The sequence below is a fragment of the Cebidichthys violaceus genome, unplaced genomic scaffold (assembly GCF_023349555.1).
Source record: "Cebidichthys violaceus isolate CVI_PGR_0920_01 unplaced genomic scaffold, fCebVio1.0.p SCAF_17, whole genome shotgun sequence".
Classification (NCBI taxonomy): Eukaryota; Metazoa; Chordata; class Actinopteri; order Perciformes; family Stichaeidae; genus Cebidichthys; species Cebidichthys violaceus.
In genome coordinates, this window is record NW_027176340.1 from 3623916 (window position 1) to 3696004 (window position 72089).

The following is a 72089-nucleotide window of genomic DNA, read 5'->3' on the forward strand; positions in this document are numbered from 1 at the left end:
CGCGCCCGCCGGCCTGCCCCTGCACCCGTGGTCGTCACACGAGTCTTCCACAAGCTGCTAGCTTAACGTCACGGGAGTATACTAACAAAAGCCACGTTCGTGGTTTATGCTCATTATGATATGTTTACGTTCATAATGATGATTTTTGGGTGGGGGGCGGCTTTTTGGAGGCAGGCCTGAAGGGACGGGTGCCAGTGTTGCTGACTTGGCAACTTTCTTGCTAGATTTAGCAACTTTTTGGATGTAGGGCTGCCAGATGAAAAAAAAATAATATATAAAAAAATGATAAATAATGCAGCTACTTCCCAACGAAAGTGTCTGCATTATTTATAATTGTTTTCCAAATGTTCTATAGATAATGCAATTGTATCTTTATTATGATTTTTTTTTTTCACAATAATCGTGGAAATCTAACATATATATATATATATATATATATATATATATATATATATATATATATATATATATATATATATATATATATATATATATATATATATAGACATACACACACACACACACACACACACACACACACACACACACATTCATACATATATATTAAAGTCCAAACTTCTGCTGTCTAATTTAGCCAGACTGTTGGCTGTGACAGTAACAGCTAAGAGGGGGAATAATCAAGCCTAAGTGGACATCTGCACTCTACTGAGTGTTTTCCCTGAGAGGTGCTTTCCCTAAAAGTATGTAAAAACATAAATTAATAATTTCATCCGTTGTTCCTGCTGTTACTATCAGAGTAAAACCAACAGGCTCTGAAGACTAAACTTGATATTTTCAACTGGATCGGGGTTATCGATGCATGTGTATGCACAACGGTCCTGTACAATCAGCCTCAAAGCCGCTTGAATTCATTTTTTGATATTACAAATGGATCAACTTGAGTATAATGTGAAATGGGTCCCTCATATGATGGATCCACGGAGAATTATCTCATGACTCTGCAGTTCTCTTCAGCTCTAAGGAATATGTTAGCGTCTGTTAGCTTTGTTCTGCTTTTCTGGCTGGAGCAAGCTGTTGCTGGCGCAAAAAGCAGTGATAGACCCGCTGAAAGCTACCTGTCCAGCGCCAAACAGCAGACAAAGCTAGCGACTCGTAAACACAGCGGAGTATTTAACAACTTTGGTTGGTGGAGACCAAATGAAGACACTTGCGTTCCGTCAGGTGGCCTGAAATGCTAATGCTGCTCTGTCTGTTGGATGTGTAAAGAACACGTTCACCACGTCAAATTCAAACAGCGATGACACTTAATTCTGATGTTTACAGATGGTCGTTTAAGTTTCTTGGATCAAATTGTCAAATTAAATTGTCAAATTTCATCAAAACTCACTGATTCTCCCACAAAGTTGATTCAATCTTCACCATATGTGAGGAAAATAATATTCTGGATCTCCCTCCATTATGGCAAATAAACAAAACTGGTTCTTCAAAGTGTTTGGCTGTGACTTGCAAATGAATTTGTAATGAGGATGCAGGATACGGAAGGAAGCCATCTGTCATGCATTATAAGATCATGATCGTAATTGCTCAACAGATACAAAAAAAAAACCCTCAACTTGCCACCATCTAAAACTTAGCTCACTTTCTGGCTCATAATGTTTGTTGACACATTGAGGAACAAAATACTGAGCTTCATAAATCAAAATTAGTCCAAGAATGTGGTCTGTTTTTTCCAGCTGGTAAACTCAACTAATACAACGTATCTGTTATGAGTCTAAAAAGCCACTTTTGTGTTGTAAGAAACACCATTAACTACATCCATCTAAAGAATGGTCTCTTCTGAATGTCAGCCCAAATCCTCCTATGTTCTCCGTCTGAGTAGAGGAGTGATTCTTAATCATAAGAATCAATCATAAACTGTGTGTCGCTCCTATCGAAACTATACAATCTTTGCAAGTGCAGGTGTGTCTGCGTGAGTGAGTGTGAGTGTGAGTGTGAGTGTGAGTGTGTGTGTGTGTGTGTGTGTGTGTGTGTGTGGTTGTGTTCTCTCAACAGTGACAACGAAATTGGTCATAGGTGAAAGCTCTTAATCAATTCCCTTTGCTCTTCCCTGACAGGCAGACAGAGCGACTGGCATGAAAGCAGCGGTTGAGGCATTCGATCTCCGAGTACACATGAGCCCAGCTTATATCCCAGCGCCGCACAAACACAGACAACATTGACAAATAACCTGTGAAAGTCTGATATGTTATTTCCTCCCCCCTCAAAATCCCCTTTCAAGCTCTAAATTTGTGACTTCAGTATTGCATGGTCACTCTGCAGCAACACGGCCAGGCCTCCAGCAGCAGGGCGGTGTCGGTGTTTGCTCCGGGAAGTAAAGTTAACATTTTGTAAATTCACTCGTTAGTCACGTGATTTATTTATTTTTTGTTGTCATTTTAGTGACTTTAGTCGGTCAAGTTAACGTCAACCACGCTGCTCTTTTCCTTAACCTGACTAAGTGCTTTTGTTGCCTAAACTTTGTGTGAAGACATAAGTTTATTTTGAAAAGCCACTATTCATGAAATCCATGTTTATTGGCATGCTGTCATTGACGTGCAAAACTCACATTAGAGTTACATAGAGCGTCATAGTTTGAAGCTTAGGAGCACTGAACAAGCTGCGTTTCTTTTTGACGCATTGCTGTGAGAAATGGCTGGTTTTACATCATCGAGTTTTTAAAGATTTGGGTATTTGATGTCATAAAGGCAAGCGGGAAGTATTCGTTTGATGGCTGGAGTTGTTGGACCGCACAAATAACTGTTCCGTCGTATCGCCTGACAGAAGGAAAGCATGTAAACAGAAACGGTGTGCCAAGAAAGCAGAACATGAGACAGAGAAGCTTATGTTATGGAGGTATAAAGTGAATACAACAGGGTTGGAACTGCACCCTTAAGACCAACCCAAGTTCCCAGGTGATGTGGGGAAAGCAGAGAGATAAATCTATCAAAAGCAGCTCTAAAATCTAAAATTAAGACTACCTGTCAACAGACAGTCATTTATAGCGGCCTCGACAAAGCCGTCTCAGTGCATTGGCTGTAAAAACCTGACTTTCCAAACAATTCAGCACTGGATCCTCACAATGATAGGAGGGCCAGGCTGAACCTGTGCCTCTTCCCCCAAAATGAGGCCGTCTGGCTTTCCAGACACCAAAAACAGAAGTTAACGAGGACCGGCTGACTGCCTCTCAGACCTCTGCGAAAATGATTTATTGGATGGATTTTTTTTGCAAAGCAGGAATTGTTGGTCCTTCATGCAGGTCTATCTGCCTCGGGTCCACAGAACTACAGGACACAGCTACTGCAAGAATCTGCATGAAATGACGATCGATTCTAGTCGGGTTAACTTTGTGTCTTGGATTCATTCGGCTGCAGACTGATTTATGAGAAGGAATAAAGCCAAACCGCATGTATGTCATCTTAAGTGTGACATGAGAGGAGTATAATTGGAATTTGTTGCCTGCTATCTGATGCACAATACCCACTGATAGAGCAGGAACTGGTGATTACATTCTTTTGGGGGGGGGATTCACGGAGGACAAAATGAGAGAAACCTTCATGTCTGGTTTCTTCTGTAAATTTGGTTGAAGCCAAACCGATGTTGATACTGGATTAGATTTCTCTACTAAGCATCAAACAGAATCTTAAAAAAATGTTAGGTAAAACTATCTCACATGTAATTATTTACATTACTTCAACAATACAGGGTGACATTTTGAATGATTTCCAAATTCCAATTTTTATTCAGAATTGTAAATCTTTTACTTTGGTAGCCTACTCACTAATAAGAGTGACGGTATGCTTGTTAAGTGATATTCTCAGCACCCAATCTGTTGACGTCCAATAGTTCTGGTATTATTCAGTATTATTAATGACAAGAAACCATCCAAATTACACATTTAATGCCACTACAGGTGGAAAAGGGCATTTGTTGGCACCAATCGGACTGCTGCGCGCTGCTTTGCCAGCGGACAGACACAATCTTATTTCATGGTGACTGAAATCTGATTTGAGCGAGAGACAGACAATGCTGTGGCTTACAAAGAATGTAAACAGAGAGAGGAGGACGCTTCAAATTGGGCCCGGAGTCTTCTGGAGAATAATTAACGTGACATTTCCCTGACATTTAGTCGGAGGTATAGTGGAGGAGCCTGAAGAGGGGAGGAAGGAAGCAGAGATATGAGCCAGTGAGGTAAAAAAAAAAAAAAAAAAGAGAGAGAGAGACCGGAAGGATGACAGAGCAGAAAGAACACGGGCAGGATATTTTTTTCCTGCACATCTTAACAAATAATTCAGTTACTACGTGCTTTCTTGTGTTGCTTTGTGCGGACATTAAAATACGGGGAACTAAGCAGTGCTCTTACACACACACACACACACACACACACACACACACACACACACACACACACACACACACACACACACAGACACACAAATAGACTTACTCTAATGTTCAGTACCCACTCCTTCAGATAAAATTATACTTTTGTTGCTTGGTAACCATTTGTTTTGTGCTCAACTCTGCCATCCGCCATCTGTTTATGAGCTGTTAGACATACATTTCCATTCTCTGACCCAAGATAGGGAGCACGCGGCGGATGAACATTGGGACAATCTGTGGTCGGAGCTGGACCGCTCGACAAGCCCACAGCGTGCTCCAGACTATTAAAAAAAAAAAAAAGACAATACATCAACCCCTATCAATGCTTTCAGTAGTTTGGTCTGTGGTTTGCCCTTTTAAGCTAATTAGGAATTGGTAAACTCTGCCTCTTGCTGTGTCAAGGTTGCTCTCTTTTTATTCTGGCACACCATCTTCCGCTATAGGCTCATAATAATGATGCCAAGAGAAGAGATGATGAACACTTTTTTTCTAAAAATGGTAATCAAGCACTGCACCCGCTCATCCATTGGCTGTTATTGAGAGCTATAGATTAGCAGGAAACAATATGCGCTTTGCTGTGTCATTGTTCACGCACTTCAGAACTGTTCTCCAGTGATGTTTCGATAAATTGCAGATATCAGGGCGCTATAATGGAGACAGCAGCGCATTGACCGGCTCGGAGTGATCGTCTCCTTTTTCGAGGCTACTGCACTTCCTTAGCTCGAACACAATAAACATTGATTTTACATCTCTTTGATTCCTATGAAGAAGACGTTTCACTGACAGACTCGCAGCACTCATCTCTCTCTCTCTCTCTCTCTCTCTCTCTCTCTCTCTCTCTCTCTCTCTCTCTCTCTCTCTCTGTTTGTGGGGTGGCGCTGACAGCTCTCAACAAATCCTTACCGCAAAGCATCAGCCAGCACACACTGCTAATAGTTTAATTTCCAACACATTTCCCAAACAAGGCACTCCGTTCCCTTTTAAAAACAAAAAAAAATTAAAAACCGCGTGCAAAAAGAGACGCCGTCCTCTTTGATCCCTCCAAGCCGATGTAGAAGAGCGCGATCAAAGGCCGCTCATGTCTAACTCCGCTGTGGTCTCCCAGGTTGCGGCTGTGGGCCAACTCTGTGTTTTTGCAAAAGACTAAAGGTGAGCGCACCTGATAGGAATCAACACGCTACGGCATGCCTTTTTAAAGATAAGAAAAATATCTTGCAGAAGGATGACATCTAGTTATGACGTTCAACACAAAGATGTTACAAACATAACACAGGGTTCCTAAATTATACTGAAAATAAATTGCCTAGTCTGACAACTTTCTGAACTGACATGAGATAAACTAAACAGTTACGAACTAACCTTTTCTGGGTTGATAGCGTTTCTCTTTTACTGTAGCTGTATATTGAAATATGTACAGTAATGCCATGTCACAACCACCTTCTATTGATACAAAATAGAAGCATTGATTGATGCGAATGATTCAAACAATTCTAAATCATTTCTGGCTCGTTGTTTATGTGCACAAAGATCTAATTCAATATCCCAGCCTCCCGCAGTATGTCTCAAATTCAATTGGCTCAGTATGATGTAGGGTGGGGTTCTCACAAACAAACAATCCAGAGGACAAACAAAATAAATTACTTATACGTATTTCATGTTGTAAGCCAGAGCAGCTAAGTGATATTTGAATGATTTACTGGATGACCAGTTTACAAGGTGAGACAAACGTGTATGCACGCGTGTTTCATGTCTGGATGCTTGTGCATTCGAATATCTGTGTGTTTGAGGAAGCTAGTGGTGCGATATGATCAGGTAGCTCACATGTTTTCAAAGCGAGTTAATGATATGGCAATGACCTTTTGTTACAGATCTGGTAATAAGAGTAGAACAGGAGACACAGATAATGAATCGTGTGTCATGTGTTAAAGACGCATCCAGAGAGATGCTTTTACTGTGAGACTAAGACGTGTTTTTTTTTTTTTTTTCTAGTTCTTGAACAACAATAATGGTAGATAATAGCGCGCACATCCCACACTGATAAATCACATCCGCTGGCTGGCTTTTTCTATAATTTCCACTCTTTACTTTGTGTTCCAACCGTGGAACAATCAAAACATGAGTAAACACCAAAGCGCAACTCACAGAGGTTTCCTAATTGACTCATTTTGTGCAACTGTAATATTCTAGTAGGTCGGAAAATGGCAAAAATGTTCATAGGCGCAAGACTTCTGTTTTCCTGTTTTGTTTTTTTTTTATGTTAGGCCTATTGGTAGAGATGCAGTGGTCTAAAAAACTACAGCAGGGGTATTACAAAAAAAATGATTTTGTTGTCACCATTTCCTCTAAAATCCCATCTGACATTAGACAAATTGTCTCATGAATGTGATTTGAAGTTAGCTCATGCATGCGATTTTGAAGAGCTTTCATTTTGAAATGCTACATCAGAATGTCCTGGTTCTCTCTGAGAGGAACCTTCAGGTGGTCTGCTCTCAACCTGAGGTGAAGTGATTTTGTAACTATGCACCATTTCCTCTTAATAATCGTCTCGGTCTCTGAACATATGAGACACTCTGGTTTTAGAATTGAACCTATAAGAGTCTGTTCATTCTTGGTTAAGGACTCTGGTCTCTCTGGTCTCTCTGACCACTTTCCTCTTTTTTGGAGAACATCATGAGAAACAACTTCTCTGACTCACGTACTTATTCACCTGCCCTTCGTTCTCTTTCCTCGTCTCAGCCCCGTGTGTGTACATCTCACTCGAGTCAGGAAACGTGTCAGAATACCCATACACGTTTCTGGCGACGTGTCTCGGTGTTATTGACCCCAAAGGCAATTGCTTACTTCACTTAATCATGCATCAATATGTCAACGTATGACACAATATAAACCAAGAGTCTGCAGCCACGCTAGCAACTCTGTGAGGCTGTATTTAGGTACATTGGTGCTAATTGCCAATAGGATTGCTCCAACCAATCCCAACCTCACCTCTTGCACCCATCATCCAAAGACGGTTTACCTTTGCTGCCACAGATGAGCTTGGCTTTTCCAGGAGGTCCCAAAGCTTCTTTCGTTTTTCGGCACAGCAAGTGTTGTCGAATTCTTCTCCCTCCATGTCCTTCATATTGTCGGCCTCTCGTTTGAGCTCCTCGTTCATTTGCTCCTTCTTCTGGTGGTACCTCGCCTGGCAACACGACTCCAGGTAGATCTCGTCAATGCCCCAGTAGTCGAGTTCTTGACTGAACGACAGGGCGCACATCTCTTCCATCATGTGCAGCTTGCCCGTGCGGTAGAAGTTCAGGATCGACGTGAACGCCCCTGGATGTCGGTCAAAAAAGTACTCATTCTCCTCGAGGTTGTAGTCATCGCACACTTCCATCAGAGATTCATGGGTGTTGCAATCTCTTAACTTTCCTAAACGTGTTCGCGGTAGCCTGTCTAATGTCCGCCACAAAACCTCGTGGGGGAGACCCCCGACATTCAGCCTGACTCTGCGGAAACACGACTTGCTGCGAATGATGTCCACCGGTTCAGGCGGCAGCGATGATGTTGAGCGGGAGCCGGCTTTATTTAACTCTGCCAAGGATTTCTCCATGATGACTGTCGGTTGAGGAATCAGGGCTAACATCCAGGGCTATGGACTAGAGTTGGTCCTGTTTTCTTTCATAATTGTATCTGAAGGATTAAAAAAAACCAAAGAAATCATTAGTATTCTAGGATCAGCCCCAAATTTCAAGGCGCACACCTCAATAATCGGACATGGTGGTAAAAGATTTGGGCCTCAGCCCCTCGGCTAGTTTGAAGCAGTGACCCTGGGGGTCAAAGTCCTCAAGACCAGATTTCAAAATCACTTGTTTATTAAAGGGCTGAAGTGAAATAAAAGAGAGATCGAGTATCGTTTCAAGACATTTCAGTTTTGTTATTATCGCCACATCTGCAATATCATGTTGCATGAATTATTTTTAATAAATTGTTATTAATAAAAGTCCTCAACAGTAAGTGTAAACTTAGATGGGGGGTTGTTGAGACTTTTTTTTTTCAGAGTTGAAAATCCCTGTTTTAAAGGCTCCAGGGTAGTGAAGTAAAAGATACAATGCTATTATCATTATTTTATGATATTTCTATATTGATTATTTTATCGCAACAGCTATTTCACGCTCATGGAAACACAATAGGAATAGACCGGACATTCCCTCTCAAATCAACGTAGCAGGATAGTCAGAGCGGAACCATTTGTATGTGCATTGTTGCCATTGGGATCGTTGCATACACATTAAACCGACTTACAGCAGGCCGTGGTCTCACTGAGGTGAGGTTGTGCAGTAATGATTTATACGAGCAGTGGAACTTTACGAAGCGTAAAGAGCCAGAATAAATGAGCACAATTAAACAACTTAACAGTTCATCAGCACAATATACTGTCGCAGTGTAGGAACCATGGGTCAAATGTATTATTATCTTTGAGCATTTCACTAATATCTTTTTTTTTTTATTTGTTTTTTTAAGTTATTTCTTAATCAAAAATAAATATACCGTCAGACTCAGATGCATGTCATGAATCAACAATAAGCATACCCTAAGATGTGGGTTCTCGAGATGACTCACACCTACAGTCTGCAGAATCACACTTATAGTTGGGGCTAAGAAGAAAAGATATTGGGGAACCATAAATAATACCTTGTTGGATACTCGCCACCAAAACTTCAGAACGAACTTGCTCTGGCCTATATTCCTGGAGACATCTCTATGGTGGCCGATACAACATTATTATTATCATCAATACATAATATTATAGTATTTGGTTTGATGACGGCTCGTGTGACGCCCATGCAGCCCGGTGGGTGGGGACGCAGGACGCCACGGTGATGAGTGTGGTACAAAGTGAGCGCTGTCCACTCTAATGGTGCTGAAACACCAGGAAGCGCTGTTCACTCCCTACATCACGGAGAGCTCCCTCGGGGACGGCGGGCTGACAGAAGACAAATGCATAAGCCTACATCATCTCCCGACAAAAAGATGCCCAACGTGGTATCATCTAACCCCGCCTGTGGGCACGAGCTGCACAATGTGTTTTAATAATAAGCTGTTAATAATGTTTATGTCTGTGTGATGAGAGCGTGGAAGCCCAACGACACCTCAGGCCTGCAGATGTGATCATTGATAGCCGTCACACAAAGTTTCCAACACTTCACGAGCACAATTAGGGCCGAGCATTATGTCAACACAGATCACAAAGCGCACAGCGAATAAAAACATGAGCACCGGGTGTATAATGGAGGGTGGAGACATTGTTATGTCGGTTTTTGCACACATGCAGTAAGAGGCTGCGGGGCAGCAGTACAAATAAATGTTAATTTGAAGAAGCCTCCACCCTCCTGTTTTCTCCTGAAGTCAATGCCTCGATAAAAGCCTTTAGCATTAAGCTTCACAACGACTATTCATCCCTGTCCTCACGCTGTACTGTCACGCGCAGCTAAATTGTGACTGAGAATAAGCTCATTGGGATGTTTAATCATCTACAATTACAATGTTGTGAACGCAAATCCTCCGTCGTTAAGCATTTCCCTCTGCTTGTCAAAGGCTGCCCGCTCCATATTTGGTGCAGTTTCAATGCAGAGTATTCCTACATGCCATTGATAATCGATTACAATTGATTACATATGATTCAAAGTCAAATAAGCTTTAAAAAAAAATAAAAAAAAATAAAAAAATACCGTAGTGAGTTGTTGTCATCCTGCACTGAATCAAACCAGCACGTACCGCTCCGTGAGCAATCAATCCGCTGGCACGAACGGAGATGAAGCAGTAGCATTTTTAAAGAAAGAGAAAAAAAAAAGGAGGCAACGTTATTGGTTTACTATTGCCATGGTCTAACCCAATTCATCTCCCCCTCCTGTGCCTCCGACATGGCAGAGAGATCCTCAGCACGATTTACTGCCTACCCGCCGGTTTCCTTGCTCCGCATATTGCAGTCGGTGCTTCGCCTCGAAGATCAACAAGTATGCCCGGAGTCCATACGGAACAGACTACCTGTGTTTCCCCAGTCAGCTGGTGTGAAGGAGGCGCCGCATCTCTCTGAAAGTGAATCCATGGCAGCTCAGCGCTGTCTTCCACATCCGATTAACTCGTTCAGCACCGCGCCTTGACGTCTGCGTGTATCAATGAACACGTACGGGCACTGATGTTAGATAAAGGCATCGTGTAATGATAGTGCACTTTAAATGTATGAGCGTGCGATCTGAAGGCACAGAGCCAACAACAAGGAGAGCCAATGGTACATGATGGTACATGATGGTACATGATGGTACATGATGGTACATGATGGTACATGATGGTACATGTTTAGAGAAAAGGATGTAATGCTGCTTAATGTGACGAGGATGCCCTCCTCTTATCTCCACGTATAAACAGTAGTAGATGACGTATTCAGATATACATTACAGTTAAAAAAAATACTCCAGCGCAAGTAAAAGGCCTGCATTACAAATAGAAGGTAAAAGTATGTACCTAATGTATCAATATTAAAAGTACTCATTCTGCTAAAAATGGTCTTTGTGAGTGCTATATAATACAAAACATTACTAGACTGGTGTAGCTGGAGCTAGTTTTAACTATAAGGTCGGGTGTTTTAGTCCAGTGGTTGCCCAACCAACCAAGGGGTCGAGCCCCATCCAACAGATCACGTGACAAATCTGGCGGTGCAGGAGGGACACAAGAGATCTCCTACTTCAGTCAGTCTTCAAATCAATTATCAGTGTATTTTCAATTATCAAATCCTCCTTCTTCCACCTTCGAAAAATCCTCCTTCTACCACCTCTGCAATATTGCTATGATCCGGCCTTCTCTCTCGCACGTCCTGCTGCTGAAACATTGATCCACGCCCCGTCTTTATGATCGCAACACACACCCTCTATAGCATCAGTGGTAGCTCTGCCAACAGACTCCAACTGGTCCAGAATACATCCGCCAGACTTCTATCCCACACCAAACCCTGGCACCACATTACACCTCAGTGCTCAAAATCCAACGGATCGACTACAAACATCCTGTTCTACAAAGCCCTTCACCGACTGGCCCCCACCGAGTTGAGTTTGAGTTCTTGAAAAGCACTTCACAAATCGAATGTATTTTTAATGTTATTATTATCACTATTATTATTGTGTGCGCTGGAGGTTTCAGGTTTCACATTTCGATAAGCTGCAAACTAGTTCTGATGTGACAAAAACATTTTAAACCCAGATGTGAAGAGAGTTTTCTGAGTGAAGGGGGACTTAAACGTCTACGAATGTTCAGCCAGGTGTTTCCCAAAGTATGGAGGCAAAAGTTAAAAAAAATGAGATATATGTCAGGTTTACTCGTTTTTCATTTTTTATTGAAAATATTAATAACAAACAAAGTTAAATATGATATTTAGATTCACTGAGTAAATATGAAATGGTAGCAGTGCTGCAGTACATAAAACAAAATGCTTTATCAATAAACAATTTTACAATTATGTACAGTTAATCAAATGTATCGAGTCACATTTCACGCGGCGTGCTCTTCGGTCTGAATCGGACCTGCAGATCTCCGTCCGGCTGGAGCATCCCGAAGCCGTAGCGACTGGGATTAACTGGTGGCAGTTCAGCCTCTGGGTCACACGTCTCCAGATCGAGATGGGTCAAGAGCAAGAACACAAATCTAGAGGAACGGGAGGCACAGACGGTTCAGAAACGACAACAGACAATAATGACATTAGGTTTCACTCATTCAGTTAAATGCAGAAATGCCCCATTACCCTTATCGTTTTTCACACAGGTCAGCCCTAAGTCCATTTTTAGATACAAATTATTAAGCACAAAGATAATTGCCATGTTTAATGTTTATTCAAGAAAATAAATCTGGAGTTTTGCCCACATCTAACGCCACCCAACTCGGGTTTTCCAGGACACTTGAAATGCTCGCTTACACTTCAGTTCATAAAATGTCTTTACTGGCCGCCATTTTCTCGCAAGTTCCCTATCGGTAATGCACATGTGCAACGAGATGAAAAGGGGGCGAGACGGCCCTCTCCGTAGCTACATCCATCATCCATCAGCTCTGGAAAAAAAAAAAGCTTCTTTCTTCTTTTTTTTTTACCACTTGCTCGATCAGGCAAGTGATTTGTACGATTTACTAGCCTGATGTGGCTTTTTACTTGCCCAGCGCAAGCGGGCCATCCTTGTTGTTGAACCCTGCAGTTCGGGTATAACCGATTATTATATTACAGCTTGTTGCTAATAATGACAGGAAAAGGAAGCAGGACTGACAAAATAATAGAGGGAAATGCTATGAGGGAGATATACTTTGCTGGTCCTGTAATTGGGGTGAAATTGCAGGAAATGCTTTGATCACTAATGTATCATTTTAAAACCATCAATGCACCATTGAAAGATAAAGAGATTGAAAAGCAGTGGGTTTTTTTTCTTTTTTTTTACACTCACTGTTTAATGGCTGTAACAGCAAACTCTTTCCCAACACAGATGCTACTCCCTGCACCCCAGGGCATGGTGTAGTACTTCAGCATCTTTCCATCTTTGTAGAATCTATCCTTCACTGTCATGTCGTCATTTAAGAAGCGGTCGTACTTGAAAGTCTGTCAAGAGGCGGCGAGAAAAAACAAACAAACATGAAGGCGTAAGATGTGTGCAGTATAACATCATGGAAATAGGTTTGATCATATGTCTCTTGCTCTATTTCTTGTTAAAAAAAGATAATACGGAAGTATCACCTTTAAGAATACAAAAAAACTTGCAAACTTACATAATATGTAATTATCACCTCTAACCACTGGAGACAAATAAACAGAATGAACTTTGGGAATTGATCTCGCTCTCTAGTCAACTTCTACTTGTTTCATTTGTAGGCATTTAACAGCTCATCCCAAAGGATGTATTCTGTTAGTAATTTAAATCATGCTGCTTAATCCTCCTCAAGACTGCTTTGTGCTCTACAATATGGCTTAGAAACATCACAACGGAGGCACGCAACCACATGTATTATGACGGTGGAGGCTCCGTCTACCGCTGCATGTTAAGTGATTGCAGCATCTCATGTACCTGTGGTTCTCGGTGTATCTGGGGGTCCCTTTGAGGGCTGAGGAAGGGGAACAGACAAACTCTGTCCCCCCGTCTGAGGTGGTAGTCCTGTCCGCTGGCCATGCGCAGGATCTTGTCCTGCACCACCTCTCTGCTTATCATCACCGCCGCGGTGAGCCGTAGGGTCTCGCTCAGGACGCTATCTGCAGAATGGAAGAGGACAGCAGAGTGGATGATGTCACAGGGGTGTCAGTGCCAGTTAAATCAGCCCCCCGGGGAGAGTCGAATCGAATATATGAAAAAAGGCAATCGTTACTTAATTGAATCAAAGGTCATTTTGTCGCTGTCATTGTTTCAGCATGCTGCACTTATCTTCATATCAACAAGTCAAATAACGCCTTTTGATCCCACCTTGCTGGAGTGGCTGAACCTCTAGTTATTCGAGTAAAGCAAGTGAAAAGGGGCTGCTAGCAGCTGTTGCGTACCAAGCACAGGTGTGCTGTGTGCTTCCAGCAGGGTGATGGGAGAGCGCTGCAGGGTGGTGCCGCGCAGAGCGAGGCCTCTGATCTCCGTTTTAACAGCCTCCATGGCCTCAGGGTGAGTGAGCAGGAAGCCAAGGAGCCAAAAGGCAGCCGGTCCAGCGTTGCACTTTAAAGGAAAACACCCAACTTAGCACAAAGTTTATCTACAAGCTTTTAGTACGAACAACTTGGCAACACTTTTACATTTTGTATATGTGTACATACAATGCATTTATTATGGAGGCACTCAACACGGAGCTCTCTGTAATGCGGCAGTGTGAATATGAGTGACGTGAGGAGGAGACGGTGAATCAGATGCGCGTGCTCTGTAGACGCTGCTGTCTGTCGAGAAGAGACACCTGAGCCTGTCAGACGGTAATTGTTGTGGGTTAAGGGAGCTGTCTCACCTCTGCACGTCTCGGGTCAGCTCTCCATTGACAGCCAGGGCAAATGCCCGAAAGCAACTTAAGGGGCAACACGGTGACTTTCCTGCCCTCGAAGATCTTCAGGTCAATCATCACAATGAGATGAGCCTGGTAACCTAAACCCAGTGGTGGGTACTTTTTAAAGGAAAAGGTCAGCATTTTTGGAAATATGCTTAGAGAGCTAGATGAGATACCACTTGCACGTGTCTGTACGTTAAATATGTAATTACTGTAGTTGCAGTTCAACTTCCTCATCGAACTCTTGACTACATATATTTCCTGGATTGTCAAACTACTCCTTAAAGGTACAACTTTATCCTCTGGCAGCTGTATACTGAGATAAGCTGGGAGTGCGAAACTAAAACAACTAAAACTAGTGAGTTATATACGTGGGTGTGAGAGTGTACAGACACCTCAACACCTTAAATCACCATCTCCTGAAGTAGCTAACTATCTAATAAATCAATTTCTGTCTATAAATGTTTCAGTCAATAAAAATGATTGTTTAAAAATGGGTAAAAAAAACCAGCCTGTGTGGGACTCAGGATGAGGTGGTTTGGTGGCTTTGCTGAAATCCCAGCATTGCCTGTAACAAACGTATAAGCCACATTCACTCTGGCACGTCCCGCTGGACTCGCATCTAATGCCTCTATTCTCTGCAGTGGTGCTCCAGTTTCCTTCCCAGACTGAGAGTGTGTGTGTGTGTGTGTGTGTGTGTGTGCTCGAATATCCCAGCAGACACGATTTTAAGCACAAATACACATGCTGGGGGAATAGCGGTCTTTCCCAAACCAGCAGAGCATCTTAAAGAGCCTGCCGTGGGAGGACCGGCAAAGGTTTCTCCTTGTTACTGGGTGAACAATTATTGATCCAGTGAGACTGGCAGGTAAATAGAGGGCTGAAGCTCAAATGTAGCACAGATGAACGGCAAGACATCAGGACGATCAAACGGCTTGCTATCTCCCCCACCTGGCGGCACAGAGCAATTACACCGTGTCGCTCTTAAAAAAAAAAACGTGTCTGGCCTGGTGAGGTTGAGGAAGCAACGATTCTGTATTCACACCTGTTGATAATAGTTGAGTGATGGGTGAGGTGTGAAGTCTGAGACACTAAACAAAGCTTAGTAGAAAACCTGATTGACAGCACAATGTCAATATGTCTGCCTATGAGGGCATGAAGCTGGTTTCACTCGCACATATGAAAAAGAGGAAGCGACCTCAGCTGACTAACGCAATTCTCTTACTCACTGTGCTCGTGCGTAATTACTAAACCTCAAACAAGATAAGGTGTCATGGAAACTGATTCACGTTACCAGAATTGGCAAAACTCCACTCTGAGTTACAGGTTGAGGCAGGTAGCTCTGAGTCGCTGCTACAGAGGATGTTTTCTGCAGGGCTGAGCACACAGAGTGGAATTGAAGCATGCACCATGGGCGTGGGAAGATTGTGTGTTTTGGCATGTGTGGCCTTGTGTGTGTGTGTGTGTGTGTGTGTGTGTGTGTGTTTGAGATTTGCGTGTGCTAGAGAGACACAGACAATGGAAGCAGCTCTCACCTGTGTGGTCCACAGCTGCAGAAGTAGAGCTCTTTTCTGCATTTCTGCATCCACTCCCTCCTGCTGCAGGAAGTCGTAGTAGCTCTGCTGCCAAGAGTTTGACCCCGACGCTCCGCTCAGACAGTTTGGGGACAGCAGCTCCCACAGTCGCACCCGGCACGAGTCGGCTGTTTTGCCTTCCCCTGTTGAAGACACCAACGTAATTTGATGCATGTGCCGTGCAACACAATGAGTCAGAACAGGAGAGCAAAAGTAAAACAAGTCGACTTTTTGTATTCGCTTTACCTCGCTTGAGTGAGCAACGAGCCAGTCTGGCGAGAAGATCGTCGAACTTGCGAAATTCTTTGTAGACCGCAGACGCATCGTCTCGCCTCTCAAACAATGTACAATATCCGGCCCTGAGAACAACAATACGGTTGAAGATGTTCCTGCCTGTCACACTCCTGCTAGTATAAACAGTGACATCATTTGACTTAATAGCACGTTGCAGGGTTTGGACCTCCGTGTGTTACCTGAAGAGAAGGCTGTAACAAAGGTTAAAGAGTCCATCCTGCCTCCACTCCGCCTCCGGGTTGCAGTCTTTCTGGTCGCGCAGCAGCAGGTTCTGAAGGTGAGCGTTCATGGAGCTGCTGAGCTTGGAGAGGCTGACACCTTGAAAATGCCTGAGGAAATAATAAAAAAAAAAGATATCGAGACTCGTAATCCGCATTTAAAGCAAGGGTTTCTCTTATCATCGTGTGAACCGTAAAGTCTGTGTTCCTTACTGTTCCATCCACTTCCTCTCTGCTCTAGGCTCGAGACCCGGCAGCTGCAGACTGAAGATCCTTTTCATGAGCTGGTTTCTGCTGCGGGTGAAGTCCAACAAGACCGTGTCGTTCATTACGGCATCGAAAGAGTTGGGATCCAACAGCACCGTCACGTAATGACCAGCGACACGGACCTGGGAGGACATCATTTGAGATATTTTAAATTGCAATAGTTTAAACAACTCTCATTAGGGAGTTTTTCTATCGTCTCATTGTTTGTCCTTAATTTGACGTTATGCGGAATGGTCGGTGCTTTGCATAATGACGTCTTGTTAAAATGAATAACGCTGTCGTGTGAAAACCTGATTTGAATTTTAGATCGTAAATTTGATTAGCCGACGGACTTCCCGCTCCGGTATGTAAAAACGTCTTTCAACATTTTCTTTCAAACCTAATCTATTTGGCAGTCAAATGATCCTACACAGTCTTTATCAGAACTTACTGTGAAAATATCCCCGTGTTTGTCTTTCATCCGGGCCAGAAATTTTGCAGCATCTTTTCCAAACTCCAGAGCGTGGCCCAGCCACGGAAGGATCCCTTTGTCCAGAGGAGGCTCATTATTCTGTCTGTGAAGTAAAAGGAAACTCGTTCAAATGACTACAATAGGAAGTTTCCCTTTTTTTTTCTTTTTTTTTTTCTTTTCTTTCAGGAACACCTCGATCCTGTTCAGTGATCACACTCAGACATCTGCTGGCCACCGAGCAGCTCCGCTTCAGGGAGAGCAAGCGATGCTTTCCACTTTCCCCACCCGGGTTTTTCCTGCAGGTGGTTTCTCTGACCTTTAGTCCACCACTGTCAATGTGATGAAGTAGTTGATCGACCATGCATTCATTTTGAATCTTAACTAACAGGTTTGGAGTCAACAGGAAGTTATGTCATGAGAGAATTCTATCGTGAGGTTGAAGCACAGGCCACGGTGTAAACGATAAGAATAATTCCGAGTTTTGAGTTCTGAGAATGCACACAGTCAGCATTGTTCAAACATACACATTCTATCAGATGATATATGAATTACGAGGTATTCTAATATAATTACTATTCATTCATGTCTTTGATTAATATTAAATACTTAACTTTAGAAAATAGCAAAACTCCAGTTTTTGCAGACCTTCAGAATCTATCACAATCTCTGAAATGCACCTTTGTTAATCCTCTAACATCTGCAAACATCAACATATTAAAACAAACGGCTTTACCTTCTGCGAGTGGAGTAAAGGAGAACTAGTAAAAGCAGTCCATTGAGCAGTAGGAATATTGTCCACAACATGTTTCAGTAAAGTCTTATACTTGTCCTGGCCTGTGAGATAATTTATTCCATAGCTGCTGGCAACCGAGCTTTATGTTTGAGCCCTGCTCAACCGCACCTACTGCTTGTTAGGAGGCGTGGAAAGGTGTGTCTTGTGACACTAAGTGTTACGCAACACTCTTATAGTTCTCAGTGTCCCACACCACAAAAAAAAACCCCAAAAAAACAACAACCACATTCTGAGTGACAGTTAACTATTTCTACTATTCTTGAGTTTTAGCACTTTAAACATCCTGCACAAAATCCGTCACTCACGCAGCAGAGAAGCCACCTGGCAGGACATTTCCCAGCAGTGACATCAGCGAGGTAAAGAGACTCGTGTTACATTTTGTAACGGCTGATGTCAGGGCACACATATTTCATGGAGGGTGTCATAAAGTCAAGTTCTCGGTGGTTTGTTGAAATGTTCCCATGACGACGTTCAATTCCCTTTGACATTCTGTATTGTTTATTTTTACCTCCCATGAAAAAAGAAAAAAAAAACCTTCCAGACAGTCACAGTATCAAGCAGACAGTCATAGTATCAAGTATGTACTGATGACGCTGTCTCCCACACTGAAACCAATGATTCATTCAGCAAACGCTGTCACAAAGTTTGTCTTATGTGATGCTATCAATGTGTTTCATTGGGAAATGGATGAATGACCAATTTGTCATACCTTACTAGATGTGATACATAATTCTTGTGAAAAATGGCAGCAAAAAAAAAAGAGGAATGGTACAAGTCCTCTGTCTACCAGCAGGGGGCAGTCGTGCACTAACAGAAGCACCTTTCAGCAGCTGGAGAAAAGTGAAGCAGTGGAGGCTGTTCGGATGAAAATCAACATGTTACGTGTAACTACATGTTTAAGGAAAGTTACAGCAAGACCTTAGAAACCGAGAGAAGCGAAAGAACACGGATACATTGAGAGGAAACGAAGACTTAACGGTGTTACCTCGGACAGTGTCTCAACACTGTGATAACCGCCTGCCGCTAGTCTGCTGCTACTGTTAGCATCAAGTGTGCTCCTCGCTAACGGACCGTACCAGCAACAACAAACCGGACGTTTCCATTCCGACGGACAATGTGCACGAGTTGTCAAAAGATGAATATGAACAAAAACATTCCTGCCTCTAACTATTGGACAAGACAACTTGCTAGAAATGTCCGTATTCCATATATTACAAACTCCGACCCCAGCTGAATGCCATATTTTACGCGAAAGGAGATTACAATTCAACACAATGTTGATATTGTTATTATTAGTATTGTCAATTACACATAGAAGACAAATTCATGCAAATGAGATGTGCAACTGTAGCCTGAAAATGGATCAGTGAAGGTCAAATAAAACTAATTTAATCATGAAACTTTTAAAATAATGTTTGAATACTCTTTAGAAATGTTACATTTTTAATGAATGAAATATTCTATATATAATTCAATTAAATCGCACATAATAAGGAAGCCACATTGATCACATATGATCTCATAAAGCATCACTCAAACACCTACTGTCACCTTCCCTACACACACGACAGTACGCGATATAGTACTGTCATAAAAAACAGTATGTATTAAAGTCATCATGTAATAATCTTAGAATGTATTAATGAATGAATTCATGTTTAAAAAGGATACAGATACACTGTCTAATGCTTTCTAATCAAGTCTAAGTCAGACTTAGGGTCTTTAGACATCTCCCATGGGAAGGGAAGGGACCAGGACTACTGCCAGCCAATAAAGCCAGCCTCTTAGAAATAATGGTGTTATTATGTTAATGACCCTAAACCGCCTGTTTCATAAAAGATGGGTGTTGTGCACTGGAAACCAATCAACTTTAAACAAACAGCCTCTGGTATAATCAAACATACAGTACCTAGAATTTGTAGGCCTACATTATAGGACTTTTACATTTGACCACTGATTGAACTGCAACATAAATGTTTATGTTTGTGATGAGTTAACAGATAAACACAACACATCTAAGAATAAGTCAATTCTACATTATTTATGATCATATTTGAAATACAAGTTTACATTTACAGATAATTACTGATTCTACGTTTACAGTTCATGCTGTAATTCCTCAGTGGCATACCGATACATGACAGCAATCTGATGGCATAACTGGCTGTGAAGTCACAGTGCACTGCTGTAATTTTATTGTAATTGACCGTAAAATTGTCACAGTAACTCGCTGTGAAAGCAATGCAACTAGAAGCGAGTTATTTACTGTAAACCTACATTGAAATATTTCACAATGACATGGACATAACTCAAATTCATCATTTGAAACTACAGATTTTGCCATCGGTCATGTCCGGGGGAGTAAAATGTAAGTACACTCACCATATTTCACAAACAAATTCATATCTAAAAAGTTTTAGATATGGAAAAAAAAGAGGTCAAATGAGGACAAATCAGGTCATACAAAGCATGAGCCTTAACTAAATGAACAATATTTTAGTTTAGGATTGAATAGTAAACACATACACATACAGTCAGTGTAAAGTCATCACTTCCTTAAAATGATAGAATTGACATAGTGGACATTAAGTATATTCCTGAATACCTCCACAAAGACTGCTGTAACTTTGACGTTTACACAGCGAGGAATCTTTGTCAGCCTCCTGAAGGACACTAATCTTTTCTAGGTGCTCCATGTAATGATCGTTCCTCCCGTAAAGGCCTTTAATTGGATGCTGTTAAAGATTCCACGGCCTAGTTAGACCCAGCCTTTTTCACATTCTATTTCAAACCAACCCCCAATTTCGATCAGGCTTACTCTGAGATTGAGTCGTGACAACTGAAGGGTCGTCTTGCTGATTTCTCCTGGGCTCTCTCCCAGCTGTAACAGTCGTCACAGGCTGACAGTAGCCCACCGATTTCCTGAGAAATCGGGCGCAAAGGCAGAGCAGGATTTCTTGACACAATTCAAAGTGCAGTCTCAAAACGAGAGTGCTCAATTATCGCTGCCCTTTGCGCCGGTTCACATTGCTTTGAGACAAAAAAAACACATTTCGTGAAGTGGCAAGACGGAGGACATAGCACACGGTGGCACTTGGGAAGCCACGGGAAGTTATTTGACAGCATTTGTCAGAAAACCGTGCAGCAGCGACGAGCGCCGGAGAGGGCGAAAGAGCAGAGTGACACATTGAGCCATCATTTCTCCGGGGGGAGATAATCCATCATCTTTATCAAAAGTGTTGGAGTGGAGAATGGCTTCAGTCACTCATTTGTAACCCCTCAGTTTCTGCCACCCAGAAATCTGTTGTCTGTGTCGTCGGTTAGTTGTCTCGTTCAGACGCCAAGAAGAATCCACGCCTCCAGTTTTGCTGATTTTAAAGACTAAATTGTAGTTTTGGAGTATTCATTTCTCTATAATTTTGTGATGTTGCGATGGTAAACTGATCTACACAGTAATGCAAAAGATACCGTGATGAGTTCACAGCTCATCGTTGATAGAACGGCAGATCTTTAGTGGTCCAATGAGCAGTCGACTAATCAATTAGTCAAATCGGCAGAAAATTAACCTGCAACTATCTTAATATTCGATTTAGTCATTCCTTAAGCAACAATGTCAAGACATGTTCTGAGCTTCTCAAATATGAGGATTTGATGCTTTTCTTTGATAGTAAAGTGAATATCATCATTTTTCACTATTTTTTGACGTTTCATATACAAAACGAATTGATTATCTGAGAAAATAATCGTCAGATCAACTGACAATTACAACAATAATCCATAGTTGCTGCCCCAGTGTTATCATGTTTGTAACACAAGCCCCTATGGTCCATCAACACTTATAATCACGAGACAAAGATCTTGTCGTTTTTCACAATCATACAGAATCATATTTTGGTAGGTATGGTGATCATACATACTTCAAATGATGAGTGTTCCAGTAACAAATGAGTACATATATGTCTTCAAAAATACATAGAATGCATGCATCTACGAAGACACCAGTATTTCATCCATATTCTAACAGTCCTTCTATGTCTCAAAACGATGTTATGAATGAGCGGATCTAATATAAATACACAACATAATGCCTAACATTTGAATTTGAATTAAAAAAAAAATGGCTGCCTTTATTGGACAACTACATCCTGAGTTCTGCAGTTAGCTTCATGCAGGTTAACAACTCATGTCCTGGAAACAGAGCCCTCAAATTGTAATCAACAACACACTATGTGCATTCCTTCAAATATGAAAAAAATAGTTTTCATATCAGTTCACTCAAACAAATCTTAAATCATCCATGAGGAGAAAAGTGGTTAAGAAGGGAGGGGGTTGGGGGAGGAGTCTCAGATTGACTTTCACATCCATTCAGCCTTTTTTTTTGCAGCAGCAGCAGCAGCAGCAGCAGCATTGAACTTGCAGATAGAGGGAGAGAAGAAGAAGAAGAAGAAAAAAACCCCAGCAGACTGGACAGACTGCAGAAGGAGCTCAGTGCTGTTACCCGCCGAGGCTGCCATAGCCGTGTCTCTCAGATCTCACTCCAGGCTCTGCGAAATGCACATCAGACGTGAATTGTTTCCCGATTCACTGAAGAGTGCTGGAGAAAAGGAGCGGTCAGGGACGGAGATCATTATGCACTTTTAGGTCTCGACATCGCCTCGAACGCAGCGCAGCGCAGCGGCCGTGTCGCCTCAGAGCCTCCAAGTGCGGTTTGATTCCTCCGAAGTTTGCGTCTAGCGGGCGATGATTCGCGTCTGATTGTTTGCTCAACTATCTGGGAAGAGGACTGCGGACGGGGCAAAAAAAACAACAACAAAAAAAAAAACGCTGCATTGTGGCAACCGAGACGCCGATTCCTTGCCCGAGGATCGCACAAATCCGCTCTCTCCCCCCCCCCCCCCCCAAACATGTCATCTCATGCGAAAGTCAAGAAGGACAAAGAGATTATTGCCGAGTATGAGACACAAGTAAAAGGTTGGTAACGCGCAGGCCTGATCGTATTGTTGTTCTGCGTGTCAGGGCGCTATTGCGTAACTTTACCACACGCTTTATATGGCTTTCAGTGTGCAGCGCTGTGGGGCGGGACAGATTGCATAGTTATAGATGACAGCCATTTTTTTTTTTTTTGGTACATATCTCTTTGGAAAATGTCTCATAAATGCATGTCATTAACTGTCTTTTGGGATACGGGTATTACTTGAATCCAGAGATGTATAGATATATATTGATTGAGATGCAACTTGGCTGAACTGGTTCCTCTGCGCTGAAGATGTTTGCTGCTCATTAAACATGCCAAGCCCCTACATGTGTGGCCACGCAGCTTACATGGATGATTTGTGTCAAAGTGCAGCTGGCATTTCTGTGACACTGTTCTGATGATGCACACCCAACGAGGGAATGCATCAGTTCACCTTGTGCGGTCTTTCCAGTGGACTGGAGGTCATGCACCTCAGGTACTGGTACATCCAGACATCAGGGTACATTTTACAACTTCTTCCCAGAAATGAAGGTTGAAATATACTTAAAATGATATTATGGTAAACCTAGCCTATGTCATTTTAAAAGACAATACCAGCAATGAGTAATTTTTTTTCTGACATTCCAGGACATTGTGAAGAAAAGATGAAAAGATCACACAGCAAACAGTTCAGAAAGTCCATGAATAATGTATGCTGTCTGTATGAATTATGAACCATGAAAGGAATGTACTGTCTGCCGCTAAATATGTGACTAGATGAACCACCCAGAGAGAGAGAGGGGGAGAGAGAGAGAGGAGAGAGTCAGGACCAGTGACACTGTATTGGAACAGACAGGGCAGGATGTGTATAGGTGGCTTGTCCTCTCAGCCCTTTTTAGAGACGACTTCAGGCGGCGTGAACTTTAACACGTTCGTGCATCACCCTCTCACAGTTGTGGTTACGTAGTTTTATTCACAGACGCAGACGGCCGTTCTTCTAGAATAAGTTGACATTCTAAACCTGGATAACCGCTATACATACCAATGTGTTATTAACTCTGGTAATGAAGCAAAAGCATTTCAGTATTTAAAAACAGGTCCATTATACAGTAGGCTGCCTCTGCTCACACTTTTGGCTCAAAAATCACCCAACAGCAAAAGCAGCACTCTGAAACACCCGAACACCAGAGTTGCCTTCGGTATAGAAAACACCATTTGAAACGTCCACTGTGAACTCATGGTGTGTGTGTGTGTGTGTGTGTGTGTGTGTGTGTGTGTGTGTGTGTGTGTGTGTGTTTGGGCCCAATAGTTCACTCTATGGGTCGGTGGCATCTCAAGGTGTCCGCCGTTTGTTCGGCCCTATTTGCTTTCTTGCAGACAGTTGAATGGCAGAGCAAATGTATCTCATTGTATACACGTTTTCATACGGTTGAACTCATTTCATTTAGTTCAACAAAAAGTTAGACGAGAAGATCAACTCCACTCTCGTACCCGTGCGCTAAATATGAAGCTAATGCTAAAACCGCTAGCATTTCTTCCTGAGGTCGAGCAGCTATTGTTATTGTACACCTGTTGTTTTTTTTTTTTTTTTTGTGCGGACTAAACAAACACGATCTAATGTGTCCATTAGTGAGTCGTGAGTTGTTTTTTGTTGTTATCTTTGGACAGAGCCAGGCTAGCTTCACCCTGTCTTTATGCTAAGCTAAGCTAACTGGCTGCTGGCTGTAACTTCATATTGGACACCCAGACATGACAGTGGTATACGTCATCTTATCTAAGTGAGGAGAGACTATTTTACATGATATATCATATTTTACTTAGTAGCCACAACAGTTCCCTTTCTCCCAAAAGAGCACATTTTGCTGCTACAGTTTTTATTTTCTTTATCTTGTGCATTCCTGCATGTATGAACTGCACTGCTTTAATTCAGTTAAAATGAAGATGTTCTGATTTATTTTATATTACATCCAAATACACATTAAACAATAATAATAAAAAAATAAAAACCACTATCTGTTTGTACAGCTCACATTTCAAATCTGTGAAAGCATATAGAAGTTATTGAAACGGGGATGCCGCTGAAGTCAATATTGTTATAGATGAAGTCAATAGAGTATCGGTGCAAATATATGTACAAGTTTTACCAAAGTCCAACTCTTCTTTTACAGACATGATTAGACTTTACCTACCGCTGTTGAAGACTTTAAAGAGCAGAAACATTGTCAGCATTTGTCTGGAATGAAGAGTATGGTTAGCATTTAGTAGACAGAGGTGTGGTTTATGTTCTCCCTGTCTTCTCTTTGTCTGTTTATTTGTTTGACTCTCTCTCTCTCTCTCTCTCTCTCTCTCTCTCTCTCTCTCTCTCTCTCTCTCTCTCTCTCTCTCTCTCTCTCTGTGTGAGAGAGCCATCGCAGTCTCTCGTCTCAGTTTCAGCAAAAGCTTTTAAGCTGACATCTTAAGCTCATTTGCAAACTGGGCTTAGATCAGTTTGGAGCTGTGGGGGGCTTTACTCTGACACCGACACTGGCCTCCAATACTGCTGAGTTGCTGACTACACAGCAGTTCAATCAGCCACACAAACCTAATGCACTTTGCGGTATTTTTCAACTTGCCACATTTTTTTCAGAAAACGGCGGGGTCTCATTTAAACGGTGATTGTTGGTGTGTGTGTGTGTTGTGAGCCCAACGCTTTACAGGTCTGGACCTGTATTAGTCCTTCTGAAGGAGTGTAGTTGACCAGCCTAACATATCTCCAAGCGTCCTGCTGATCCAGAAAAACAAAAAAACACGAGGAAATGAGATATACCCTTCATCGTACTGTGCTTCTAGCTGTAGGCCACATTCTCTTTAATGCCATTTGATCTGTTTGGAGCAGAGACGTTTTAAGTATCATTGCACAAATTGCTCTAATGGGGTAATATTTAAACCGTTTATTGTAAGGTGTGCTGTCGCTAAGGGTAACATGTAGAAATGCGGACGTTATGTAACATTGACTTTACATGGATATGTGTCCCTAAAACGTTTTTGTAGCTCGTGTAGCTGATCGTTCTGACTTGGTGACGAGTAGCATCTCACTCCTTCGCCGTCGAGATGCATTCCACACGGAGCGTGGAGGCACGGCCCTCCGTGTGGATTCATCATGAGGAAAGAATGCCTCGACTGATACCGTCGTGAAATGTCACGGCTGCGACAGTGAAACTGAAATCTTTTGTCTCCGCGTCTCGGTACCACTGTTGTTGTGACGACAGGTACATACCGGGAGTTGAGCGACGTGAGATTTCAAATGCCGCTCGCTACATCCCGGCTTTTCCTGTCCCGTGGTTGCACAGAGAGCGATGCCTTTTCTCGTTAGAGAGATACTTGTGCGGAGAGCGAGAGACGAGGAGTCTCCGGCAAATGGGCAGTAAAGGCATACCGTAGCCATTGCTGCATTCGGGAGACGAGTGTTCTGTGAAACGCAGCCTTGATTTGTACCAAATCATGTCAACGTGTCAGTCTGGGTTAGGCCACACGTGACTAGCCACGCATGGCTAACTGCAGACACCGCCGCGGAGGCCGCTGCGATGGCTGTGCTACCGTGGCGACAAGGACTCCTCACTATGTGATATTTGGTGCGCTCTGTTGCAGTGCAGTTGACTTACTGGCAACCCCGCAAGGCAACAATGACCAATAGTCCCTCCCCCCCCCCCGCCCCCACACCCATTTAGTTACATCAGAGATCCAGGCATGTAGCGGCGTTTGAACTTGGCGCTCGGATATGGTTTGTGGTTTCGAATGTGTAGCTTAAAAGAGAGGAGCTCAAGGCATCATAACAGCCGAGCTCAGGCAGGTACTTTCCTTTTCTACCTTCGGACGTGACTAAGCAAATGTGGGAGTTGAGGGACATTCTGACCAGTATTTGGGGTGGCTTGAGTTTAGTTTGATGTATTTTCAATAGACTTTTAACACGACTGCGTTTATTAAATTATCCCCAATGCTCAATCACTACCAGATTAAGCATCTTGAGAAGTTCTTTTCATTTTGCTTCAGCGTTACCCTCAGGACTCTGGTAAATAATGTATGCTCCCTAAAAAAAAAAAAAAAAAAAATTGCTTGTTCAAGTCACCAGAAAATAACCATATGGGTTAGGAGGAATATACACATTACAAATGGGTAAAGACCTATTAGTGAAATTTAAAAAAAAAAAGCCTTTGGGGGGTGGAACATTTTAGTCATTTTGGCTGCGCTGTTCCCAGGCAGACAACCTGGTGCAGCTCTACGACTCCCTACCTCATTCAGAGACATCTGTAGCATTGTGTCGTCAGTGAAAAGATGGGAGAAGAGGCTGCGTTTTTTAGATTTTGAGGCTTTAGTTCTCTTCACATCATTCACTTGAACTCCTCGCCGGCTTCCTGGTAATTATGCATTACTCTGCAAAGGCTTGAATCATTCATCGAATGAAGCGCAGTATGGCACAGTCCCTAGTAACAGTTTAGCTTCTAAAAATAACACGCTCGCAGGAGAGCCAACGCAAACATCGCGAGTTTATTTGGATGTGTCGCTGATAAAACTATGCCGTTAAAAATCAAATTTTAGATTTGCTCATCGACTGCTCGTTTTTTTTTTATGTGATTTAAGAAAGAGCAGAGTCACACAGGCCAGCGCATTGTGTTGTCCAGTGGTCTATTTTAGCACAGGAGTACATTGCAGTGACATGTATTTCTATTTTAAACTTTGATTGCTGCCTCGTTCATCAGCGCAGGCTGTTTATTGAGCGTTTCAAAGCGGAGAAAGTTGCCCTCGTCTTTGGCCTTTTTATGCTAAACAGACTGACTGCTGCGACTGTCAAAGCAGGGAACTGGCCAGCTCTCATTGAGATGCCTCCAGAGGCGTAACCAGGCAACAGGGCAACTATGGGGACCATGAGGGGTACATCTCCAGACAGCAAGGGACTACGTATTTACTCGTGTCTTTCTCCCTCTCGCTCTTTCATTCACATTTTTCGCCTCACACACTTGCAGACGACGGGGGAGACATGTTTGAAATCCCTTTTTTATTGTACAAACAGAAACCACGTCTTAAAAGCGAACAAGGGGACTTTTCTTCTACTGGGACATCTTTTTCCATTGATGCATTTCTACAGAGTTTTCTTTCAGTGTGCGGCAATCATGCGCATGGCTGAAACAGTCTGTCATAATGGAATCTTCAGCCATCTCAGTGTAGCTCAACTGCTTCTTATTGTCTGGAAGAGAGGGAAGCTTTGTGTGTGTGTGTGTGTGTGTGTGTGTGTGTGTGTGTGTGTGTGTGTGTGTGTGTGTGTGCGTGTGCCCCCCCCCCCCCCCCATGTGTGTGTGTTTGTGTGTATAATCCACAGTTGTGAGCTCAAAATGATGTTGTGACGATTTATGGTGTTACATACACACTTCTCTCCTCCAAATGATTAATTTTGTAATTAGAATAAATTTGCAAATGTATATATTATTATCAATTAATATTATTATTAATATTATTATATTATACAAAAAGAAATATATTTAATTACATTTTTTAATTTTTTTTTTTTTAATTTTTTTTTTAATAAAACAGGAATTAAAAAAACAATGAGGCCTCGAACCAGGTGTGGACCTGTACAGATATGACTGGAGTCAACCGCGTGAACGTATCCTGATAGTGATGTCAAGCATATCACTGCAGCTCCTGGCTCCGATATGATTCATTGGTTCGTCTGCAGAAACGCATCCAGCAGCCACTTAGCCACTGGATTTATGACAGCCTACCAATAAACAGTATATGGCTGAAAATAAAATGTTATTTGTATTCCTTTTCAGTGTTAATGTAAAACCGTAAAGGAGATGTTATTACTTCAGTGGACGTTTTTATCGCCTGAAATCACAGAGGTCAATAGGACAAGCTGCCCAGTAGGGAGTCTGTGGATATTTATTCCCATCATTTTTAAAAACCTAGATGAATTAACTATATTCTAAATACACCAGCATATATTAAAGGTAATTCATTAAGCCTACCTTACTTTAACAATACAACTACAAACGGGATATAATGTATTTGACCGAAGTGAAATATTCTTCAAACAATAAAAATATTCTTCCTCATTCTCAGACTATGAATCGGAGCAGTGAGTTTCGAAACCTCATAAGCAGAAAACCACAGCAATCTTAATAATCGACAGAATGCCCGCAATTTTTTTTTTTTTTTTTTTTTTCAAGACAAACTCCTCCAAAGGCTCACTCGGCACAATGCATTTTGAGAAGCTGACCTATTTTATATTTTCCGTCCTGTCTGCTGCAATCATCAGACATGCATCTCATATGCATGTGCTACCCCAGCATTTAGACGTCCCCACACTCCCTCCCACTGCACATACACACAGCAGACAAATGCACTTTGACATCCTTTTTTTTATCCAATTATGATGACTTTTTTTTTATTTTTTTTTTTATTAGTGCCTTAATGCTCGACTGTGCCGTTCCATCTTTGTATTTACTTCATCCACTGCTGGGTTAAGTGCTGACCTGCAGTCAGAAGTGAGACCCAGCGTGTCAGCCCACTCCCTCAGAGAGGCTGTGTTTATTCTGAAGGTGGTCTCTCCCTTTTTTTTTTGTTGATATTCAGAGATCCGTAACCAGCTGGTGGAGCAGTTCCGTTGTCTGGAGCAGCAGTCTGAGTCCCGGCTGCAGCTGCTGCAGGACCTGCAGGAGTTCTTCCGTCGAAAGGCCGAGCTCCAGCTCGAGTACTCCAGAGGCCTGGACAAACTGGCCGAGCGCTACTCTGCCAAGATCCGCACTTCGAGAGAGCACCATCACTTCAAGTGAGTCCTAAGCACTGGAACGTCTGCATCGAATGGGTTTTTGACCGATAAACAACTGTTACATATTTCATTACTGATCACCGGCACGGCGCAGGGAGATGGAAAACAGTAAAAGAGGAAGGCAGAGGAGGGATAGACAACAAAGAGGAGAGGAGGGGTGGAACAGGAGAAATGACCTGAAATGAAGCCAGGGCCAAGGAAGCTTGTGGCCTAAGGCTGCTGTGTTCCTCCCAACTAGGTCAGACCCCCCCCCAACCCACCAACCCCCGTCTTTTCTTTGTGGTTGTCATTTCATTTCCATTCTCACACTACACTTTTCACGCTAGACGGCTACCCAAATACTCATGTTTTCTCAATGGAACGCAACAAAAACAAATTAGAGCTTCAGTGAGGCGTCTAAAAGCAACAGTGTAGGTTATAATTTTACTTGTTTTAAATGCGTGTGTGTGTGTGTGTGTGTGTGTGTGTGTGTGTGTGTGTGTGTGTGTGTGTGTGTGTGTGTGTGTGTGTGTGTGTGTGTGTGTGTGTGCTCATGAAACAAACGTACCCTACAGCATGTTGCTGCTTAGATGCTCTGAAGCAGCCTGCAGCTCGCTGTGACTTTCACATGATATATATATATATATGTATATATATATATATATATATATATATATATATATATATACACGCTGTACACGCTGCCCGTGGCCATGTTGGTTAATTTGAATCAGTGGTCATGAATAAGGCGGAATGCGTGGTCAAAATTAAGTTACAGTACATCCAATGACAAGTTTTAGCCTTGGAAATGGACCAATTAAGGCTGCTAAATGTGGCTGAAACCTCCTGAAAAAGCAAATATTTGGACATTGCTGAGATGATATACCAAAATTGACGTCTATTTGAATCTGCTCTTCTCTAATACCCAATGTAGTAGTATGTTATCAACAGTGCAGGTAATAGTTTTTACCTTTTTTATAGTAGAGATGGTATAATTGATACTTAAGCAGCTGCACACCCTTTCTTGTGACCTGGCTGTGTCAGTGGTGCGTAACAAACACGTTGGTTTATTCAGGTCTTTCCGGTCCTCTTTCAGTCTCTCCGACCGTTTGGACATAAAGAGTGATCGCGGCGAAGGCGCTGCCATCACTGCGACATTGATAAATGGAGCATTCCCTCAAAGGGAGACCCCTGGAAGAGACTCGCATTGCATGACTTCTCTCTGCACCCTGCTGTCCCAGATTCCCCCCCCCCCCCTACCACCACCACCACCACCACCACCGTCACTTTAAATGGTCATCATTATATCTGTCGAAGGCTAGATTCACGCTCACAGACTACAATGGACAATTAATAATCCCACGCGGTCTTCTGGCTCTGTGATCTCCCTCGTTTGATTTGACTTTTTGTTTTTCATCGGCAGAACCTCGGCGCCCTTCTTTCTTATCCAGGATCAGTTCGGATTTTTCATTCCCGATGTCAGATCTAATAAAACCGGCTGGCAGGAGATAAAACCGCCTTTTTAATAGAACTTCTGCATCAAAAATAGGATTCTGAAATAACACAATTTATATCCAATATGTTTTTACAATAGTTAATAGATGCAGAATGTGTTTTTTTTGTGTCGTCAGTTCACTGTAGTTCAGCTGGCTGGTGCTCTACTGTATGATGCAGAGAGACCTTGTTGCGATACGGTACTTCCTGTAGGCTGTCGTGAAGAAAAGCTTCTTCTGTCGTCTTTCACAAGAAGTCCTGCATTGACCCCGGTGTGTCCTGAATCCTACGGTCTCATCCTTATTCAAGAGCGGCCAACAGCCGAAGATTTACAGTCGGGCTGCTGGTGCCCCATGTACAGGATCAAACACCTGCTCTGCTTTAAAGGAGGGCCCATAGGGACAGCTTGTTCATGGGTTCTTAAATTTATTTTCTATCAAAGGATGAAAGGATCAGATATGCTAACGTCCGGCACTTGGAATTACCTTTAGCATCACAAATGCAACTCTTTTCACTTGCCGTCAACGCTTCTCATTGTTGTAAGGATAGAGTCATAAACAATATGCATTAGAATCAAAGAGTAATTACAGAGAATATAGATTACACATGTTGCATTCAGACCTGGTACGAATAACAGATCATGTGCATGTGATAATATATGTCTGAATGTGGTTTTCAGTGAACTCAATGAACTTGTTTTGCTGGTATTTAGGTCAGTGTCAGATTCATTTTCAGCGTTGTTTTGGATCCGTAGAGGGAGCTGTAATGTGGCCTTCTGTAATAGTATGGAAACTTGCGTCGCTGAAGATTAGAGCGAACTTCAAAAAAGAAAATAAAAGCATCTCCAAGGATAGAATGATCGAAGTGTTGAAGCGGTTAACTCAATACGTCAGGACGACTCTTTCAACACGAGTCCAAAATAACTGCTGCGTTTCTGACTCACTACAGTCAAACTACAGTCGAGGATGCGTTTGGTTTTTTTTCAACGATGATTTGCAGAGAGTCTAGCATTCACATGAATCATTTATTAGCCGTTGCTTTCGAGACAGCATTTGATACTGTAGCATTCATATTCTTAATGGTATAGGATTTTTATACCATATTCATAGAAACAAATGCAGCGATAGTGTATTATTTGACCGGCAGATACAGAATAATTAGGGGCCCAGAATATAACTTTGCGGTTCTCCGCGCCTGAAAATAGAGAATTCACAATTTACTTGGATCGACGGAAAGACGTCTGACATAAATATGCAAAATAAGCCTTTTTTGGATCAACAAAAGGTTCCTTAACTTCAGTTGTGAAAGGTATTATGACCAGCCTTGTGAAAAGCAGAATACACATACTAAACATATACTGGGTAGGAACCAGAAAGAAGGAATTGCTCTTGATGATTATTACTCATGCCTTGGTCATGCTTGTGATGGTCAGGATGTTGATGCTGGTGGAGCATTGGTTTCTAGCCAAAATAAGGAGTTGGCAGCCTTAAGCAAGTTTATATTTTCAAATCGCAAGCGACGTAATGGTGTTCAGCACGACGTGTAAGAGAATATTCGTTTTGTGAATTTTGTTGAATCAACTTCTCGCATAAAGAGATTACCGTGGCAGAGAAATTAATTTGGATTTGGATCGGATCCCGGCACGGGTCAACGATCGGCCAAGAGCCAAAGGTTTTTACGCACGGTTTCTAAGCAGACGGTGTACAAAAAGTATGATGCGGCAATTTTTATATCGCAGCCACAGTTGTTGGAGGTCAGAAAAAACAGTTAAAAGCTCTCTGAAGACAAAAAGAAGAAGGAAAAACTCTTCGGTGTGAGGATAATTGAACTCACATGCTCCCTCGAGCAAGGAGACGAGTGCAGTCAGCATGCCTTCCTGTGTGTGTGTGTGTGTGTGTGTGTGTGTGTGTGTGTGTGTGTGTGTGTGTGTGTGTGTGTACAGCTTTCTCCTTTTATTGCTGATGCCTGACTACGTGTGTAGTGACCCCTTGATCTCTAATGCGTGGAGCCCCAGTACCAATGGATCAAATGTGAGAGCTGTGCGGTCTGTTAGACGGTCTTCGTCATATGTTCTGTTCCACACAGTCAAACTAATCGTGCAACAATTGGCATGTTTTTTTGTGTGTGTGTGGTCTTGATATTGTAGTGGTTTTATAGACATTGGTTACTGAACTGGACCAACGTTTTCGTCTTTTGTGAAGTCTTTCCTCCTTCCTGTTTCAGAAAGGACCAGAATCTGCTATCCACGGTCAACTGCTGGTATTTGGTCTTGGACCAGACCAGGCGGGAGAGCAGAGACCACGCCACTCTCAGCGACATCTACAACAACAACGTCATTGTCCGCCTGGCACACGTGGGCGAGGATGTCATCAGACTCTTCAAAAAGGTCAGAATCTGAATGAAATGAATGAGGCCACGTTGCAGCCTGACCGTTACCGACGCACACAGTCACACAACTGATCTGCTCAAATCGCTTGACTAATGCCCACAGCTGGGAACTTGACGTAAGTAAAAAATATGTTGAAATGTATCAGGAAGTGCAGTATATGTCCTGCTGCGTGGTTGTCATACAGCATAGTAAGTAACTAATCTAAGGCAATTCTGGCTAATGAGCCGCTTCGCTGTGTCATCGTCTCTTTTCGTGAATAATCATTTTTAAATCAGCGCTTCAATTACAGGACAGTGTTTGATTGCAAGGTTCTCGCCAGCTGCTTTACAGCCTGGTTTCAAATAATGGCCAATTAGGTTGTCTATTCCCACCCAACACTAGGGGTGTAAAGCACAAGTTTCATCACGATTTGATATTATATTGATTCTTTGGACAACGATACAAGCGTGCCACATTACGACATTGAGGGGCCTGTGATCGTTATGAGACAATATACGCCCCTTAACGCGCAATCCGTCCCATTTGCACTCACAAAAGCAACTGAAATATGATTTGAAGATGTTGTTACTGGGCTCTGTAGGAAGGATGGAAATTGGTGACACAGACGTGCCGTGGGAATCTGAAAATAAAGGGCGTATCTTAAAGACGAAGCGTATCAAAGTTTCCACCTTCCATCGATAATATTGGATCGTTGAATCGATGTGTCCTTTTACCGCTTCCCATCCTACCTTAACGTTGCACCAGGCGCTTTACCCCTGGTATCGTGTGTCTACAGTAAGCGAGATATTTCCTCTCTCTCTCTCTCTCTCTTTTTTGAACCTCCCCCATTCATCCTGTGTGCTGTCACTCTCAATAGCATGCTCAGTTTGCTCCCTATTTAGATCACTAACCTTTTGTTGATGCTCTTCGCAACTCATCACTCCTGTCGCCCATACTCCCCCCCCACTCATTCCATTTCACACCAAATTCCCATTAGCTAAAACTCAATTCGGTAACCTGCAGAGAGAAAGAGAGTCAGACGGAACGTGTGCCTTTTATTTAAAACGTCATAGAATGCATTCGTCTGACACCTCCTGTTCTGGGGTTTTGCTTTCACATCGTTCGGTGTGTAATGTATGGGTATGTGTGGAAGCAGCAGAGTGCCCGTGATTCAGGGGTGGGGATGAACAGTCTGCCTTGGGGATCCTAGATCAGTATCGTTTGACAGCGGCAGGAGTCTACAGTAATTTATGCCCTCTAGGGGGCTCTGCACTGTCACGACGGGAGCCTTTTATGAGAACTGGGATCCCTTGCGGCCGGTATAAAGAGGAGGACCAATAGCTATCCGTTTCCTTCTGGAAGAAGTTAAGTCAAATTGCGACAAAGTTCTCCAGAACAACAATCCTGTTATGCTGTAAGCATCCTGTGTTCAGCTGCAATGCAGTCTCAACTGCTGACGAATTACACATGTGGGAAATGGAATGAATGAACTCTGCCATTTTGCTAATTCAAAGTTGTACTGAATGTGCTGGAATTTAATTCTTGTCATATGTAAAAAATGCAAGGTTGCTGGTTTTTTTTTGTTGTTTTTTTTGGACAAGTGGTCCCTGAGAGGCAGGCAAAAAAAACAACAAACAACAACCCAGGATTGATTGGGCTCAGCGTCGCATCGTATCCCTTCAACAGGATTTCCAGAGTCATTCTCCGCTGGCCTCATTCCTCCTCTTGGGCTATAAGCCCTGTTTTGGGACATTGGCCAATTCATCATAGGCTCTCAGCCCCTGTAACTGAGCTGGAACTGTGACACTACTCCTTGGGAAATGTTCTGCAGCTACTGCGCCGTTCTATTTTCGTCTGCACGTGCACTTTGGGCATTGTATTAGATCTTTTCTGGTGCAGAGTAATGACAGCATTTCAACGTCCCGCTGACATCCCTCACACACAAAATATAACCGGCACGCACACACACGCACACAGCGCTTTTAGTTTTTCACGGTAATCCCATTCAATTACCCAGTTCTTGGTCTTAGATTTTAAATACCTGCCTTCGTTCGTCCTTTTAAAATTAAACTATCGCCTGTTTTTCCCCCTTTACAGAGCAAAGACATCGGGGTGCAGATGCATGAGGAGTTGGTGAAAGTCACCAATGAGCTCTACACCGTGAGTAGAACAGCTGTCATCGCCCCTTCATGCCTAACCTTTCTTTGCCGACAGCAACCTGCCTGTTTTGCCTTTTCCCCCTCTGTTCGCCTGTCGTCAGACCTGTAACCTGTGAAACAGCTGGCCTGACGACGGCACACGGCAGATATGCCTTATCAGCAATGCAGCCTCCCAACAGGTCCTTCAGTCCATCTCCCGAGGTCGTGAGAGGAGAGCATTTGCATTCTTCCTCCCACTGTGTATTTCTACGTCAGTTGAAGGGGAGAACGTTCTTGCCTCCGGCAGCGCTTCGAGCAGACTCAGCAGTCTGTGCCGCAGAAGTGCGCTGTGCTCACAGCCAACACGAGCTGCTGTTTTAATTTCAGCTGATGTCAAGTGTAATCACGCGCAGATGTTTGCGTGTCCGTCACTCTGTCTGTTGTCACATGTTGTGCCGCGCATACAACGCGTGGAAACGGCGTACACACACACACACACACACACACACACACACACACACACACACGCGCGTGTGGAATCAAAACGCGCAGAAATGGTGAAGATAGATGGACAACAGCTGTGTTTTGAGAGAAGACCATGATCCGATGATGTGATGTCCTCTGCTGTATGTGGGACAGCAAACACACCGGAGTGCCTCCTTCTGGGTCTCATCATTACATTACATTACATTACATTACAGTCATTTAGCAGACGCTTTTATCCAAAGCGACTTACAATAAGTGCATCAACATTGGTAATCAAAAGAACTACTAGTCACCAGAAGTCATAAGTACATTTCCTTTTCCAAACAAGCATCTAAGAGCATGAAGCAGAGCATAACTCAGAGCCAAAGTACAGGGCAGAAACAAGAAAAACAGTTAGTGCTATAAGTAATACGAATACAATAAGTGCAACAAGCTAGTATGAAAACAATAAGTGCTGAGTGGAAGGCTCAGGGTAGCACTTCCTGAAGAGGTGGGTTTTCAGCCTGCGGTGAACGATGGGCAGCGACTCCGCTGTCCTGACGTCAGTGGGGAGTTCATTCCACCACTGTGGGGCCAGGACAGAAAACAGCCGTGACCGGGTCGATCGGCCGCCGGGACCTCTGAGCGATCGCCCCGAGGCAGCAGAGCGAAGTGGTCGGGCGGGGGTGTAAGGCTCGACCGTGGCCTGGAGATAGGAAGGAGCTGTTCCTCTCACTGCCCTGTATTCTAGCACCAGAGGCTTAGACTGGATGCGAGCTCTTACAGGGAGCCAGTCAGTGATCATCAGTGATATAATGATCGTTAGTTACTGAGTCACATCTAGTACTTCAATGGTCTTGCGTAGTTTTTCAGATGTTTTGTAATTTGACTCTGTTATCCAGACTAGCTGGGGTCGTAAACTGTATAGATTGTAATTCTGTACTTTTATTTTTTCGATACTCTAGACTCTCTCTCTGCCTAATTCATTGGTACATTTTGAAAAACTCCACCTTTTGGCTACTTGCCGCACAGCGAATGATCTGCATCACATCTAGAATGTTGTTAAGTAATTCCTGAAAGTGATTAATCAAGAAACCTTGGCCAAGATTAGGTCTTTTACTTAAAATTAGATGTTGACCTGTACTATAACTGCGCCAAAGTCAACAGTGCTTATATGATCTTTTGCAGAATGACGCACATTACTCTACAATGGATTTTTTTGTAGCATGGTTTGTGTTTGTTTGCATAAACAGCTTATACAAGAGATAATATACATCATATTATTGGAAACTGTTTAATTGCAGTGCAGTTCCAGTGATTATTGACGAGCAGTCCCTCTCATTTTAAAAGGATGTTTGGTACAAGTGAATATGCTTCCAATCGCTAATACTAATATTCTTACATGTAACATTATACAGCACTCTACTGCTTTGCTGATATTGATTTTTTTTTTTCTTCCTCTCTCTGATTCATGCATTATTAAATGTCTGTCTGCAGCTACAGAGCACAGCATAGGAAATTGCAGTAGTCTGTAAAGATTTGTGCTAGATAAAGTTATACGGCTGAAATTAACTTGCATAATTAGTTTGCATTATCAGTTTTGAGTTAAATGTTAAATTAAATAAGCTGTTAGGTGGCTTTGTGTCGTTCAGCCTGCTGGACTCCGCTATTGATCTGCTGCTGGATTTTTGAGGAAATCAAGTAGTTTCTTGTTTCACGGAGGAAGGTTGCTCTCTGTCACCCGGTAACCTCCTTCATCCCCCTGCTGATCAATCTCACTGTCCTTTGCACGTCCGCTTCAGTCAGGGTTGCTAGGAAACCAGAACTCGAGAGTGAGCGATGGGAGGACCAGATGTTGTTTAATTGAACTGTTTATTCAGGGTCTCTAGTTAAACATTCGTATGTGATCTCTTTAATAACGCTGTTTTAAAAAAAAAAATTAATCTTTATGAGAAATGCCTCTAAAGCGATCTGACCAGAGGGAGGGTAGACTGTATTTGGAGCAGTGATGAATTTGGATGTAGTACAAATCCCAGCGCTTTACAGTGCAAGGAGCCTCTTTTAAACCTACTACAAAGCTGTGGTGAAGACAAACATGCACACTTTAGACAGACACACCCGGCACAACACCTCCAGCTCAGCTCAGTAGGGAAATGTGGATCCAAATGTGACTCTCCCGTGAGCAGGATGAGTAAGAGACACTCCCCGATGTCTAAGCGTGTAATTAAAAACTTCTATATTCTAGGGTTACAGTAGGTCATTTGTAATATACGCTGAGGCCTGGGAAACATTAACCATATCATGATGTGGTACTTATGTGGTCATAAAATTAGAAAATTGTATTTAACAAGTATTTAATATGCCTGCATAATTTAAGCTCCTTTTTGGAGGAGATGGGGGGAATACGTGGTAACATTTTATATATTTATACTTTATATATCTAGACATATTTTTCTGTTTCGCACGCCTTCTGTAGAAAGGACATTTTGGTTTTATTCCAGTAGCTGTAAGAAAAAAATTAAATTGTATGAAGAATGAAAAAATTATGAATACACAATGTGCCTTCACGGTGTTTGACATATGTAGCCAGTTATGGAACCCAAGTATCTTTTTAATTTTTACTGGTCAGAGTTTCCGGTAATATCATAACATAACATTTCAGCTTGAAGTTCTGCATATATCTTATATTCCTCCTCAAAGTCACTTCCTTTTCAGTGTGACTATGATGCCCTTGGTTCTGAGTACAGTTTGACTGTTGTTGTTGTTGTTGTTGTTGACAGGTGATGAAGACGTACCACATGTACCATACTGAGAGCCTCAGTGCTGAGAGCAAGCTGAAGGAGGCAGAGAAACAGGAAGAGAAGCACATTGGCAAGGCCAACGACACCGGCTCTCATCTGCTGCGGTACGGTCATGATGAACGTCCGCAGCGACGGAGCTCCGTCAAGAAGATGGAGAAAATGAAGGAGAAGGTCGGTTTTTAGTCGACTGGTTTATATATATATATATATATATATATATATATATGATGTAATGTGTTGTACATTACAGACATAATATCCACACTCAAGAACAAATGCATTTGTTTTGAACCTCTTGAATTTCCATTTGTACAAGTGACACTAGGAAAAAAGCATTTTCCGCTACGAGGAGCCCGTCTCTACATTGTATTACATACATTGACAGATGATATAAGATAAAAAAAAATCCGATTGATGTCGTATTGCATTCTTTGAGTACATTAAGAATCCATTTTACATCCTGGCATTGATGGGACTCTCCCTTCCCCTTTCTCCCTAGAGACAAGCCAAGTACTCTGAAAACAAGCTGAAATGCACAAAGGCCCGGAACGACTATCTTCTCAATCTGGCAGCTACCAATGCCCTGGTGGCCAAATACTACATCCACGACGTCTCAGACATGATAGATGTAAGTAACTACTGTCTGAGCCAAATGTTTGAAAGACCCACCAGTTCTCTGCCTTTTTGTATTGGTTTGCGGTCGCTAAATGTTTTACTTCTTGTCCTCAGTGTTGCGACTTAGGTTTCCATGCAAGCCTGGCACGCACTTTGAGAACCTACCTGTCGGCGGAGTACAGTCTGGAGACTTCTCGCCACGAGGGTTTGGACTTGCTGGAGGGAGCAGTAGACGCCATGGACACCAGAGGAGACAAGCTGAAGTTTATGGACGCACAAAGCCATTTCTTCTGTCCTCCAGCACGCTTCGACTGTCAGCCACACATGGGGGATGAGGTGAGTCACTTGGAATAAAGGGCCGCAAGAATGCACCGGTCTTAGTTCTCGATACAAAAAACGCATGTCAGCGTGTTTGGTGTTCTGAACGTTAAACCTCTCTTTTTTTCTTTCTTAATCCCAGGTGTGTCAGGTGAGTGCGCAGCAGCCTGTCCAGACAGAGCTCCTGATGCGCTACCACCAGCTGCAGTCTCGCCTGGCCACGCTGAGGATAGAAAACGAAGAGGTGAGGGAATCGCACACAAAACTCCCAGGGCTGAAGGCAGCTGGTGTCAGCATTTCATTTTCAAAATCTAGCGAGCTCACTGCAAGTGTGCTGTACACATGTAATGCTCTTTTCTACTGACTCAGAAGAGGACGTGTGGCCAAATGTGCCGAGTCATATGTACTCGGTAAACGCAGGGTTTCCCTTTTTTGGAAAACGCATATAGCTGAGGTGGTCAGCCGCCCGAATCTTCACGCGTCATCTTGTGATTAATTTAGTCAGTGGATGATGACCTAAACAATAACCACACTCATGATGATGAGAAGTGGTCCTTGTGGCCCACTTCTGCTGGGAAAACTGCACGAAACCCTGAAATGGTACAACTTGTGGCGCGAGCGACTAAATGCACGGCATTGCGATTTGAATGAAAAAAAAAATAAAATAATTTCACGACTAAAAATTAAAAGAACCATTTTGTGTCCCGGCTGCGTCCACCAAAGCACAACAGAATTCTAACGAGAGTCAAATAATTTGTTAGAGAGTGAAAAATCCTTGAGTGTTGATGGAAAAACATAAAAGACAAACGGTGTGACGCAGATTAACATGGTCATAGTCATAGATGTTTTAAAAAGTCAGAGGCCATTGCACGTCACCGGGGTTGTTGCAATATACTGTGGCAGGAAATGAAAGCGTTATCGTTTTTAAACTGTCAATCAAGTGTGGACGCCAGAGAGCAGAACAGGGGAAAAGTCTTAAAGACATCTGCTGCTCTAACGTAGGTCAGTCTTTAACACAATGTCAACAGGCTTTGACAAAACGCCGAACTCCTGAAACACTGAATTTGAAAAGGTGCTTCAGTTCGAGGGTCAGAATAGATCTGGCTGATCATTTCTCTTACAGCTCATCACTCATCAAAGAGCCGTTTGTCTTACTTGAAGCAGCTGAAGCATTTCAATACCTTTTTTTTTTTTTTTTTCTTTTTTTTGGGGCTTTGCTACACTATGCTTTAAACTGGGATTGGCAGCCAACACCCTTCCCTCTGTCACAACCTGCATTTATGTTTATCTTTGATCATTAATCATCTCTCGTCTCCTGCCTCTACTGGGGGAGGGGGGGGGGGGTCGACCCAGCATGCTCCCTGAAGCCATCGAGGCCACTGTTACTCACAGAGACCTGTTGAAAGGTCGCCTGGGTGTGTGTGTGTGTGTGTGTGTGTGTGTGTGTGTGTGTGTGTGTGTGTGTGTGTGTGTGTGTGTGTGTGTGTGTGTGTGTGTGTGTGTGTGCGCGTACGTGTGTCACACCTGTCAGTTATTAATATGGGTCTTTACACTGCCTTCCTGTCTGCCTGTTGTTTACAATTGTCAGTCAATCTGCTGTCAAAATGGCCCGCTGGCTTGATTACACCACACTCAAAGTAAATACTTGTACAACACAAGTATTTACTTTGAGTGTAGCACCAATATTTTTTTTGTTTTTTTTTTTGTCTGTAAGTAATTCCATGCAGATTTCATATCATTGTGCATAACAAAAATGAAACGGATGAGTTGTAGATACTGGATTAAAGTCACACGTTTTCAAATACCTTCTCTGTGTGTGTGTGTGTGTGTGTGTGTGTGTGTGTGTGTGTGTGTGTGTGTGTGTGTGTGTGTGTGTGTGTGTGTGTGTGTGTGTGTGTGTCTCTCAGGTGAGGAAGACTCTCGACGCCACCATGCAGACCCTTCAGGACATGCTCACAGTGGAGGACTTCGATGTTTCCGAGGCCTTCCAGCACAGCCAATCCACAGAGTCGGTCAAATCGGCCTCCTCTGACTCCTACATGAGCAAGGCAAACATTGTGAAGAGACGAGCCAATCAGCATGAGACTGAGGGCTTCTACTTCACCGTGAGTTCTCAGAGAAACGGCACCGCAGCATGGAGCACATGCATTATAAATAACAGCCTCGTCGGTAATTGTCTCTTTAATGCGTTTCATCTGCAGAAATACAAGGAGTACTTGAACGGCAGTAATCTCATTATCAAACTGCAGGCAAAGCATGACCTTCTGAAGCAGACGCTAGGAGAAGGTGAGACTTATTGTGCTCCACATAGGTGGAGCGGGAAGCGATGGTCATGGTCGGGGGTCCGCCCTTTCCATTAAGTTTTGTATTAAGTGGGTAAAGTACCATGAATCACCTTGCTTATCCAAGGATGTTGAATGAATTCGTCATGTACTTGAGATCTTGACAATTTTTTTTTTAAAAAAGCCCCCTTCATTTCACGATGAGATGTACTTTGACTGAAGGCTATGAGATGCCATAGTTTATGTATCTAATGCACATTAACCTGAGTCAGAAGTTTGAATAAGGATGTGTGCGGTTTAGTCTTATGTCAACGAGGTGCTACTTCAGAATTCTGCAAGCATCTGCTATGGATATAAGATATGCGATATATAGCACAGCACATGTTGTCAGTGGTGCTATCTTTGTGGACATACAAGAGTATATATATATATGGTGGAATTTGATTTATTGAAATTGAATACATAAGTGTTATTACTGAAGGTGTTATTCAGTTGACTTGGACCTAGAAATTGGTCACAGGGTAGAAAAGGCAGTAAAAAAAAAAAAGTACTGTAGCTGAAGGCTATTCCTTTACTTTGTTCTTATATTCCTCATATAAAATATGCATTATGCTACACCAACAGAGTGAACACAAATGTATATATTCTGTGTGGTAGTGTTTCTACTTCAGACTCAAACATCTGCTTCGGGTTAGAAATCCGCGTTTGACGTGAAGCAGGATTGTTCTGGAAGCTGCTTTCCACACGACGTGATCCTTGAACAAACGTTTCTGATTGACTGATCAAAGCGAGGCCTTAATTAGTTTGCGTACAAGTTGAGGGGTGTGTGTGTGTGTGTGTGTGTGTGTGTGTGTGTGTGTGCGTGTGTGTGTGTGCGTGTGCGCGCGAATGTGCTGCAGATATCATACAATCATCGCGCTGTACAAATCAGCTCCACACAAACCTCCCACTCGTCGTCGCCCCTGGATACATTTTCACTTTCGCAGAGCGGAGCAGACAAGTTATCCCCTTCTGGGGCTCTTGTGCCGTTTCTAGGGCAACTGCTGAATGACTGCTGCCTGGCGGCGAGTCAAATGCAGCCGCGGCGCTCACCCCATTGAGCCGCCTGAATAGATGCCCGTTTTTCTCATAACACCCCTTTCCGTCTCCATCTGCCAGCCTTGTGTAGTCGGCCAGCACCGAACCGCACAGCTAACTTCTGTGATTGTAAAACGAGCGTATACTAATTTTGGCTCTTTCTCCGCTGTTTCTTCTTATAGGGGAGAGGGCTGAATATGGAACAACAAGGTAAGCTGTCCAGTGACAAGACGATGAATAAAGTAGGCAGTGGCGTGTAAAATCCTCGCCGTGTCTCTGGATGTGGCAGGAATGAGATCCCAGTGTGGGAATATGAGAGTTGTCTCGACTTCTCTCTTGTTTTGTTAAACAAAGGGTTTGATCCTAATCAGAGAAGGCTGTGCTCTGTGTTGCTCTTCACAGCTTTTAATCTATAAAACATGTTAGACCGATAAATGAAATGCCAGGGAGACGGATAATGTCCTGCTGTTGTTCTACTTATAAACAATTCAGTGAGCAGAAAATGAAGAAATATGGCCAAGCTCATGACTAATTGAATACAAGCGTTTGGCTTTTACCTATTTTGAGCTTTACTACATTCTATTAAATGCAATCAAAACTTTTATTGCATTTTCATGATTCCCTGTTGTCGTTATCCTTGACTTTGATTAAGTTTGCTACAGCAGCTCCATCTAAGGGTCAATTTTAAAGAAATATTTTGACTTTTGGGGAAATATGCATTACGTTAGAAGATCTATATCGTTGTCATGATTTTACGCCCAAATATGAAGCTACACAGACTGTTACCGTGACGTTAGCGTTAAGATTGGAATACCTAGTAGTAAAACCATAACATGTCATTAGCGAGCTAAGCTAACCTGTTGGTGCTGACCGTGCAGATACTGTATGAGAGCGGTGTTGATCTGCTCATCTCATTTAAATATTGTGTTGTTGGAGGTGCAAATTTATTGTGGCAAAGACATGACAACAAACACAATTTTGAAAAAAAAAAAAAAAAATGTCTGTTTATTTTTTTTTTTTAATGTGTATACCAATTGCATTAGCATTCATATTTACCCTGTACCAACCCGTACACCCCCCCCTCCCCCACCATCTCCCCAGGCCCCCCACTCTTCCCCCTAAACCCCAGAGAATGCGGAAGTCTAGACCTCGCTCCGTTTTTAACCGTAAGCTGTTTAACGGCAATATGGAGGCCTTCATTCAGGTATTGGCCCATCTGTGCTCTTTGTCTCTCCATGAGCTCAGCTGTCTCGCTAGCGGTCCTTGGGGGTTCTCTTGGCTTTGACCGCTCTTTTTACCCAAATGTTGGCTCACTCATGCACTGATTTTCCTCTTTGCTCATTGCCTTGTGTTCACAGTCTTGTAAAAGGAAAGACGGGGTGAGGTGAAAACCAAATCAAACTAATTCTGGCGATGGTTTGCTTTCTTAAGCACTGCTTTTAACATCCTCTCCTATCCCAGCTTCCAGACACTACAACAATAATTGGGCCTCGTGTCAGTTGGCCATGCACCGGCTATGTCTAATGGCTATAGGCTATGCAAATATAAAAATGGCCACATCCACTTTTAATGCTCAAACAAACAGCGGCAGGCAAGACAGAGTGTGCATCAACAGCAGTGGAGCACTACAGCTAAGACAATCAGTCAATTGGCAGATGTAAAAAAAAAAAAAAAAAAAAAAAAAAGCAATTCATCATTTTAAGTGATTTTTCAAGCACAAATTCCAAACGTTCCCTTGTTCCAGGTTAAAATATGGTCTAATTTCATTTGTCTTATATGATAATAAACTGAATATCTTTAGCTTTTAGAGTGTTGGCTGGGGAAAGAAAGTGATGACACTTTTGTTGCAGCCTTAGAAATATGCCTTCCTCTCTGTAGCTCTCACCCCCCCCCCCCCCCCCCCCCCCCCCCCCCGCCACCCTCTCAGATAGCACCCTCCCTTCACACACACTCCCCCTGCCGAGCTACATCCTCATGTTTCAAGCCCCACAAGGCACTGATGCTTTGGCTATTCTTTCAGGCCAGGCCTCCTCCTCCTCCTCTTTTTTTTTTTTTTCTCTCTCTCCCTCTGTACGATCTGTCTCTCTCACTAACCTGTTGTGGTTCTTGTTGCCTCTCTTCCTCTGTCTACGGGCCTTTCTGCTCTCTGCCCAGGGGAAGACGGAATGTCCGTGCCAGGAGTCAGGTACTCTGTCTAATAGCGGGGGGCGGGATAATAATCCCACTGTGTTCAGTATGCTAACCAACATGTCTGTGCCTCTGTCCTGTTGGCATTCCTGTGAAAATACTGTAGTGATAATAACATATTTTGGTGCAAACACTAACACAATTGTGTTTTTTTTTTGTCCTATACACTTGTATTGATTGACAATGAACTTTAAGTTAATTAATTTGAGGGGCTGCCTCTTTAAGCCTCTGATGATAACATCCTGCAGGCATATCTATTTGTTTTCTATAATTGTTTCTATGTATGTGCTTATACAATAATAATCATTTGACTCTGTCTGGTAGGACTCAGGGCAGCCTATACCAGTGGTGGTTGAGAGCTGCGTTCGATACATCAACCTGTATGGTGGGTTCCTTTTGTAGTGTTTCTCTCCACAAAATGATAAAACCTGTGCTCTCCCTCTTTGTGTACAAGCTAACATTTGTGTCATGAAAAAGATTAACATCAGCAATATTGTCAGGGAATCGCACAGAATATGTATTAAATATGTATTAAACAAAGCAATACAATGAAATGTGTTTTCAATAGGAATGTCCTAGACTTAAAAATACGTCTTTAGACCAGTGGTACTCAACTGGTGGGTCGCGACCCAAAAGTGGGTCACGGACCCGTTTTCAGTGGGGCCTTTGCCTGAATAATAAAAAAAATAAAAAAACCTGTGCTTTTATTTTGAAGGTGATTTTTCACAGTATAGAAGAACACCCACAAAGTTTGTTTTCATGATAATTGAGCGAAATGCAAGTACGACACCGACTACATGAGAGATGGATTTTCACCATCTTTTCACTAAATACATTTGAGAAGTTAAAAATTTGGGTCGCGACTTGTCACAAAGGGGGTGATGGTGAGTCCCGCAGCCAGACCAGTTGAGAACCACTGATCTAGACAACAAGTGGCCCTTTTTCACCACATGAACCCTCTCTAGGAACCTCACCCATGGGATTGAATTATTACCTCCATCATAGTTCCTGGTGCCAAAACAGTCCATAGTCATTTCTAACTATTGGGACAGAGTTTGCACTGCTGGACATTAAATTCACTCAATATGAAGACTTGTATCAATATTAGCATGAAGGGTGGACACAACACAATTAATCTGTGGGGGGTTTTTTCTTCAAAAGCTGCCATCATTTTTATAAGCTGTTCCAGACTTATTTGCTTAATCTTCATGGTTCTTAAGATGTGGTAGAAACACAAACAGGAAAAAAAACAACCCGCCAATTAGACGTTTTAGTTCTTGTTGTAGTTCTTGTTGCTCCATTGGCTGACAAAATCTGTCAAATTCAGTGTTATTGTCAAATAACAGCAAAATACAGTCATACTAAGGAGTTTCATAAAATCAAGCATTTGTTAATGTTATAGTGAAGACAGTGATGTGATTATTATTTCATCCACCAATAAAAAGGACCAGAAAAACAAAAAACAAATTTGCTGATAATGTTGACCAGAACCTCAATGACCGATTGAAATGACCTAGAAGTCTGCTAGCGCGGGGGGGGGCAAACCGTGCCTTCATGCATACTGGTCTTGTCTTTCAAATCCAGTCTCGCACCCTTTTTGTCACATACACACTGAACATCCCCACACTTACAATGGAACCTGAACTGACATTTGTTGTTGGGTTTTTGTCTTTTTTTTTAACCTTTGGGCTTTATGTGCTTGTGCACCTTCTCTGAGGATTGGTTAATATTGTTAAACTTTAACTGTGCAGAGAAATTCAATGAAAAGACATTTGTACATGTTACACTAACTGGTCTATCTGTCCCCAGGTCTTCAGCAGCAAGGTATATTTCGAGTTCCAGGCTCCCATGTCGAAGTCAACGATATTAAAAATGCATTTGAAAGAGGTTAGTCCCAGTGCGCTTCGCCGTCTTCCCTTGATTGGTTTTAAATTGCATTTTGTCCACCTCCAAAAGCCACAGTCTCTTTCACAGGCCTTTTTTAAAGTGCACATAAAGAGCCCATGTGCCACATGTAACTCCGTAATGGACATGTAAACCATTTTACATGCATAATACATAAGAATCAGCATCTTGGCGTAATAAGAAATGAGGAAGCATAACTGCACTCTCAATGTTTATATTAACCTCCCAACTTAAAATACGCTTAAACCCCCCCCCCCAGCATCACGGCTGTGTTATGTCGACATTGATAGTAATGAATGATTGACGAGTGGATTAAATGTATGTTACGTCTCTAGGAGAGGATCCACTGGTGGATGATCAGGACGATCATGACATCAACTCTGTGGCAGGCGTTCTTAAGCTCTACTTCAGGGGGCTGGAAAACCCGCTGTTCCCTAAAGAGCGCTTCCTCGACCTTATATCCACAACCAGTGAGTCGCATTCCAGGAAAACACCTGATACATGTTCGCTTTGTATTTAGCGTAGCTTTCTGTAATCCTCCTCCTTTTTTTTTCTTTTGTTTCCTTTTTTTTTTTTTTATTTCAGAGCTTGACTCGGGCGCAGAAAGGGCTCATCACCTTCAGCAGATAGTTGTGACTCTGCAGCGGTCCGTGATCATCGTCATGAGATACCTGTTTGCGTTTCTAAATCAGTAAGTCCTTTCCACAACAACCCCCCCCCCCCCCGCTTGTTTGACGCTCGTGAAGTGACGCTAACTGCTTCTGGCTTTCCAGTGTTTCTCAGTACAGCGATGAGAACATGATGGACGCCTACAACCTGGCTATTTGCTTTGGCCCCACATTGATGCCAATACCAGACGAGCAGGACCCCGTGGCCTGCCAGGCGCACGTTAACGAGATCATTAAGACCGTTATCGTCCACCATGAGGTCATCTTCCCGGCCCAGCGTGAGTTGGACGGACCCGTGTATGAAAAGTGCATGGCTGGTGGGGAAGAGTACTGGTAAGTGTAAGACAAGGTGTCCATGATGTGTCAGTGCACAGATTATGGGGCGGCTGATGCTTAGGAGTGTGTGTGTGTGTGTGTGTGTGTGTGTGTGTGTGTGTGTGTGTGTGTGTGTGTGTGTGTGTGTTTGAATGGGTAAGTGAGGGGGAAATGGTGGAACACTTAGCTATATTTCTCAGTTCATAACAGCTTAACAGGATAACTATTTTCTACTTTTTACCTTTTTAATTAAATGCTTAGACAATATGTATATATGTCTTAAATTATGAAATATATATTGATTATGTGAAAAGTGCTGCTGGTCAGAGTGTAAAAACTGAGCTGATACTTTACCCACTGCTTATATTTTTTTTATAAAAATATAGGTAAAGAAAAAATAACTAACTACTAATACACAGTAGTCCTGATTTCTATATTTTATTCTATTGCATGTCATGTTTGTAGAACACTATCAAGCATCATTTTATTATACGTTTGTTCATTTAATGTTTGAGTAAACCAATAACCATTTTATAACCATATTCATACCTTTTTTAAGGATTTAGTTTGAGACTTACAAAGATGTATGCTACCGTGCATTTATTATTAGGATGCAAAATCTATATTTGAATCTCCCATTTTATTTGACAGATCATTTTCAATTTGATTTCTGTATTTAGTTTTTTGTTTTAGGATTTGATTTTTTTTTTTTTTTTTTAATGGATTTAGTGTCAATAACTGAATAACACCAAAACCACAATTGTGTCAGAATTGTCATTTGTCTTTCTCTTACATTAAGATCTTACTTTGCATAAAATAAAATATGGTTTTGGGAATGTCTGTCTCCCTATTCAGTGAAAGCCCCCACAGTGAGCCGGGAACTCTCGACGAGGTAGACAACGGCACCGGACCCAACACTAGCGATGAAGGTGAGCCAAACGCAGTCGGTCCACTGCGAAGCCTGCAGCCGTACCTGTAAGAGCTGGACAAAACAAACAGAAGTCTTGCATCGGACTCCGTCCCATTTCTACTTTATTTATCTTGCAGAGTTGGAGCAGATCGAGGCCATCGCGAAGTTCGACTATGTGGGCCGAAGTCCGAGAGAGCTTTCCTTCAAGAAGGGAGCCTCTCTGTTACTCTACATGCGAGCCTCCGAGGACTGGTGGGAGGGCCGACACAACGGCGTGGATGGGCTGATTCCGCATCAGTACATTGTGGTGCAGGACATGTGAGTGAGATGCATTTGCTCTGTGAATCCCGCGGTAACGCTTTTGTGATATCAAACAGATTTCAGTATAAAACGGCATCACAAAGGTGACCTAGTGACGAAGTCGGTACCCTGGTTCTGCTGCAGGACAACAGCTACTTCGGGCTCGGTCATTATTTCACGTCGCTCTATTTTCCCATAATGCATGTTTCTATTCTTACCGTCATCTAGAGCTGTGTTGCGTTTCCAAAAAGCTTGGCCTTTTTATAAAACCTGCGCCCTCATCAAGGATCGGTGTGAATATATCACCCGGTTTTTCTGTGTGCTTTTCTTGAAAACAAAAACAAATGGCCCCCAGTCAGCAATAAGCTGTAGAGCCGTAGGGAGGACAGGCGCTTAGGTAGCTCCTCAAAGGCGACCTTAAATTTCTGCTGTGGCCTCTTGTCTGATAACCGCTCCTGCATCACCGGGCTGGTAACAACATTAAGGCAAAATTAAGAAGAGTGATGTATGCGCTGGCTTCGAGGGACTTGCTACGTGATTAATTCTGTCTGTAAAAGTAATGAGGCTCACTGTGCCGATGACATGTTTGTGTTGTTTTTTTGTGGCAAGACTATAATTGTTTTTGTATGTGCTGTTTGAGTGATTAAACTTCCAAGTTCATTCTCTCAAATTAAAAGCCAATATTAACGTTTCCCCGAGGGCAGACGCTATTAATCGAAAATCGATCTCTCCTGTCCGTCCGCATCAGGGACGACGCGTTCTCGGATAGCGTCCAGAGGACTGATAGTGCGGCCAGCAGCGGACCCCACCCCGACGAAAGAGCCTCGTCCAGAAACGACCGCCGATCTCCAGGGGAACACACACCTGAGCGCCAATTTGGAGCAGCACTGGGAAGGTGAGATACAAAAACTCTCTGGGCACACGCAACACAGACGGTGAATAGTATTCAATACATAATGTAGAAATAAGCAGTATTTGCTTTTTTTTAACGGACAAAAAAAAAAATCCATCTTTGTATTTTGAGTCAAGAGATTCAAACTGATAAAGTATGAAATTGTGATTTTTTTTTTTTTTTTTTTTTTGTTAGGGTGAGGGTCCGATCAGATGGAGCCGCAGGTCCGCGCCACAGGAACGTCGCCGACGGTCACAGCCCCACCAGAGCTGCAGACCAGCCCCCCAGGGTCATGCCTCGGCCCTGCAGCCCACACAAAATAGCGGTGCACAGGGGCCCAGCAGACAGTCCGGAGAAACGACGCCTCGCCACGTTTGGCAGCGCTGGCTGCATCAACCACTCCGACAGAAGGGCCTTCGTGGACAGCCACTCTCAGCGATCTTCACCCAGCACCACTCGGCATGCCAGTTTAGGAGATCACAAAACTCTTGAGGCTGAAGCACTTGCTGAGGTGAGCGTTTCAAATGGTATTTACTTAGTATATATAGTAATATTTATACACTAACCCTACCCTAACTTTGGTCGATAGAGACCTTATACTTTGATAAATCAGTGTTGTATGTAGATCTTCAATTGAAAAGAACACTGTCATTTACTGCCTTATCCAGCCTAATATTTCATATTTGATTCATATCGAATTCCAGCAACTTTTTAAGAGGATATTTATTGTAAATATAATAGAGATTAGATGATTTCTGTGTTTTTGTTTTGTTTTGTTTTTGCCTCAACCAATCAGGTTGTGTGAGACTGTATGTAGCTTAACCTGTAAGGCAAAACCTTGGGCAAAGCAAGTAAGCCAATCGCTTGCTGCGGCTCCCTAACATTACTGCTCTTGATCTATCTAAAGTGCATTACAGTTTGGATTCTGGGGGCGGGACAGTAATAGGACACTAGACAAGTTAGAGTGCGTTAATCAAACTGGAACTCTAAAAATGTAGGGACGTGTCTCCCCCATCCTCAGTGGGACATGGTTTTAGTTACTTGTTGTATATCAAAATGTCAATACGTTATTTTCCTTCTGCTCAGGACATTGAGAAAACAATGAATACAGCTCTCCATGAGTTGCGCGAGCTGGAGCGACAGAATGTAGCCAAGCAGGCCCCTGATGTTGTTTTGGACACATTGGAGCCCCTAAAACACCCCGGTGGAGCCCAGGACCCGCCCGGCAGCCCTCTCCACACCATGGTCATCAGGGATCCAGATGCAGCCCAGCGACGTAGCAGCAGCAGCTCCTCCGAGACCATGAGCACGTTTAAACCTGCCATATCGGCACGTAGGCCGAGCGCGCCTCTGAGGCCCCCGCCTGTCAGACCTGTGCGGCCCGCACCTGTGATCGGACAGGGCCAGGGACCGCACCGCTCCAGCAGCTCCAGTTCCTCTGGTCTGGGCAGCCCAGGCATCACACCCACTGACAGGGTCTTTCCCAAACCGCCCTCCCCATCACCGTCCACCTCCTCCTCATCCTCAGACAAACAAGGTAACATGTAGATCCGGTCAGTCACAAGTCAAGTGGTGGAAGAACACCGTGGATGCCATGTGGTTGTGATCACCATCATGGCCGCTGCACCTCTTTCTGACCGCAAAAGGAACATTGACACCTGGTCTGTATATTCTTCTGAAGTGTAGGATGGCTACTTCTGGTTTCTGACAACTGTGCTCCCACACACTTTACAATATTACACAGAAATAGGATATAAATCTACTAGAATCATTTTATGGAATGCTACCGTGCTAAACAGCCATGCTGGATTAAAAAAAAAAAAAAAAAAGGGATGCACTGGAAAATGCTTCTGTTTACTGAAATCTGACAATGAAAATCTCATGTTATGAGGTTCCAAAAATGCTGTGAGCTTGGATTTGTGCGTCTGGTTTTTATGTTCCGTTATGAGGGAACACTTATGGTAATGTTACACCACTAATTATCTAGACATCCAGTCTGTGCTGCTGGTGGACGTAGTAGTCTATTAAAACTAAACAAACTCCTTAAGTACCATTTTCCTTAGAGAGCCTGTCACACAATGCCGCCAATACATACCAAATCAGCAAGTATGGGTTTCAAGCAACTGGCAGATACAGTGGCTGTGTCTGAAATCACTCTCCGTTTACTACGTCGAGCACTGTATTAACTGACCGCCATTTTATTTCAGTGTATGAATTCTGCGTGGGAAATTGACATCTAGTGTATGGTGCCCTTTTAAAAAAAAAAAATTTGAATATTGGAATGAAAGAAATTAGTGTGCATGGCATGTTAATAAGTCTTTTCTGCCAGCAATCCCACAATGCAATGCATCGCTTTTTTTATAGACGCGAAAAGTACAGTTTCGCATTACACCGAACTGATGCCGATCCATAAGTGTTTGACGTGTTTATTGTTCATTACGTAGTAAATGGGGAGATGTGAGCGAGGGTGATTTTTAGACACAGCCATGGAGGATTAGTAAAACCAGGGTAGAATTGGATTAAGTTGTTGTTCTTCTAATGGCCAGTAGATGCTGACACCCCAACACTCCACACAGATCCAACCCGAGGATACTAAAGGAGTACGGAAGTCTAAAAGCAACTTTTAGACAACACCAGTCACTGGGATTGAATTTTTCTACAATTATTTTTTATTTTATTTTTTATTTTTTTTGCAGAATAGGCATCACTAGCCAATAGCCTGGCTGCGAGCCAGGGTTAACTGGTTTTTGCAGTCCAGCAACACAATCGGCAACAGCCCCGAGACCCTCTGCTTCTCTTTGTTGCGTTTCCTCAGCAGCGGACCAGGACCGGTACGAACTCTTTGTGACTCTGATATTTGATCATTCTGTATTTGCTGCATGCAAGCTGTTCCAAAATGTACTTTTTTTTTTCTTTCTTTTTTTTTAGGAAACAAAATGAAACTTATTTCAGCCCAAAACTATATTTTTCATTTATCTCAGAACGGGTCAGCGGATGACGGAACTAAATCAGGCTGCAGGGCTCCACGGTTACACAGAGAACATTAACAGCTATTGTGGACTTCATAGACGTGCCACCCTTATAACTAATACACAGAAACACAGAATACGATCAGCAAAATGTTCTTATAAATATAGTAATCTCTCTATATAAAACTTTTAGATGGTACCTTAATAAACGAGTGACATGTTCTCCTACAATTCAAGTAAAATAATGCACTTAAAAGCAGGACAGGGAAGCGTGCTGCGTTTGTAGGTTCTGTCTGTTCATTTTGATGACGTACTAGAAACGTGACATAGCACATCAGTATCATCGACGCTTACATAATGTCTAGATTGCATCGGTCAGTTCAGGCTGTGTGGGTGTTTTAGATGAATTTGTTTACCGTCGATGTTTTTTCGTCCGTCGTAAAAGGATAATCAATACTGTATATCTTAAAAGTGTAAGAGGTACATTTGGATCGAATATATATATACATACTGTTAAAGGATACTTGTATAAATAACATTGTATGATAGGAACAGGATATATTATCATGTCTAGTCTGTAGATTTTTGTTACTCTTATCCTTGCACAAACATTAACAAAACAATAAATCGGTGAAACGACGTCTTGTGTCATTGTCTTGTGACGTTCAATCGAAAAGGGTTTAATGGAGGTGAACCACATTCATATCCATAATCTTTGTTATACTGGACATCTGTGGTGAAAATCTGCATGAACTCATGTATACATGCACTATATACTGGACTATAGAGTGGTTTTTCATTGCCACCTGCTGGTCAGTGTAGGTTTCATGTTCTTCCTGTTGGGTATCACTTACAGTTTTTACCTTTTTTAGGGAAAGTGTGCACAGTGTCTACACATGTTTTTTTTTTTTTGTTTTTTGTTAGGAAGTATTTAGAGCCTTTACTTCAGGAAATACCACAAAGCAAAAATACTCAATGACAATTAAAGAATGCTTCATTCAAAGTGTTGATAAAGTATCATCAGCAAAATACATACCGTCATAAATAAAAGTCCTCTTTGAAAATAATATTTTAGACAACGCCTCGTTTCACAGGTCTGCGGTTCACATTATGAATTAACTGGAATGTCTCCATACATGCTGAACTATTTGCTTTCCTTAAATCTTTTACTTCCTCTTTCGCGAGGCACAGCCTGTTGGTGCGCGCCTCGGGGACTTCTGTCGCGTAATAATACACATTCGATGCTGAATTTACGGTTACTCAACGTAAAACTGCAGAGTCCATGTTCGTCGTAATGCAGGCACACCCGACGTTGTTGCTCATCGATGTGTTTTCGATGCGTGTTTATGGGCACCGAAGAAGGCGTGCAGGTGTGCTGCGTTGGCCAACTGGGTGCACCTGGTCTGGGAAAGACGGGATTAAAAGCTTCTGTGCCGACAGCAGGAAGGAGAGGCCTCTAGTGAGCGGACCGCTGGTGTCTCTGCCTCTCGGCCTAGGATTTCATCCCGTGTTGTTATCTTAATGTTGTTCTATTGGTGTCTTTTGTGGTTGGTTTGGGGTCAGCGATTGAGTGTCGTTCGCCCTATTGGGCTGCCCAAGGGTAACACTAACCGTATCCTTAACGATGGAAGAAAACAAAAGACATTTGACGAAACTGGGAGGTAATCGGAGAAAGAGGGAAGCAGGTTGGCCTCCGGTTTCCCCCCTGTGTTTCCCTGTACTTACCCCGGTCTCTCTGGACCTCCAGGATCATCCTCTCCGGTTCCCCGCATGTCTCGCCAGCTCATCCCCCAACCTGCCCTGCCCTGCCTTGCTCGGCTCAGTCATCCACCATCGCCCTCTTACCACTGGGTCCAAACCTACAGAACGACAACGGCGTCTTGCCATTTTGTTTTGTATTTCTATGTAATATAAATTGAATGCATCTCAGATGGGCTGCTGTGGCGCTACAGGGACAATGCTGCTCGAGATACAAAGACAGCACAACCATCCACAAGAACCTCACTGATTTTGAGTCACTTTAAAAAAAAAAAGTCCAATAAGTAGCTCAAGCATGTATCATGTTAGAGGGGACTACATTTAGACACACAAACTTCAACCGAATTTCTCTCTTTGTACAGCTGTGGAACTGAGGAAGAGGTGATTTTATTTCCAATGCTTTGCACCTCAGAGACAGAGAAGGGAGCAGTAGATCTGTTAGGACACTGACGCCATGGCTTAAAGGCACCGCAGGAGAGCGCTTCCGGGTTGATTTTGGGCCTTGCTGTAAAAAGCCACCTCAATCGTTGTCCTTCCTCAGTTCAGCCAGAGGTGGGCAGTGAAAGGCAGTTCCTACAGCAGCTGCAGCCTGTGTTGCACCAGCTGCCGTAACCACTTTTAACAGGTGAGAGAGGCGTGAGAGAGCACAATGGAAAAGTGTCCTCTCTCTGTTTTGTGTGGGGAGGTCCTTGTATGACACTGAAACAGGAGTGGATTTTATTATTCTCCCGACGGTAACTTAAACATGCAGACGATATCTAGTGATTTGGTCAGTGTGGCGCTGCGTGAATTCAACCACATTTGTGAAGAGTTAGTGTCGAATGTCTTGAACTACAGTAAGAGCGTAACAACTAGAATGTGGCTGCTATTCCCCGAAGACGTTGCAATATATATATATATATATATATATATATATATATATATATATATATATATATATATATATATATATGCCAATATTACCAGTAGTAAGATGTATGATTGAGGTTCATTTGAGATATTGCTTCTCTCGTTTCACACCAGTGTGAAACGTCATGCCACCTTCTCCCGCTCCATCAGGGATGACGTTGGTCATGTCAATCCTCACAAATATCAGAGAGACCAACCCATACGATGTTCTGGCGCAATGGAACAAGAGCTTTGCACCAGTGCTGCGGAGTCAAATGGTTGATCTTGCGGTGGGACAGATTTGTGGGGCGTTTCAGCCCCCAGAGTCCCAAAGTATACCGGCTCATCCGGCACCCTCCGTTGAACCTCCTGCCAACACTCCAGTCCAGGAAGATTTCAACCCGGCTATAACCGAGGAGCCGCACACACCCAGTCCAGAGACTCTAGCTCCACTGACCCCTCCTGCTGAACCCACCAGAGAACCAGCCTCTGCTGCTGTTTCCCCTTCTCCAACACCCCTTGTTGAACCTCCATCCATTGACGTTCTGGCCAGGGAGGATGTAAATGGTAATTCCTGCTTGATGATTGACCCAGAGGCAACAAGAGAACCAAACCCTGCTGCTGTTCCCCCTTCTCCAACAGAAGTTTGATTGAAAAACGCTTGACAATTAAATGGAAACGCAGCTATTGAAATGACTGATTTTAATCCGAAAGGTTATGTTTATCAGATTATAGCCCCTCTCAGCTATTTCTACCTTAATATAAAGAATTTGATTATGAAAAGTCTATTTTTAAGAGTACTTGTACACGACAGGTGCAAAAGTTTAACTCTAGGCCTAAATATTAGCATTGTTTACTTAACACTCTTCATACAATAAGAACATTGAATAAAGGCTGAACTTTACCAAATATTTTAATTATTACACTGCTATTATAACATCATTATTTATTCAGACTAAAGTAGTTTGAACCTTTCTGTCACAAGATAGGGGCTGTAATCACGTTGGCCATTTAAAAGCCTCTATAGGCTCTAGTTTTGTAATAAATACATATTTTGATATTCATGCTCCATCTCCAGAGTGGTTTTATTCTGCACTTTTTTTGCCTTTGGGGTGAGCCAATATATTGATCAATTCCATAACTTGTTGCTGTATTATGCATAATATTTGCTTGTAACAACCATCATCATCAAAATTATGAAACAAAATACGGCCGTGTTTTGTTCTGCAAAACGAAAGCTCTCTTGAGTATTTGTGTTTGCACTAATAACGCTGTCCCTTCCCACCTTTGAACGTTCTTTAAACAAGTTCATGCTTGTAGGCATTTTTTTAATCTGTAAAGCTTGTGAGAAAAACCTACGGCCTCCTCACCCCCACCCTCACCCTCACTCTCACTCTCACCCTCCCCCTCACCCCAAGCTCAGCCACGCATGTTTTGATCTTTTCAACTGGATGACTTGGAGGTCAATGACCTGAGAGAAACCCTGAGCTGAAAGAACTGATTATTGTTTGATTATTACAGATAATCTACAGATATAAAACATGATTTAGATTACAGAAAAAAATAAATATAAATTAGAGATGAATGTGAATATATAAAACAGACACACATGGTCTTCACTGCTTGGTTGTGTTCCCCCTATCCTGTCCAAAGGTAATTCTGGATTTATTTCATCCATGGCCAGCACTCAGAGCCGGATTGTATTCATTTTGATGTGTTTATTGAGATTAAAGTGGGAATATAATCAGATTATGAATTTTCCCGAGGACTGAATGGCTGCCAAGTGGGAACGGACCACCCGTGGACTAACACCCAGCTTTCCGGCTGTGGCTTATAGTTCAAAAGGTCTTTTCATTGATGCTGTGATATAATTAGTAAGGCCACCAGAGTTGCAGCTAACACAATATTTAACTGTAGCGTAAATGAAGAATATGGTCTGCCTGGTTTATTGTGGCATCTCTTTATATGTTCTGTGAGTCAACAGTCCTTCAGAGGGCTTTCTGATACTGTAAGTAATGCAGAACCCAAGTACCACACACACACAATTCATCAAAACACTGGAAACAAGGTTTGAATTTGTCTATGCTTATAGTCTCCAATATACTGTATTTTAAAGGTTCTCTATATGGATTTCAGAGAATATCTATCGTCTCCCCACGGCGCTCAACATGGCAACAGCTGAGTCGACGGCTTGCAGCTAAAAATATTAACAACGCGGACAGCACTGACGGAGCTTAACGTTGATTCTGCAATGGAGCTTTTCCGCTGAAGCAGGAGAGTTAAACTGCAAGCCAAAAAAAATAAAAACTAAAAACAATGACCTAAAGGACACTGACCGCTGATTCAGGGGATGATTATCTGTGGGTTCTTCACAATGTTTAATCCAGTTCACATACAAGCAGTCAAGTGATCCATTTTGAATATAAAATACAGAAAACATCTGCTTTAATCACAATGTATGTACGTGAGTTGTGACTGATCCAACTCCTCAGATTAATCTCGTGACCCTCAGGTTGGGAATCACTGTCCTAGATGATTACAAGTACTGAGATTTATTTTGTCTTTAGCATGAGATAAGAAATAAAATAAATAACCCTCGACATTTAGCCATGCAATTTGTAAACACTGCTAATGCAGGCTCATTTCCTCCATTTACAAGAAATCCGTCCGTGGTTTAGTCGGGTGTGTTTGTGTGTTAGTCAGAGATTGGCGTGTTTGTTGTCGCATCTGTCAGTAGCTGCTCGCTTGATCGATTGGACTGTTGAATCAATCAGTTAAATTGTCTGATTAAACCCACTGTGGTAATTCAGGATGTAATTAACTGATAAGATGCCCTTTCAAAATAAACAGACTGGTGCGCGTCACAATGAGTTTTTGGTCGTAATATTCAATAATGTGTTTTTCAATAGAAAACCGCTGAGGGGAAATGGGTTTATTAATGTATATAATGCACCTCATATTCCCTACTATACGTTTTTCCTCATTTGAAACGTCTGACTGAAACATGACTCAAGGATAGCTCAAGCTAAACAAACTATTTTTCCTGTTAGAAGCCATATATAGTAAATAATTCACAACCAATGTTTCTATTTCATGCTGTTGCATCTAATGTTTCATAAGAAAATAAAACTATTCATATTACACGGCTCCGGTTTGAACTCCTTCTAACCGTCCAAGTTGGTTCACTCACTAGTGCAAATAACCCAAGTCATCTTAATGTCATAAATGTGATTATCTCCATGTTTCTGTTTGATCAGTGCATTTTTTTGAAGTTCAACCTGACAGGAAAAAGCAATTCACACACCCGAGTTGACAATAATTGCAACGATTAAGCTTCTCTTCAAACTATATGCAATAAACTCCAACTCTTGAGTACAATTTGAAGGTATTTTAAGCAATGTGGACCAATGAAACAAACAATTCTCATGCAATTTGGTGTTTTTTTTTTTTATCAAGTATGCATGCCTTTCTTTAATTACTGTACCGATGCTGTTCTCTAACTCCTGCACATACCATATTCCACACCATTAGGTTTCCTTAGAGCGTATGATTCCAACTGAGCTGAACTAATTGCTGACCACAGACCAACCATGTAATGTGACTCATAACAAACTTTTATATTTCCTGTTTTCACACTGCTACACTTCATCTCCTTGCACTCGTTTGTTGCACTGTTTATGTCAGCTGTATATTAGGATACAACTATAGATTATTAACGCAAGGCAAGAAACAACAGATCCAGCAGATTTTAAAAACATATTATTTAGCTACAAATGGTCCCTTGTGTCTCGTTTATTCTTCACGCTGACTAGTTAGAAAGATTAGGTAAATCTGCCCATATTTTAGAAGATAATTCATACTTCAGATGAAGTGTTGTGATAGCTTCTGGAATTCATTAGACTCCATAACCCGTTTCATTTACTGTAACATAACAGCATATGTTGGTTATCGATTTCAATAATTGCCTCCTTTTTTCTGTATGCCCTGTGAGTATCAAAATTACATTTTCCTGAAAAAGTTGCAAAATGGAAAATATGAGTAAGAATGACCTGAAATTGGAACGCAAACTTTATAGAGGGAATATCTTTCTATCTCACTTTGATAGGAGCGATGAAGCAGAAAGACACAAGCAGCGGATTTTTTTTCTCCCTCACCTGTTTCTGATTTAACATTCACATTGTCCGACTTACATGGGAAATTGCTATATTCTCCATACCCTATACTTCTTCAAGGCAGCATTTAATACTGTGTGGGTGGTCAGATAGCATCATGTTTGTTCATGGTAAGGAACAGCTGCTAACATTTGTCTTGTTACCTTCTCTTTCTGCTTTTGAGGTGCATTCCCTACAGTGACTTGCCTGAATACAGTTGTTTGTCTCCCTATCTAGATGACTGGATCAGCTTTAACGCAAAGCTGTTGCCATGTGCTTTTACGTTGATGGATTGAAAAAGTCAAAAGGTTTCTGAGAGGTAGTGTTTTAATCATTTTTTTTAAAAACAGCTTTGAAGGACATTTCAGCCTGACAGAGATGAGATGTAATGTAAAAAAAGATGCAGCAGACACAGTTTAGCACAACAAACAAGAACTGTCAGACATACAAGTTAAATGTAAGTTATTAACATGCAGATGCGTCGTATTGAAAAATGTATTGTAGCTTAATCTTATCAGCTTTAGGTTTGGTGAGTATTAAAAATAGGCCCTTTTAGTTCCTCTGTCGTGGTAATATTTAGCATTTTTCATTAAATGAACATGGTTTGTTCAAAGTATTTTTGGGCCAGTAGAAATGTCTAAAACATGATTTACATATTAGGCTACATCTTAGGAAACAGATGTGGAAAAGTCCAGTACAGCAGCATTCATATCCCATTTCCCCAGTATAAAGGAACAGTTAGTTGGAGAAATATACTTATTCACTTTCTTTATATGATAAGATCAAAACAATATCATCTCGTATGGAGCTAGAGCCCGAAGGCAGATAGCCTAGCTTAGCATAATGAGTGAAACTGTCTGCCTCCGCCTACAGACACTTCTAAAGTTCACGAATCAACACGCTGTATCTCCTTTGTTTAGGTGGAGTCCTTGAGTTATTTCTTGACAAAGCACATTTTATCCCTCTATCCAGTCTACATCTGTTGCCCAACAACCTCACAGTGGAGGCAACACTCTGGGACTTCACTACGCCCTGCTTTTGTGCAGTAACTCCACATGAATCCACAAATTGTTGTTTTTACATTTCTGTTTATGCACCAATTAAATGGGGGTATGCATGAATTAATGAGTGTGTTGACATCGAATGTATTTGAGAGAGACAGGCTAGCTGTTTCTCCCTGATTCAAGCCTTCACACTAGCTAGGCTAACAGGTCAAATATGCTCAAAAAGAAGAATGGTGTATTTCCCAGAATTTTAACTAAAAATAAATACATTTTAATAAAAAAAATTCTAAATCATTTGAGTATGAAATACAAATCTTTTTTTTTATCAATAAAACACGCAGGATTCCAGTGTGTTTCCATTTCACCACATCAGTAATTTACCATAAAAGGTCATAAAAGATTGCTTTTTTTTTCTGGTTTCATAATGGCCTCAGACAAGTGTTTAAGTGGTGCTTTGACTTCAAATTAGCTGCAGCAAAGGGGTGCATTTTGTGAAGGCAAAATGTACTGTTCAGACTAATTATAGAGAAGACACACTGTCTTGACACTTGTGCAAAACAGCTTGGGGGACGGAAGAACTTAAGCTTATACTTGCCAAAGGTGAATTCTAGAGGGGAATGCAGGGTCAGTGTTGATAAAATCCTTTTCTAATAATTCAATAAAACAGTAATCACGATGAGGACAGCAGGAAGCTCAGATAGCTAAGACCTGAGTGCTACTTCTGAACCACCTGCAACCAAAAACAGCATGTGATAAAAAAATCTTTGCAGAGCATAGAACTACTACTAAAGCTGTGATTTAAAAATATTAAGCTTGTTTGTGTGTGTAAACATTGAGCCAAAGACAAGTTGGAAATGAAATAGGAATGAAATGAGCCCTGCCATGCAACCTCTGGATCCTCCAGCCCCTGCGGAGCGAGAAGTGCAAACATCCAGGTGTCTGTTTCCAATCAGAGGGACATGGTGTGGTGATGCATCGCCCTCCCATCTGCTCTCTGGCTAAGCTATTACCGGCAACAACTGTAAGGCGCTGAGGTACCTGTCAGGAGATGTAGGAGTCTGATCAACTAAATCTTTCAGAAGACAAGAAATTTTGACCCAAGAGGAAGAAGGAGAGAAAAAAATAATAATGAATGACCGGAGGCGGACGTCAAAGTGCCAAACTACTCCTGGCAGGTCACAGTAATTAATAACTCATTCAGTGAGTCTCGGGATTCATGGTGGAACTAATGTGCTTATGAACAAAATGCAGGATATCTGTATCCTGGAGGTGAAACGGATGGATTTAGAAATAAAAAAAAAAAAAAATGTTGAATTGAAAGCTTTTTTCAAGCTATTTTTTAACTGAGCATTGCCTTGTGCTTGAGAAACGGATCTCGTGATTGGCTGCTCTGTACGCTCTTGCAGAAGGCACAGCAAGCAATTTATATGGAGCAAAAATTGATACTTGGAGCAAAATTGATACTTCAATGGATACAAAATGTGATAGTTGTAAACACAACATTTATATATATATAATCACCTTTAAAGTTGATACTGTGAATTTGTTCACAAACAGTTGCTTATTTACACATCCAGTATATTACAGAGCAAGATTATCATTCATTTAGACTTTTGGCAAATGTAAGTCCACGATTCGCTCTCTTTTAGCTCTGTTGTTTGTCTCTACTTTACGAACTACCGTTATCATTTTCACCCACAGCAGGCTGTTTTCAGTAGAAAAAGCCCTGATGAATCTACTGTATGCATCCACGCTGTGAGAGCAAAGGTCATGTTTCTCTTAAAAGGACTTAATGGGATACTTCCTTTCTGATCTGCTCAGGGACGCGCTGTTATCTCAGAAGACAACATGCAAACATATTCAATGCGCAGTTTCACGTTTTGAAACTGGTATTGCCGCACTCCCTCGACTCTCATCTCATCTGTTGAACATATAAGTGGAATTTCTGACTTTCAAGTATAATGTCCAGTGGGTCTGTTATGTAAATGGCCAGGGGCAGCACAAATTGAGATTTTGATATTGATACTACATGAAACAAATAGCTTGAAGCCTTGTTACTACATTACACTGCTGAGAGCTTCTCCAGTATCAATTTCATGGTCTCTGTTAGATATGAGATACAGATGTGGGATCTCTTTCCCACATTTGATATGTGTTATACATGAAATACTTGCAGCATGGGAATCGTTTATTTGCTTAGCCTCTTCTCTTCCTCTGGACAAGAAGTGGGCAGCTATAGTGGGCAGTGGCATTAAGCTGCATGAGTCTCATGGTTAAAAAGCACTGAGGGATGAAGGAATGTTCTTAAACATCCACGCACGCTACCACTGTTTACGCTATTTTCCCTGACCTTGTCTAAGGATACTTAGAGAAAATAACATTCTCAGATGTTGATTACATGTTGCTCCTTCATGCTTAACATTTTAATAACTAGCTTCTCAAGTTCAATTTGCTGTGCGCACAATTTGCTGGGCAGTCGGTTGCTCAGTCCACCAGTTTGGTCTCGACTGAATTATCTCAGCAACTATTAAATTTATGGTCATAACATTTGATGAAGACATTCATGGGGCCCTGAGGATGAATTTGGTGCTGCAGCGAAGCATCGGGTAAAATTTGAAATGTGCCATTTATGACCAAATATCTGCTAAACTATTGACATTTCCATTTACCTCAGCTGTACTTTATGTACCTCAGCTGTACTTTACCTCAGTTGTACTTTATGTACCTCAGCTGTACTTTACCTCAGTTGTACTTTATGTACCTCAGCTGTACTTTTACCTCATCTGTACTTTATGTACCTCAGCTGAACTTTGTGTTTAGTGCTAATAAAGGCTATAGAATGAAGGCTGGGACAGGGTCTTGATCTATGGGGTATGGCACAGGCGCAGTGTAGTTGTACCAGTGAGGTTTAAGGTGCTGGAAATAAATGGATGGTGTCTGCTCAGGTGCTCAGGTGCTCTTGTGCGCTGACAAGTTTTTTGGGTGTGCTTGAATGGATGATGGCCGATCTATAATTTTCAGACTGAAAGCATTTGTTTATGGTCTGTTATTATAGAGCTTTACAATAATTGCAGGATTGTAATTCTCCCCCATTAAGTGGGCTACCATGGCTCCCTCCCTGCAGATGCCTCAGTGAAACAAATCAATCATCCTATTGTTGTGTGATTGTGCGCCAGATAGTGAGTCTTTCAGCATGTGCAGACCAGATTTTACTGTGTTGTACTCGTCTTTTAACTCTGCTTGGTGCAAATTAGCGCAAATGTTAGCATGCTAACACTAGCTAAACTAAGATGGTGAACATGTTAAACACTCTCCCTGCTAAACATCAGCATTGGGAGCATGTTAGCATGCAGTCGTTAGCAAGCATGACTATAGACTCATTTATGTTCTTGTAATGGAGAAGTAATTTCAGTCCATTCAGCAAATCTATGTGGACTCAAAAAGGTGCAGTGGTCAAGCTAAAGATAAGGGTGCTTTCCTCAAGAAAGTGCACGATTTGGAAATAGTACTTTAGGCTTCTGTGGTCATGATGGGCATTACAGAGCATGTCCAACCTCATTTAGCTGGTAAAAAGGAAGTGTAGAGCCATTCACTTAACATGGGATCAGAAAAGAGCATCAAATTACAGCTAAATAACCATACAACCCTTTGTCCTACCAAGCATTTCAATATTTAGAATCTGTTACCATGAATTGAAGGTTGAGTTTTCCTTTATTCGCTTGAACAGTCACATGACAAATATTCCATGGGACTTCGACTGAACTACAGGCTGCTGAACCCAAGACAGGAGAGGGTGTAGATAGAGGTTGTACAAATGTAAATAGTTTAAAATGTATATAACATTGGTAACACTTGTGTACTTGAAACAATGTTGTATGGATTCCATTGTTTTCCAATTTTTGCGTTTTTCGTATGTGTCTTTTTTTAGGATTTATGGAATTATAATTGTGTTATACTGCACAAAAGACATTTTTGAGTTCTCACTACTTTTAGCCACGATTGTGCAGATTAAAGGTGCAGGATTTACATATTCCAGAGAAAATCGAGGCCACAGAGAGTAAAATGTGACAGGAGCCCAAAAACGCTGTGAAACTGCTTGGGATTCAGAGGGTTAATCTAATGTTTTTAATGGGGGAGTAATGCTTCTCTTTCTTTTTTTTTAGACGTTTTAAGGAGTCGGGCTGTCTTCACTTAAGAGCGGGTCAAATTTAGAATATTTATCTTAACTCTTGTGGTTGTGATTAGCCTGAGAGCTTTGGGGGGCTGTTGTGTTTGAATATGTCTGTGCAAATCTAAAGAGACAGAACTGGCGAAGCTGATTATGTTTGTTTATTTATCGAGATGTAAGAATAATACGTAATAATAATACATTTTATTTGTATAGCGCTTTACAAAGTACTCAAAAGCAGTGTACTGTTTTACACAAAAAACATACATAACCAGCTTCATAGGTTAAAAGCAGATTTAAATTGTGACGGAGGATGTCTGAGGTGCTGGAGGAAAGAGTTCCAGAGGGAGGGGGCAGCAGTAGAGGAGGCTCTGTCCCCCCAGGTGCGATGCTTGTTCAGAGTGGGGGGGGGGGGGGGGGGGGGGGGTAAGGAGGTTGGGGTCGGCGGATCTGAGGTTGCGGATATAGGAGCGTGTCGATGCAGGAGGTCCGAAAGGTATGAAGGGGCGAGGTTGTGAAGGGCTTTGTTTGTAAGGAGGAGAATCTTGAACTGGATTCTTTGCTGTATGGGGTTCCAGCGGAGGTTTTGAAGGACTGGGGTGATGTGATCTCTGGTGGGAGAGCAGACGGGCAGCTGAGTTCTGGATGTATTGTAGTTTGTTGATGATTTAAGAAGTTATTTAGGAAATTAACTGTAAATCAGGTGTTAAATGGTACAAAACCAAATACCACTTCCTGTTATGTACATATTAGGCGTCATCTCATGTAAAGTGACTTTATATCATACTGAGGTGTTGTGGGATGAATCCTTAGGTTAAAACTACGCCATCGTCCACAACTACTGGATGGATTAGGATAACATTTGTTTTTTTTGCTTTAAAGGATAAAGATTATTTTGCAGATCAAGCTTTCTACCTGAAATTCCTGGTCAGCTCAGTAAATATCTCATTGATCTCCATTGCAAAAGGAAAATCCTCGTCTAACACTCATCGCCTGAGGATTTCTTTAAGAATTCAAAATGCAGTCTCCATCTTGTTTCCATTTTACATGCTCCCAGTGTGATCTGTAAACACAATATCCTCTTTCCTTCGAACAATACACAGATGTGACTGAAACAAGTGAGCGGCCAAGAAATGTCTCGATGATGTGCGCTGCTCAATGTGACAGCAGTGAAGTAAGCCACAGCTAAACTGAATAAATCAGGTTTGAATTATTTTATAATGCAATCTACAATCTTGTTCTCTTGTTATAAAGGACACCAAATAAAAGGATAATCAATAATTCACTTTTTTTCCCAACAAAATCTGGTTTCTATACCTTTAATCATTACCTAAATGCAGCAGTACACAACATTGGGTAAATAAACTATGAAGAACATGAAGAAATATTGTGAACAATACAAATTCATTATTATTGGAAACTTTATTAACAAATCAAAGTAGTTTTTCCTTTAACAAGGTGAATTCCTCCAAAACTTAACTATAACCTTTTCGGTTTAACCTGATTCGGGGGGTTTTCGGGGAGATTTATCATATTTCAACCTCACTCTTGCAGTCCTTGCTATTGGCTGCCCAAGGCCATTCTCCATGCACTGTACTTACCACATTTCATGGAAGAGGGTACAGTACCCCGTTCCTCTTTGCACCTCCAACACATGTTATCCCAGCTCAGCCCCATCTGGTATAATTTACTGGATGTAAAGTAAATAGTTTTTGACTTCATACTGGATGTTGTTTAGCTAGCATTAGTGTGAGGAGACACCACAACCAGTTACTTGAAGAATTACTCTAAATCCCAGAGACATGACAGTTTGCATATGTCATTTCAATGCTACATTTTTGTCTTAAGAAAAACACAGGGGGGCATGTTGCTTCAGGTAATGGTGACATTATGGTGGAACACAACTCAGGAAGTTCAGTTGGAGTGAAGGAATCATGCATTTTGGGGGCTTATCTTATATTCTAAAACTCTTGCAAAAGTTATCGCTGTGGCAAATATTTGATCCTTGATTCTTATCAACTTTTTGGAGCCATCTGGACAAGTGTCATTCAAATAAATGAGAGGGGCTGCATTCATTCAAGCAGGACTGAAGCTGGTATGAACCAGGGCGGGATCTGAGAACAGGTTGTAGTCAGTCTATTGTCAGGTTTTATGCTGCAAAAAAACGGGAAAATTTGTTTAAATCGGATCAATTGGAAATAGTTATGTATTCCTCACAAGTGACATGAGGTCATCAAGTCGAGCAGGGTGCTAATTCAATCTCCCTCCAACTCACTTTGACAAGTCACTGCCTTGAAACGAGTTCACTCACAGGGAGTATAATCACATGTCGAGACAAATGGACTGGAATAAACAAATGACGTGTTTTGAGGATACGTCTGCGGTTAAGGTTAGACTGCACAGGAAAAGATAACTTACAATGTTTTATAAACCGTACAAACATTAGAGGGAAATCTTCAGGGTTTAATTCTCTCAAAGCCCTTTTCCCACTGCGTTTAACTTGCAAACCCTTTGCTTGGATGCATGTCAGTGATGTTCCATTACTTGAGCTCAGCTGCAGATGTCACAGATGCTGAGAGTATGTTATCCTCTAAGAACAATACCAGAGGCTAGTGGCATACACTGCTGTCTTATATATGCTTTGATGACTTGGCTTTTATCCCTGTTACTGTACGTTATGGAGCAGTTATATGGTTCTCATAGTTCATAATTTCATAGATTCCAAAGAAACATATGGTGAAAAAGGAAAATGATCCAAAAATTGCTGTAACAGACAACGAAAACACAACCACAAACACAACCACTGCACCGTGAAGAGATTCTGTACAGGATGAAACTTTCTCACCAATAGTGTATTAAATCAAACAACACTGAAAATATGAAAAGTTTAAAGGCAGGAAAAGCACACGCTCTTCATACGTTAACGTTTAGATGTCGGCTCCTCGGCCTTGGTAGCCTCCTGCTGCGCATGATGCCTCGCTGGCAGGGCTCACTGGGACCCTCTGGAGCAGCGTCATTAGTGATATTAAGGCTGATGTATTCCTTAATTGGCTGTTGTTATTATTATTATTATTATTATCGTCTGTTGTAACAATATAAAGGCCATCATGATTTATGTTGAGCGTATAGTTGTTGTGTCACACTTATGCAGGCAGAAGGAGGAAGACAACAGGAACTGAAGATATGCCACGTTGTGGAGTTTTGCTACTTTATTGCTACTCAGCAATAGCAATTAAGTATACTACTCATTCTGATTGTTACTGACCATATACAAGAAACAATGCATATCAAGAATATCATGCAATATGCAATCATTTGATATAGGAGTGCAGTATTACTGTGTCGCACCAAATGGTTCTTTTTTAGTGTTTTAAGTGATATAATAAATCCTCTTAGCTCACAGTTTGCTTTTTGCTCTTCTTTCGTTGGATACCTGACAGAGTAGCTGCTCAAGGCATGTTCCCTGCCTCTAGTGGGCAAAAGTGTATTTTTTTTTTTTTTTTATTATTTACAGGTACAGTATATTCTATCATGTAAAAAAGAAGAAAAAAAAAACATACACCAGAGGGGGGAAAAAAGTTGCCAACTGTATAACCGCCCTTAAATATGTCATAACCAACAGGCACATTTAAGTGGAAAAGGATTGTCTTTCAGAGACAACGTTTGTTTTGCTTTGCGGCGTTCACACAAACCCTGTGTTAGTCCCGCTAACATGATTCAGTTCTGCATGATTTCTGACCCTTCCACCACCACACACATGCTTTAGGTTAGGGATAAGAGAGTGACTGCTGGTTTATACCTGTGTGTGTGTGTGTGTGTGTGTGTGTGTGTGTGTGTGTGAGTGCGCAGAAAGGCAGCTGTACCAACACACCGGCCTGTTATCCTTGTATTGCAGTGGCCCTCGTGTGATCAGGCCTTCATTCAGCAGGATGCCTCAACACTTACATCACCAAGTCAAACGACTGTCACAACACGCCAACTGGATCTTGAAATGTGCTGATGAACAGATCAGGTGTAGATGCCAAGTGCACTTGAAGAGATGTCAGACCGAGTTTATGTGCGGTGTCTGTCTATTTACATGCCAGTCTCCATCCTGAAGAGCCTTCATCGCGTCACACATCTGTTTCAAGGTATTTTTAGTAAAACTACACATTTTTCACCATATATTTTCCAGTTCTATGGCATAAAGTGTGTGTCCCAGTCTGCTACCGTGATGTAGCTGCGCTGCTATTGCTGGAGTTACAGTAAAATAACCAAGAGCCTATTGTCGCATTAACAAAATCATACATGCACTGTAAGATCTACAGTATCCAGCGAATGTCAGAATCAGAATCAGAATCAGAATCAGAACCGTTTATTGCCGAGCACGTTACACATACAAGGAATTTGACTTGGTGACTGGTGCATAACAATAAACAATAATCAAGACATCATTTCAAAATAGAGAAATATTAAAATGTACAATATAATATAGTAAAGAAACAGATAACAGTACGTTAAAACAATATTATACAAGTGGCAAGTGTATTTCAATGTGGTGTTTGTTGTAAATTCTATTGAATCCACGTAACTGGTTATGTATAGATTTACGGTCAGAGATGAGGTTATATATACACAGTGCTTCGTAATGCAGCTCTTGGGGGTTTCTTACAAACAAAGTAAAGAATGTGTATGTTTTAGATACTTTGTTAATGTGCAGAAGTAAACAAAGTATTTCGGTCTCAGGTCGAGTTTGGGCCAATTTATTGTGTTCAGGTCCGGTTATGTTCAAATGCTCTGTGTCAGTGTGTGTGTGTGTGTGTGTGTGTGTCGTGCGTCGTAAATAGAACAGACACAGAGGGAAGCCTGGCAAGTGAACACTCAGTTATCGATGTAATACAATTTGCAAAGAGGGGATCTTTTCAAAAATACCCAATGAGTTGGTTGGAAATCATTTTTTTTATGGGAATGGTAAGACCTTCTGAGTTTACCGGCCACTTTCTTTCGATCAATATTTTGGGAAAGGTCAAAGTCAGCATAATATAGTCGAACAGATAACTGTTCGGCAGGTAGTTACCACAATTACTATGAAAAGCGGAATATGCCGATAGCGGGCTGCAGCAGTCATAGCCACTAAAATAGAGGCAGGTTTATTTTTAATGAAACCCGAATGTGAGAGGATCCGGGAGCTGAAACAGAGACGGTGTTATTCAAAGGTTTTCCAATTATTCCCAACTTCTCTTAATGAAATGTTGCCGTTGGATTTTATCTGATGGTATTCATTATTACTTCATAAAAGTCCAAATGTTTCCCATAAGGTGATGTTATGGTTTCATAAGCGAGACCTCCTTTGCTGTGAGTTTACGTAACATGCCATAACTTGTTTATGACCACGCTGTTAGATCATCTTACAAATTAGCCGTTAAGCAACTTTATGTACAACACAGCTAGTGACACCTGATACTGTATATGTTTAAAGGTGATATATAATATATATATATATATATATATATATATATATATATATATATATATATATATATATATACGACATTGGGCCAACAGTGCCAACAGCCTTAACAGTGCAAACGCTGTGACAATGCTGACTGAGCTAACAGTGTTTGCCTGAGGTGGAACTAGAAAATGGGTACTTTATTCTGCTTATGGTATAGCTATTCAATGTTCCATGTGTGTCGGTGCTTCATGCGTTGTGTGAGGATAAGTGATGTCAGCAGTTTAGAGGTCCTTTCTGTGAATGTAGGGTCCTAATAAAACGTGACATTTTCTGCTCAGGTTTTTGGTCATTTCAAACGAGTGGTTGTAATTTTATCGGCGCTCGGTAAGGAAAGTACACAAATCGAGATATATAGCGACTGTGGTGACCCCCGTTGCTTCCCAAAAAAGTCACCACGGTCGCTGGCATGTTTGTTTGGACGCGTGCTAAATAACAAAGTCCAGTTTCTAATATAGGCATTTTATTTCTCACATAAACAGAGGCCATCCACTTTATCTGTCGTTATCCATTTCCTCTACATAGAACCAAAAAAACCTTCATATTCATTACATGTCGCACGGTCCAAAACGGTTTGCTTCCTCCTGTTCAGCAACACCTGAAACCAATAACCCCACTGATTATATTACCTGTGCCTGGTTCACACCGGCACTACGCCCCCAAGTGGTGGGAGGTTGTACAAAAACAACAAAACAACAAAATGGCTCTTACAGCAACAATGAGTCAAAATGAGACGACAGTTGCTTATTTGCGTTGCCAAGTCAAGATCCGTGAAATCTGATCAAACCATAAACAAATGAATGTGTCTTGTGTGTAAAACATTAAATAATACGATACAAGTTTTCCAGTACTTTTAAACCTCCATCAAAGTTTTTTTTTAATGACATGTTTGATGATATATTGAACAAAATGTCTATTTTATCATATGAAGGTCTAACAGTTTACACCCCCTTACATTGATTCAGGAAAAATAATGCATGTCAATTACCAGGCATATGTCTTATATATGCCGCAATATTAATAGAAATGATCTTTGTACTTTTCTATTTGCTGAAAAAGGGGCCTGCAAAGTCAATGAATTATTACCCTTCATTCCTCTCTTTGTACGTTTTCACTGGTGGCTTTTTTTCAAAAAGATCTCTGTATCAGTAAGAGACGGTGTCACCGTATCTGCAGTAGTACGCTTTCCACTC

At 42.0% G+C, this 72089-nt stretch overlaps 3 protein-coding genes across 5 annotated transcripts; 1 reads left to right on the forward strand and 2 right to left on the reverse strand.

Annotated features, from left to right (window-relative positions):
- Positions 1 to 6242: 6242 nt before the first annotated feature.
- On the reverse strand, positions 6243 to 10501 carry kcnb1 (potassium voltage-gated channel, Shab-related subfamily, member 1). Its single transcript, XM_068712714.1, has 3 exons — positions 10408 to 10501; positions 7366 to 8052; positions 6243 to 6250 (listed from the first exon to the last, which is right to left on the reverse strand). The coding sequence occupies exons 2-3, from the start codon at positions 8003 to 8005 to the stop codon at positions 6243 to 6245; spliced, it is 648 nt and encodes a 215-aa protein (XP_068568815.1). The 5' UTR covers positions 8006 to 8052; positions 10408 to 10501.
- Positions 10502 to 11727: 1226 nt separating this feature from the next.
- On the reverse strand, positions 11728 to 18084 carry ptgis (prostaglandin I2 (prostacyclin) synthase). Its single transcript, XM_068712171.1, has 10 exons — positions 17935 to 18084; positions 17181 to 17304; positions 16697 to 16872; positions 16445 to 16594; positions 16218 to 16330; positions 15933 to 16114; positions 13919 to 14081; positions 13455 to 13636; positions 12840 to 12991; positions 11728 to 12057 (listed from the first exon to the last, which is right to left on the reverse strand). Exons 1-10 carry the CDS (start codon positions 18003 to 18005, stop codon positions 11898 to 11900), a joined length of 1473 nt encoding a protein of 490 aa, XP_068568272.1. The 5' UTR covers positions 18006 to 18084; the 3' UTR covers positions 11728 to 11897.
- A 4288-nt stretch (positions 18085 to 22372) lies between these two features.
- Positions 22373 to 54075, forward strand: LOC137873775 (SLIT-ROBO Rho GTPase-activating protein 3-like). 3 transcript variants are annotated; one of them, XM_068712172.1, is made up of 22 exons: positions 22373 to 22965; positions 29558 to 29753; positions 33450 to 33612; positions 35692 to 35754; positions 38978 to 39169; positions 39498 to 39626; positions 39728 to 39949; positions 40074 to 40175; positions 41839 to 42036; positions 42133 to 42217; positions 43473 to 43500; positions 44392 to 44494; positions 45802 to 45862; positions 47287 to 47364; positions 47718 to 47852; positions 47968 to 48073; positions 48156 to 48383; positions 49221 to 49294; positions 49413 to 49593; positions 50324 to 50470; positions 50663 to 50978; positions 51554 to 54075. In XM_068712172.1, exons 1-22 carry the CDS (start codon positions 22899 to 22901, stop codon positions 52013 to 52015), a joined length of 3336 nt encoding a protein of 1111 aa, XP_068568273.1. In that variant the 5' UTR covers positions 22373 to 22898; the 3' UTR covers positions 52016 to 54075. The 3 variants fall into 3 exon arrangements, with proteins under 3 accessions (XP_068568273.1, XP_068568274.1, XP_068568275.1); XM_068712173.1 differs by lacking the exon at positions 44392 to 44494 and adding an exon at positions 45445 to 45475; XM_068712174.1 differs by lacking the exons at positions 44392 to 44494; positions 45802 to 45862; positions 47287 to 47364; ... (6 more) ...; positions 50663 to 50978; positions 51554 to 54075 and adding an exon at positions 45445 to 45608.
- The last annotated feature ends 18014 nt before the right edge of the window (positions 54076 to 72089 follow it).

Coding starts and splice junctions, on each gene's coding strand:
- ptgis (XM_068712171.1), bottom strand. CDS start 18,005: ATGTTGTGGACAATATTCCTACTGCTCAATGGACTGCTTTTACTAGTT. Junction 14,082..15,932: donor TGCAGCTGTGGACCACACAG/GTGAGAGCTGCT, acceptor TTTCCTTTAAAG/TGCAACGCTGGACCGGCTGC. Junction 12,992..13,454: donor AGATACACCGAGAACCACAG/GTACATGAGATG, acceptor GCCTCTTGACAG/ACTTTCAAGTACGACCGCTT.
- LOC137873775 (XM_068712172.1), top strand. CDS start 22,899: ATGTCATCTCATGCGAAAGTCAAGAAGGACAAAGAGATTATTGCCGAG. Junction 40,176..41,838: donor TGAGGATAGAAAACGAAGAG/GTGAGGGAATCG, acceptor TGTGTCTCTCAG/GTGAGGAAGACTCTCGACGC. Junction 50,471..50,662: donor TTTGGAGCAGCACTGGGAAG/GTGAGATACAAA, acceptor TTTTTTTGTTAG/GGTGAGGGTCCGATCAGATG.
- kcnb1 (XM_068712714.1), bottom strand. CDS start 8,005: ATGTTAGCCCTGATTCCTCAACCGACAGTCATCATGGAGAAATCCTTG.